The following is a 72,089-nucleotide window of genomic DNA, read 5'->3' on the forward strand; positions in this document are numbered from 1 at the left end:
CTTGACCCAACCCTAACTTAAATATTGGGAAATTTACTCATTTATTAGCTACTCAATGTTGATTGAGAGTCCAAGGATGGTTAACAATGTGTACTAGAAGAAAAAGGAAAGAAAACTTGAGTTATGAAGGATACAGTGGGGGAGACATAACTATATGGAACTTCAGAGAAGGGCAGATTAGCTTTAGGTAAAGTAACAAAGGCTGTCCTTTGGAAGACAGACAGCCCTGAAAATAACAGATGCCTTTGAAGTTTACCTAGGGTATACAGCCATGCATCCCTTAACAATGGGACATTCTAATAAATGTGTCGTTAGGCTATTTCATCATTGTGTGACCATCATAGAGTGTACTTACACAAACCTGGATGGTATAGCCTACTACACACCTAGGCTATATGGTACTAATCTTACAGGACCACCATTGTAAATGCAGTCTGTCATTGACTAAATCATCATTATGGGATGCATGACTGTACAAACACTCAAGACTTTTTTAGTAATTAGAAAAGAATACTTGAATATGAACAGAAGAGAGATCCAGGGGAAAGCAGGATGATTTGGTGTGGTTTGGAATGGCACATGTTTACCCATTTTCAGCAAGAAGCTAAGGCAACTGGAAGGAGATGAGAATAAGAAAGGATAGGTTAATTGCTTGACATGAAATGCAAGGAAGATAACTTTAGTTTTCACCATTTTGGATGAGATCAGTGATTTTGCAGAGATAAGATGCCAATTTTGGGGAAAAGGACTAAAGAGAAGATAAGTTTCTGAGATTATTTTTATTTTTATGAAATGGGAAATTAGAAGATAGGATTTGGCAATGCATTGGAAGTATAGGATATTTTGAAGACATTTTCCTGCTTTCAGATGCAAGTTAAATAGATATGGTTATATCACAGCTAAATAGAAAATGTTGGCTAAAATCTGCTACAGAAAATAGCAAAGAACCAATTTTTAATTAGGACTCTTGTTTTTGCCCAATGTTGTAAATAGTTTTCCAGTTATTTTAGCAAAACTATATCTATTATCTTAAGTCTATTACTGATCAGGAATAAGCGAAATTGTGTAGTTTGTTGCATGAACTCATAAGTACCTAGCACATCCATGCTATATAACCTCAGGTCTCACTGTCTTAGTGAACGTGGTTTGTAATTCTGTGGTCCACGTAGTTTCAATTCAAAGGTTTGCATATGCTTCCTCCTGCATTTACTCTTTTGGCTTTGGTTAATAGTCATATTGCATTTGTTGAAGAAGGGTCTTAATGCAGGTACTTTTTATTCTATTTTGTCAGACCCATTTTTCACCACTATTCTGTAATGAATAAACATATCACAAAGAAAATCACTGCAAAGCACATGCCCATTAAGTTGTATCAATGAATATACAAAATTCACTGAGTAGCTAAACAAGACACAGATGTGAAAAATCCCTCTATAGATATATACTATATGTCTACACACACACACACACACACACATATATACATACATACATGCATTTAGATGTGAAAGTTGACATCCTAAAAATAATTTTCCTTCTCACAGTAAGCCAAATTACAGTACTTTGTTAAGCAAAAGCATTAAATTATTCTCATCTTATGCACTGCCATCTGGCATACTTGTACTTTTTTGTGAATCACAGAAAAAGCAATTCAAAACCAGACAGTAAATAGACTCATAAGTAATTATCGACGTATTAAGTAGTTTCTGAAGACAGGTTTGAACACATCCATTCCAACAGGATTTTCTTAGGTTGATAGCTGTAAGCTTTTTCATTGAGAAAAATATTTTGTAATATTACTCTAAAATAATTTGGCAAACTGTTTCTATGTACATCTGCTTGAATAGTGTTATAACATGCTCCATTACAAAAGTAGTTCTGTTCTGTGATTCATGCTCATTCCCTTTTCGTTGATGTTTTCCCATGTTTTATTAACGAGGAAGAAATCTTCATAATGAAGAAAGCCTCTTTATCCTGAAAACACCCAGATTGTTTTGCCTTACAGATCTCAGGATTCTGCAGATTTGGAGCGATGGTGGGTGAAGCTGATCTTCTTTATTTGTGAACCGGGGTTCACGTCAAAGGAGCCGCTCAGATACTCTCCTGTTAGCTTTGTGAAAGCAAGGTAAGCATGTCACAGGGAAACTGGTTCCATTTTTGTGTATTTCTAATCTTGAGAAATATGCCTTTATATTTAACCAAAACAGATGCCCCTTCTAGCACTTCTACTCCGGAGGAGTTTGTAACTCCACATGGCATCCGTTCATAATGCTCATCACACTAGCTTGCAGGTCTTTGATCCTCTTTAAATGTGGTCCTCAGAACTGAACACAGTATTCTAAATATGGCCAGACCAAGCCAAAGTACAGAGGAGTACTCACTTTCAATTTTCCTGATAGAAATATTACAGTAATTTACAGACTGCATTCATCTTGTCAGGAGACATTGAAAACTGTTGCCTAAAATTGATCTTCACTCATTAAAATCATGAATATTTATTAAATTTTTTTGTCTTCTCAAATATTTATTTCTAAACATAGGCATTTATATTTAACCCTTTCAGATCCAATTATACTAGTTGTTTCTGATTTTAACTATTAGAAAATCTTCCTTTAACAACCATTTAATTTTTATGACCATAAAAATAAAATACGTTTTAGCACAGAAAAAGAGAAAAAGGTAGGACAAAATAAAAAATATACATTAAAAAATGCCTAAGGCATCACCATTGTGATTATGTGTTACAGTTTTATATGCTACTTTTTTCACTTAAAATTACCTTATGGGTATTTTGTGGCATTATTTAATATTGTTTTGAAATCTGATTTCCAGGTAGGACTGAATAATACGTGACAATATAGGTACATTATATTTAATTAAACAGGTGGTTATTAAGGGTGTATTTATTCATTTTTTCTATTGCAAACAATGCTACTATAAACATCCTCATACATAAATTTTTCCTGCATTTCTTAATAACTTTAAGATAAATTATTGGATATAGAAATCTTGGATCAAAATGCATGAATATTTGAGGGAGATCTTGATGCTTATTGCCAAATTGAAATTTATTCTCAAGATTATTTTTACATCTCTCATAATATTCTTTATATATATATATATATACACACATATATATTTATACACATATGTACATATATTTACATATATATGTACAAATATACATAATATATATAATTCATATACATTTATATGTATACATCCATCTATTGTGTGTGTATGATATCTCAAGATGTATATAGAGAGAGCCAGACACATGAACAAGAGATATTTATCTATCTTGAGAGGGTGGAAAAAGGGAGAGAGGGAGAGAACCTAGGAAGGTTATACTGTATATTGTTATGACCTATCTTACATCTGACTCTTACCTGTGGGGTTGAAACTGGTATGTAAGTGTACGTGATACTTGGCAACATCAGACTAGTCCAAAAACCTATATGTTGGGGTGTGGGATATAAAGGTACTATGATGAACCAGACCTCTATTTTACCTTCCCTGTTTCCTTCATACATTTTTGCAACAAACAGAGCAATGAATGTCTAAAATTTTAGTAGGATATTATCATTACATGAAAAGATTCATGTGTGAAATTCATCCAGTGGTAACAATAAAGCTATACCTTTAAATGGGATATGGTCAAAATTGTTGCTGTTATTTCCTAAGAAGACAAATATTCCATTGAGGCTTTCTTGGTGGTTGCAAAAGTTTATTTAGTATAATCTATAAGCATTGATTGACTTCTCTGGGCTAGGCACAGTACTGGACATTATAGTTTATTTGGTCTGATAAAAGAATGTCCCTTTTTTTGATGATCTTACTCCCTAAAGGGGATACTGAAAAGTATAAAGTAATAGTGCTCAAAGCAATAATTTAGATATGCACAGAGGTCTATCTGAGAGTCTCTAGACACTAAAACTTTGGGCCATAATCTGTACTTTCTTCTTCCACTTTTACTGACAGTCCCTTTCTTCCTCAGTTACCAATCTCTCTTCTGTAGTGACTAAAAGAGTACAATGGGAAATAAACGGATAACGGCTAGGCAAATAATGGACAGACAAGTCTAATTAAACAGAAGTACACTCTTACCTAGACACTTTCTTCAAAGAAAACTAAATTACCTTTAGGCAAGACCAATCCAAGAACTTGGCAGGAAATTTTGCTAGTGGTGTGTCCCGGCACTTGGTTACCACAGTACATACCTGCTTTCTGCTTGCCACTAAACAGAGAGAGAGGCATGCTGGCTATGAAACCAGGTCTGCTCCCTAAGGAAACCGATGTGCTTCTGTGTGTTAACACCATTCCCTGCTGATTGACCAGTGAGAGTGCCTTTGTTGCACAGCCACTGATGGTTGCAGATCTAAATTGTAGAAGAGCCACACACATGAAAAAGAGATCAGAGTTTCCAGCTCTGCAAGTTAGAGGACTCACAGACCTCAATCTTTAATCAGGAAACTCCTAAGATTGTTATTTTCAAGTTCCACTTTATAGTTTCTATAAAATGGGGAATTATCATTCCTACCCTTCGACCCACAAACTGGCAGAAATTTTTGAGAACTCAAGCTGTTAACCTGGACATCTGTAACTACTAAATGCAGAAAAAGGCTGCAGATGATCATAGTTTCAGCTTTAGCACCAATAGCAGTGAGGGAGATGAAGAAGAGGTAAAATAAACAGGAATAAAGCATCTGTTTATCTGACTGCATCAGAAGTGGGTATAAAAGAGCCCAGCTACCCACTGAGGAGCCAAAGTGCTGGCACTCTTCACATTTATGGCTGTGGCAACAAAATACTCCCTCAGCTGCAGCAGCACTTGCTAGTTCAAAGGTTTGCGCTGCACATATGGGCTGTTAAGAGAGAAAACTCTAAAGCTATAGGTGCACAGGAGAGGGTGGAGGTGGTGGTGGTGAGTAAGAGTTCAAACAGACCTTCCTTGCACTTCTGGGAAGCATCAGCAGACAGATCCTCACTGAGGTGATCATAGCAGATGAGGTGGCCAACAACTGAACCCCACTGACAATCAATAATTGAGAACCCTTTAAGGAAACAGGAGTACATGAAGGAAACCAAGACAGAGCAGCCAGAGAGGTAGAAGGAAAGCCAAAATGTGTAGTGCCATAGAACTCAGAGAAAGCACAATTTTTAAAACATCGAGTGATTAAAAGTATCAAATATCAAGTGAGACTCAGAAAGGAGAAGTGGTCTTGACAACGAGGAGCTCACAGACAATCACAGCAAAAGCGAGGTGTCAGGGGAACAGAATAGGGTAAAGCCGCATTGTTGTGAGGTGATGAGTGAATGGGAGATGTGAAAATTAGAGGCAGTACCAATAGACAATTATTCCAAGATTATTTCATGGAATTTTATTTAGGATGAGAGAGACCTGAGGATGTTTGAATGATTATGTGATATGCTCAGTATACAGCAGCAAATAATTCTTCTACCTGTGGCGTCACATGTTTCAATCTTGATTCTAGCTCTTCCATTTTCAAGCAGCAGGACTTTGAACCTTTCTCTAAGTCTCAGTTTCTTCATCTATAAATGTGTCAGTATACTCTCAACCAATGTTAGCTAATTGTTTTCTTTGAAGACTTGCAGAAAGAGAGAAAAATCAATGAGCAAGTTCTCTTAGGAGGTAGAAGGCTATAGATTCCAGAACTCAGGGGAACGAATGCATCTTTCAAAGGAGGAAGGTCTCTTTTACACTGTAGTGAGTGTAAAAGACACAAATAAGGGTACAGGTATGTTTACCTTGATGGATTTGGTGCTGACAGATTTCCAATTTTAATGCCGTTTATTTGCTATGAAGTAAGAGGTAGAATTCTCAGCTCCAAGAGGGTTAGAGAGTTGGTGAGTAGAAGGCTTGAGGAAGATGGCCAAGATTTAACATAGCTAGGGTAGTGACGGTAAAAGAACATTTACTGAGCAAACGGGATTGTCAGTCAGTCTTGAGTGCCCATTTGATGCATGAGAAAATATACTTAAAGGAACAGTACCTTATGAGGTTCTGGTTTTTCTCTGAACAGTGTACCTAGCCTGGCACTTGGTTAGGGAAGTGCCATTGAAATCCATTCAAAATTGAGAAGGAAGTGGTGAGAGTGGAATACAGTAGAGATAGAAAATGAAAAGGTAGAAAGGATAGAAGTATGGAGATCTTGGTCGGATGAAAGGCAAGTTGGGATAAAACTAACTGGAGAGCTAGGAGGGTAGAAAGTTGTAGTAAAATAACTAAGATGTTTGTGTTTATCAGTGGAGTTTCCTAGATTTTAAGGCCCAGGGGTGAACCAGTGGGAGCGGATATAAATATCAGAAGGTTGGAGTTAAAGGTAAAAGGACTCAATCTATGCTCGTTATCTTTACATAATCACTAAAACCTCCCTTCTCATTTGTTTATTAATCAACATTTAATAAATTGTTTATTTATAAATCAATAACTAATATATGTGCACTGAACCTACAAATGTAAACAGTCAAGACTGTCTGAGTAATCCATAGGCATGTAGAATGAAACTCCATTTGCACGTATATTTGAATGTTTTATAAATAGCATAATCATTGCATACATATAACCTAGATACACATTGCTTATAATCTCATTTTTACCACCAATTCTCCTCTGAAAGGATGAATTCTACTTAGTTCTAGTTGATGTATTATAAATTCCAAACTAATAAAGCTCTACTGTATTTGATGATCACTCTTTGGCTGAAGTACTGATCCCTTCATCTATTTGCTTCCTACTTACATATGCATTCATGGATAAGTCATGTGTGTGTGTGTGTGTGTGCGTGTGCGGTTTCTGTCATTGAAGCTTTTAACAACGATGTACTGTTGGTAACTGACACACAAACCTGCTGTGCAAAATGACTCCTCAGTTCTATTCTAAACTTATAGTTCAGTCGGTTTCATTGTCTTTACCCGAGTATGTACGAGTGTCACACACAGGAGAAAAACACTGGGACCTTAACTAAATCAAAGTGGTTGTTTATACTGTTTTGCTTTAAATAAGATTCATGTTTAAATATGAAGTTCATCTACACAGTTTGTGAGATATTTTAGAATCCTATGTTCTGACTCATTTTCTTGAAGAAAAGTGATGCAAAATTTTTAGATAATTTAGAAAAAAGTTACAACCTTTCTGGATAGTTGGAAAATGAACTTTATTTTCTGTCATCAAATTCTGAATTCTACTTTCTGAATTCAATGGTTTCTAGAACTTACCTTAAACAAAGGTCTGAAACCTAGCAAACTGCCAGAAACCATGGAACCCAGCCCAAGAATGTACTTCAACGTGTCTTGGATTTGTTTTTCAACTTAGGGGAAACAATAGATTCCACTAAATCCTGAAATTAAGTGTGGAAATGGGCCTAATATACCAGGTCGGACCCCTTGGGACATCTCCATATTCCATTGCAGAGCCTTTTAAAAAATTTTGTCTTACCCAGTAGTGGGATAGTGGGGTCATATGGTATTTCTATTTTTAATTTTTTGAGAAATCTCCATAATGTTTTACATTGTGGCTGGACCAGTTTGCATTCCCACCAGCAGTATATGAGTATCCCGTTTTCTCCACATCCTCTCCAACGTTTGTTGGTTTTTGTCTTGGTAATTATAGCCCCTCTGATGGGTGTAAGGTGACATCTCATTGTAGTTTGGGTTTACATTTCCCTAGTAATTAGTGATGTAGGGCATCTTCTCATGTGTCTATTGGCCATCTGTATATCTTCCTTGGAAAAATGTGTGTTCATTTCCTCTGCCCATTTTTTGATCAGGTTGTTTGTTTTCTGTTGTTGTTGAGTTGTATAAGTTCTATATATATTTTGGAGATCAACCCCTTGTCTGATAAATGATTTGCAAATATTTTCTCCCAGTTGGTGGGTTGTCTTTCGATTTTGTTCATGGTTTCCTTTGCTTTGCATAAGCTTTTTAGTCTGATGTAGTCCCACTTGCTAACTTTTTCTTTTGTTTCCCTTGCCCAAGTAGGCATGGTGTTCAAAACCAAATAACTTGAATCAATGATCCAAAGAGATTTATGCACCCCTATGTTCCTTGCAGCATAATTCACAATAGCCAGGATGTGGAAACAACCCAAGTGCCCTTCTACAGATGAAAGGATAAAGAAGATGTGGCATATATATATACAATGGAATACTACTCAGCCATAAAAACGACAAAATGGTCCCATTTGCAACAACATGCATGGACCTGGAGGGTGTGGTGTTAAGCGAAATAAGCCAGACAGAGAAAGGCAAATACTGCCTGATTTCACTCATATGCGGATGATAACAAATACAAGGATAAAGAGAACAGATTAGTTGTTACCAGAGGGGAAGGGGGTTGGAGGGTGGGCGAAAGGGACAAAGGGGCACATATGTATGGTGATGGATAAAAATTAGACTGCTGAGTGTCTAATGATGAAGTGTATTCAGGAATTGGTAAACAATAATGTACATCCAAAATTACACAATGTTATGAACCATTATAATCCCAATAAAATTATTTAAAAATTTTTTGTCTTGTGGACACATGAAGTCTCACAGATTTCTCAACTGACATAAACCGATGTGGCTGGAGAAGAAGTACAATTTAATTACATGGCACCAAATATAACTACCATTCATTTTTTGTCTGGAAAGCGTATTTTAAGAGGCTCTGAAAGGGCAGAAAAACTAAGAATCACAAGATTAAAGGGTATCTAAAATTTTAATATTAAATCTTTCACACAAAATTTTTCTCATTACATGAAAAGCACTAAATAAGTTACATTTAAATGCTGCACTTCTATATATTTAAGAAATCAGATACTTCTCATTTAAGAGAAAGTGGATAAGATTTAAAATATGAGAAGTAGGGGTACAGGATGAGTTGTATATCCAGTTCAAGTTACACTAAAATCCAAATATAAAATATAAACAGAAGTTACATTTTCCTCAAGGGAAGTAACTATTCACTATCCTGCCCACCCTCTGCCACGTAGGTAAATTACACCAAAGTAGAAATATACATGGACTGACATACATTTTTGCTTTGACATGTGGAAAAAAATTGAGTACGTTTCATGTTTTCTAAATGTTTAGGATTATATAGTTAGAAATGTATAATTCTACTTTTATGAACAGATCAACCAAGAGAAATAAGTTAGCACAATCATTTGAATTGGTTGTCTTCGTACTGGGCAGGGCTGACTTCTCTCTTTTTTTTAAGCTTTATTGAGGTATAACTGACATACCAAAAATTGCGCGTGTTTAATGTATACATTTTGATGAGTTTGGACATTAGCATAGACGTTATAACTATCACCACGATCAAGGTACTAAACATATCCATCATGTCCAACAATTTCCTTGTGGTCTTTTGCATGTGTGTGTGTGTGCACGCGCACCTGTGTGGGTGTTAAGACTACTTAACGTGAAATCTATCTTTAACATATTTTTAAGTGCACAGTGCCATGTTGTTAACTATATACACTGTGTTGTACCGCAGACCTCTAGAACTTATTCATCTTGCATACTTTTTTAAAGCTACTTTGCAAATGTAAAACATGCCAGAAAATGTCCTGTATTGCCATGGATGATGCAACTATTTTTAGGTCGACCTTGGCAAATCACACAAGGATCAATATCGTTAAAGGGAAAACTCGACTCCATACTTTCTTCTGTCTTGTGTTGCTTCCCACTCACACTTGTTGACATCTTCTTGGCTGCTATAAATGATACAATTAGAAGTTGATGGCTGAGAATGGTGCTCACTTTCTTGGGATGGGAAGGCATCTGTCATTTTTATCATCATTTTCTTCAAAATATGACTCTGGAATCATTTACTGTAGTTTTTGGTTTTGTGGAGTGTTTTTACAATCAGGAACATCAAAGCCCTCTTCTACTTGTGTTGAGTTTTCTAGATTGGCTTTCTCAGATATCTTCCTTTTATCTTCAGAAAGCCCATTCTCACCAACACCCAACATCTGTTGCAATGAGCTGGAAGGGAAGGATTCATTTCATTTCATAAAGTGCACCTCCAATAGTTAGCTAAGGAAATTTCAGTATCTTCTTCAAATGACCCTATATCACTCTCCCCTTCCTGAAATGCAGTAACTCCATACACCTCATCATCTTTCTCTGAGAGTTTTTGTTCTTCCGCACTAAGGCTTTTCTGAATCTAGACTAAACTTCAAATTCTACGGTGAATTAATCTGAAACCAAATCCTGATTCTGCCACCTGAGTGTTCACTTACACCGGCATCAAGATTGGGATTTGATGGAGTCTCTGTGGATTTCTTGCTACAGCTTCTTTCACAATGTATCTCCCTTATTACACACAAAATGAGGCTTTTATCAAAGAAAGGGAAGTACTATGAGACTTCTGTTGCTTTCTTTGTCATTCACCAGGTAATTCATCTGAATTTTCTTTGAGTCAAAAGTCATCTCTTCTTCCTCTGAATTCCCAAAACACTCTTAATCCAAGGCTTCTGGGGCACTCAAGAACACTGGGTCCTGAGAAGGAGACTCCTGGCAGCAAAAGGGGCAGACCCTTGGTCAGAGGCATTAGGGCTGCCCCTTGGGCACAGCTTCTCCCTCCATCCTCCTTCCAGTCACGCAGGCTGCATGGGCCCCAAGAGGAGCCCAGCTTGCTGAGGTCCCCTAGCTGCCTCACTGAGTGTTTGCATGTGCGTGCCCAGACCCCACCACCCCACCAATCCCCCACCTTTCATTTTCAAAATTGTCCAGATTTGAACACAAATTCTCTTTTCATACCATGTAAAGGTCATCGAAAATTACAAAGCTGAGGAATGGCCAGGGCAGGGTACTCAAAGGATTATCCAAGTGGATGCAGAATTCATGGCTCAACAATGAGGGAAAAATAGAGGGCTTGAGTAGGAATATTCATAAATGAGTACATATTAGTAAAACATAACATAATTAGATGAAAGCTAAAAACTCAAGTTTAAGTCTTCACACGCTATAGACAGCAAGCCAGTGGAATATCTGGAGACCTAACATGCCACAAGCATCTACTATTCACAATGGTGAATGATTCTATGTGATGCTACTCAGATTTAATTACCTTCAAAGGTCCAAGTTTGATTTCTTCCAAAATTTAGCATCTATTGCAAGCGTAATATGTTAAAAGTTTGAGCTGGAGAATAGAGCCATTACAAAATAAAAGTAATCAGCAAGCTCTTATAGATCTCCTAATGCAATGATTCACACAGAATTTCACACAAAACTCTCATTAATGCTAATGAAATTGGATAAGTTATAGGCTGAAACTCTCCCATACATTGGTACAGGGAACCTGATTTTCTCTCCACTAATCTTCTCTGGATGAAAAATAAGAAAGCAGGCTTCACAATTTAGATTTCGTTTTTAAAGTAGATGGCACAAATTCAGAGTCATTGCAGTGGGGTAATCAAAAGCCACATTAGAACATTAACTAGCTTATTTTGACCATTCAAACCATCTTTCACTCAGATGGATACCAGTTGGCCAGAGTCTCGAGAAGTCAGTCTTGTTTGCAGGTCTAAAAGTAACCCATTAAGTCCATTCAATCTTGCTTCTCTGAGATTCTAGAAAAAGGAATGGTGTAATATGCAAGGAAACTAGCTGGGAAGAGAGATTCCTGATTGCCTTAGTATGAATTGGACAGTTCAATCACTAATTTAATTAGCCACCTAGGGAAGGAAAGATCATGAAACGTTGATTTAGAAAGAACATAAGATCATTCAAAGAATTATACAAGTGATAGTACAGGTATAATTATGTTTCTGGGGCAGAAGTGTTTTTTTTGTATGTGGTTCAGAGGAAAGTAGCAACTTTCACTAGCATGTCAGTGTTTTTGCTTGATAATAATCATTATAATAATATCAACTTGGTTGTTACAATTCCTGACCAGTGCCAAATAAATTGTCTATTCATCTTCTCATTTACTTCCTAGAATACAGGTAGGGCTGTGATTACTGTCTTATTTTGCAATTGACAAAGTGAGGCTCGATTTAGTAAGTTACTTCGTAGACGAAAAGTGATAGGCCCTCAAAACCGTATTATATCAGACAAATTGTAAATAAAAATAACTATGCTGATTTTGATAATGAGAATGATGTCACAGAAAGGAAGAATTGTTAAAATCTCATTTAGGCTGACCTTCTCCCTTTCTACGGCTGATGCCATTGAGCCTTAAAATGGGAATTTTCTAAAAATCATCACCCAGGATCTAAATGTCAGAAGAGTTCTAGTGTCTTGTCTTTCAGTTACTGGTATTTAGAAAGTGTCTTAGATAGGAATAGATCCCCAAATATCAAAATATGTCTTTGATTAAATTATGCATGAACACATACACAGTTGTTGTTATGTGCTCGATGAAAAGTATCTGCTGCTTCTTATTTTGACTAACGCCCAAATTACATTGACTTTAAGCATCAGCAGACACATTTGGCTAATTATATGGCTTTAAACAAATAAAATTTGTTAATTTGTTAGACATTATGAGTCTGTGCCACTACACATGGCATTTTAAAAATAACTAACCTAAAATCCACAATTACAGTTGGAGATGTCTCAGTAATTGTAGAACAATAAAGTGAAAATCAATAAGCAAATATTAGACCTGAACAACACTATCAACGAGCTTGACCTAACTGGCATCTGAAAGACACATGACAGAAACCCCAAAGCAGCAGACCGCACATTTTTTTTTTCAAGTGCACACACTCTATTCACCAAGATAGGCCATATTCTGTAACACCAAAGTTCTCGAATTAAATTGCCTAACATATATCCTCAGACCACAAGGCAATGAAACTGGAAATTAATAAGAAATAGTTGGAAAACTCCAAAATATTTGGAAATTTAAAAACACACTTCTCAATAAACCCTGTGTCAAAGAAGAAAACAAAAGGGAAGTTAGGAAATATTTTGAATTAAATGAAAGCGAAAACACAACATATCAACATTTACGTGATACAGCCTTAGTAGTGCTTAGAAAAAAATTATAGCATTAGGAAAAAAATGAAATATTTCAAATCAGTCTTTGGCGATTCAACCTAAGAAACTAGAAAAAGAAGAGCAAATTAAATTCAAAACAGAAAGAAAGAAAATAATAAAGATAAGAGCAGAAATCAGTGAAACTGAAAATATGAAAGAAATAGAAAAAATTAATAAAACCAAAACTAGTCATTTGAAAAAGATCAATAATAAAATTGGTAAAACTCTAGCCAGACTGATTAAGAGAAAAAGAGAGAAGACACAAATTACCAAAATCAAGACCGGATGAGGGAACATCAGCTCAGATCCCGCAGACATTAAAAGTATAAAGGAGCTTTAGGAACAACATTATGACTATAAATTTGATAACAGGTTAAATGAACAAATTCTTCGAGAGAAATAGCTAAAAGGGTGAATTTTACTGTATATATTATATTTCAATAATCCTTACTAAAAAAAAAGAGAGAGAGACATTTATCTACTCAGGAAAGGAAACAAAATGTACCACCACTATAACTAAGACCAATGAGTTTTAAAATAATATTGCTGTTGCTCAATTTTTTTTTTTTTTATACCTCAGCCTATCATTTGGACAACATGTAGATTATACAGTGGTACTTAGAGTTTAGTCTCCTAATATCTGAAAAGTACACATTTATTTCCATGCTTTCCCCCCATTCTTCTTCTGGAACAGATCTTGTATTTAAGACATTTCTCTTCCACTTTTAGATAGTTTCAAGAACAAGAGAAGCATTTGGATACAAGAAATAGAGCTAAGAGTCATTTTCCCTTCCTAGGATGTGGTGAGCACACTTACATTTTTTTTTCCTCCTTAATTTGAACCTTAGGAATTTGATTAAATTGCATTGAAGCTATCATCTACATGGACTGATGTTTTTTTGGGGGTTGGAATTATCTCATTACTTTTTTGCAGCTCGTCATAGTTGTGGGCTTTGTATGCTGACAGTCAATCACTAGTATAAAATAAAAGTGCTTTCTAACATGAGCATTAAGTATTCATTTAGTTATTAATACTCCAATAGATCCAGGAAGAGAAAAAAATAGATCAAGATAGTCTTTACTAGTAGGAAAGATAATAATAACATGATAGTCATAATTTATCAAACACTTATATGTGGCAGTGTGTTAAGCAATTTCATTCGTTACTTAAATTAATTCTCATAACATCATTAAGACATGGGAATAATTCTCATTGTACCACACAGATCTGATACTAAAGACTAAGAAATATTCTGCCAAATAAATTAGCAAAAATTAAGGGGGAAAAAATCACCAGTATTGGCAGTGGGTGTTGAGAAATGTAAGCATTTAAACTTGTATTGTAGGTGGGAGATTAAATTGCTGAAAACTATTTTAGTAAGTAATGTATACTATGTATCGAGTCATAAAGATGTCATATTTTGTTAGAGTGTATGTGAGCCTAGGAACATACTCTAAAGAAATAATCCAGGCAACAGGTAAAAACAGAAACAAAAACCTGGATTAATGATATTAATTTGAGCAGTAGCCATAATATTATTTTATTTAATGATATTTAATAATATTTCATATTTAACAATATTTATTTACCAATTTACAATCTTTAACAATGGGTAATATTTAACAATAATTGTTAAAGTGTAGCTATATGACTTTATATTAAATGATACATGCTATAAACATATATGTATATATACACACACGTGATTGCATAATAAAATAAATTCAGCTCTATTTCTACATGTCCTTTGATTAAAACTATGTTCAGAGCATGATGCATAGACTAGATTGCGGTTGGCCAAAAATTTCATTTCTAGCATTTCCCACTGCTTAGGTTATGTTCCTGTAACGCTGAATTGCTTATACTCCCCCAGATGAAGCTGTGGCATGTACCTTGATTAATGCATTTCTTTTTCCTAGAATGACTTTCCTATCCTTCCTGTCTTGAGTTAGCCCAACTTATCCTTTAAGATCAAACTCAGGAATTAGCTTTCCTGAGAATCTTTCTCTGCCCCCTTTTCATGAACATGTAAGGTTCCCCCTAATCATTCTATCCTAGAGTCTGACACATTATTCTAAAATGGTCTCTTTGTAGGAGGCTGCCACCTCCCCTGGGACTCCTTGCAAGCTCCAAGGCTGTTCCATTTCTTCTTTATATTTCCAGGATCTGGCAAGTTCTGGGGGTGAAGGAGCATCATAAGCTTCTCAAAAACTGAACCTATATGATCTGAAGAGTAAGCAGTGTTGATGCTAAGAAAGTATAATTACATTGAGTTTGTATGGTTCCCTTTTCTTCAATTTCTCATAGTTTTATGCTGTGGTTATATTCTTTTTATAATGATCAAAATATATGCATTCAAACAGAATAAAATATGAAGCCAATACATATTAACTATCTATAATTGTATCAATAACACCCTTCAACCAGTAAATTTTAGAAATATCCAGAGAAATAATTATTATATATTTCATGACAAACTTTAAATGCTTATTTGAAATCTGAGGTCAAAATCAAAGAAAACTTATGTAAAAAAGCAATGGCGCACGTCCATAGAAGTCAACTCTATACGCCATTGAAAAGTGGATTAAAACATGAAAACTGCAAATAATGTCGCTAAAACCTAAACTATAAGTATCGTTACAAAACCTAGTCTATAGAGCTGAGAAGAAACTCCCTCAGCTGCTAAGGAAAGATAGGTATCCTAAGAAAATTATAACAAAAGGAGGAAATAATACAGGATGACATTATACTGTACATAGATATTTCAAATATTTAGCTAGGAAGATGTCCTTTCACGATCACATAATTTGTGCGAATCCTGCCCACACCATAGACATACAACACTATTTTGAATCCCCGTGGTTGTTGTGATTTCTGGAAAGTAGGGGAGCAATGACAGTTAGGAAGTTATTTTAAATTTCTTGAAGAAACTTACTTGATCAAGCTTCTGAGATTTACTGCACATTAACAGAGACAGGTGAGTAGCTATTTGCTGGCATGAGTGCAGACCTGATTCAGTGAGTATATACCAACAAGTTGATTGTTGGGTATTGAAACACGGATAAAACGGATTCTGTTGAACTCATGCAGGAATACTGAGCTTCTCTTATGTGGTATTTCTCTTTCAAAATACCAACAATAGGTTACCATCTGACACATTAAAAGTTCTGGAGACCAAAAAGTTTGTTTAAAAAGCACTGCTGTGACACGCTACGTAAAGGAATCTCTAAGAAGAGAGAACTGAAAAATAAGCCGGAAAAAAAAATCACAGAACAAAAGGAAATAACCAAGTTAAAGCACAGACATGATAAGTAAGCATAGGAGAGAACATCTTTGATCCTAAACACATATCCAGAAACCATCAAAGGCAAATGCTACAGGTAAAAGCAATAAAAAGGATTACCTCAAGAGAGAGAAGGAAAAGGCACGTATTTAGATGCACTGTTAGAAAAGAAAACAAAACCAGGCAAGCAGTGAAAGATCTGAAAATTGAAAGGGAAAATCAAATCAGTGGCTTTTCTGCCTCATCCATCTGCCGACACCCAGACAGCACACTTTGGAGTCCAATAAAGTGAAAACGAGATTGGGCAACTTCAGCAGAAACACATCCTCTCCATTTTTAAAATAATGAAAACAGTAACAGAGGCATGACTAGGAACCAAATGGAAGAAACACCCGAGAAATTGCACAAGGGACAGTCCGAGAGGCAGTGAAAGGAAGTTTATTCATTGGAATGAAATTCAGCATGGATGGGCCAGGCTACGTGGATCAATGGCCTGGAAGAAATGGATTGAGAAAAATGTGAATTGGGGAATGATCACATTTGGTCAAGCAAGAAAAAGGGTTCTGGGCTGCTTGGGAAGAGCTGGATCTAGTTTTTGAAGTGACATAAAGAGACTGTTTAAATCCCCAATCATGGTACTCAGAGTCTGCACCATCTGCCCAAAGGATTCCTCCCACAGCACCTCCTCCTCTTCTCCTTGGCATGGCCCCTCTGTTCTTGTCACAACTGCCCCTGAGAATAAACCCAGACCTGCGTCATCTGAACCATGCCTTCTTGCCAGCCTCTCTCCTTTCATTCTCCCTGGTGTTTACTAAGCTCTGGCCAACCATTAGTTCCACCAAAACTTGAAGCTCATCCATCACATCCATGTTTTTATACATGTTATTCCAAATGGAAAAAGTTGTCTCCAGTTCCTCTCATTCAGATAACACCTTATCAGAGAGATTTTCCCTGACTGCCTTCCCTCCCCTTCACTATTGCATCACACTTTTCATTAGCTCATAAAATTTATCAACATTTGAAATAAGCATGTATAATTATTTGGTTACTTGTTTGTTTTTTATGAATGCTCACAAGAATATGAACTCCAAGAAAGCAGAAATCTGATGTATTCACCACTCAATCCTAAGCAAGTGGAAGAGTGACTGCTATATGGTGAGAGTTCAATAAATGTTTCTTTAACTAAGGAATTGGTTGGCAGTAGAAGATTGATCATCCTAGCTTTGATGCAAAATAATAATAATAATAACGTGTTACTGACTGATGCGATGAAGAGCCCCAAGGCATTCTCCAGTCTCTTATTCCTCTGTCACAGCTAAGGCAGACAAAGCCTTGTGCTCATATAGCAAAACCAAAGGACCAAAGCAGCATGGGTTATTGAGCTGTTGCGTGGTGATCAAGTGCCTTGGAGAGTCCTCCAGATTTTCAGTAAACTTTACATAAGTGGGGTGGGAGTGGTGGTAAAATATTTTCGTTGTATTAAATCAATGAAATTAGGGATTTTTTTGTTGTTTTTATCTCAGTGTATTCTAACATCTATGTGCAGGAAAGAATGAATTCATCAGGTCTGAGTTGCTTAAAACGTGCACATTCCCAAAAGAACATATTTTCTTGACTGGGCCCTTGATGGGCTATTGGGAGTTGAGTGCTTGGAATGTTCCAACTGATAAGAGTGTTTTGCATGGCTGGAGCTTTGAAGGAAACTATACCAGTTTGTTCAAATAGCTTATGCAAACAAAGGTGGACATCTGCTTATTTTTTGGCAGTCTGTAGTTTTGGTAACTGCAGTCAGTCATGAAGGCATTGTGTACTTGGCTGATCAACCCTCAATAAAAACCCCAGATTCTTAGGCTCAAGCAAACTTCCTTGGTAGACAACATTTCACACATGTTGCCACAGTTTATAGCGGGAAGAATTGAGTGTGTCTTGGGTGTCTCCACTGGGAGACAACTTTTGGAAACTTGCTCCTAGTTTCCGTTAAACTTCCTGATGCACCATTTGCTGATTTTGCTTTGTATCTTTTCGCTGTGATAAGCCATAACCATGAATATAATGCCTTTCAAGTTCGATGAATCCTTTTAGTGAATCACTAAACCTCGGAATGACCTTGAGGACCACCAAGACACTCCCCTAACGAATAGAGAAAATTAGTACCCGAAGTGGGGTGCTATCATAACAAAAACCTAAGATATGTGATGTTGCTGTTATAGGTGCCTGGAAATATGGTGATTTATATTACAAAATGGCAGAAGATTTGTCATATATCATAGAGTGGCAAAACTCTTGCCTGAAGTAATTTGAGAGTTAGATCATATAAATGATGAACTTGTCCTGTCGACCTGAGAGTCTAGAGAAAAAGGTTGGAAAATAGAATTTTATTAGTGTGTTTTGAATGAAATTGACCATATTTTATAGGACATTTCAAGAAAGTGATGAGCTCAGGACAGAATTGGCTATGGAATGGAATGGTGTGATTACAAACATTTCAGGTTTTACAATATTAGTAAAGCTGACTGCTTTTGATCCCAAACTATAAAAGATGACTATAATAAAGACTTTGAAAGTCAAAAGCCTATAAAAACTCAGTTGAGCAACAATGATTATATTAAAGACCTTCTCACCTTTTGCTAATACTTTTCAACAGACTTAAGTGCCTTAAAACAAAAATCGGATTAAGGGTCAATTCCCAACAAGTTAATATCAACATTTAAAATATCTTGAAAAAAAGATCAGATTATGGTGTAGCCTTTTCATCTACTATTCAAAGTAGACTCTGTAAGTTGATAAAGAAAAGTAAGGAGGAAAAAAATAAATAAAATCAGAGATTGAGTTGCTAAAGAAACTTGGAGCCAAGACTGGAAAAGCTTGTGATTCTTTGAGACTTAAAAATGACCTTTATGTTTGTTGAAAGTATTATGTTCAGCTACTCCAAGAATCATTTCTAACAATTCCTGAAACAACCCCTTTAATTCGAGAGTTTAAAGACAATAGAAATAAAGGAAACATTACAGATTGGTTTCAGACAGAGCAGCGTTTGAGTCCAAGTTCCATTATGGACTAGCTGTGGAACACTGGGCAATTTAAAGAGGAATAATTATAATGCCATTTCAAAAGGCCATTGTGAGGATTGAATGGGTGCGATTGCTTAGTATAATTTGTATCAAATAGAAAGCATCCAATAAATGTTAACATTCACTGTCAGAATGATCCTTGGGCCCCCATGCTTCTACAGGCAGGTAGTGGGGAGTCCAAGAGGAGCCACATCCAGATCTGATGGAGAAACTATTACTGCACAACACCTAAACATTAGAGCTATTGTTGGATGAGATTGGGGTGGTTTTCCTTGGCAAAAGATTGTACATTTTGCAAGAGGATTAAATTTAATATATTAGAACTGGCAGAACAAATTGTAGCAGAATTTACCAATGCTCATCAGTATCCAGTTCTCCTTTCCTGCCTCGACTTACAGACACTGCACTTCCCAACCTACTTGCAGTTAGATGAGGCTGTGTGACTGGTTCTCGCTAATAAAATGCATCACTTTCAAGCAGAGGTAGTGAAATATACCCTGAGAAGTTTCCAATTTCATTATCTTACTACTGCAGCTATTATGAAGGAGTCCTAGTGTTGTGATGGCTAAGTCCAAAAAGTGCAGTTGGATGGAAGAGAGCTCCACCGAGAGGTTCCTAGACCGAGGGAGAACTTTTTATAAACAAAACATTAGCACTGGCATGTGAAGCCCGAAAGATTTGTGGTTATATGTTAAAGCAGCATAACTTAGCTCATGCTGACTAAAACAGTGAGCACTGCTAAACATTGGTGACATGAAATTCTTTTCAGTATTTCTAAGGATGAATTGGAATCTTTTCCTCAGCGAGGCTATATGCTGATTGTTGTCAATTTATGCCCTCAAGGGCCAGTGTGGCTGCAGCACGTTAAACATATAAAGGGTAATGCAAGAGAAGTACTAAATTTAGGAAGGCTAGATGATAAACGATTAAGTCATGACAATGAGTGTGGATATTTTCTTTAAAGCAATAGAAAGACATTGGAAAATATTAAGCAGAAAAGCGACATGTGATACAGATTTTATAAATATTCTGGGCTATGCAAAGTTCAAAATGGAAACAGGGATAACAGTTTTAGTGGCTATGTGGTTCTTCAAGAAAAAAATGATATGGTTTAAACTAGAGTGGTCATCATGCAGTTTGAAAGGTGAGGATGGATTCCACATATATTTTTGCAGTTAGAGGCAACAATACTTGCTCATCGTGTAAGGGAATGCACCAGAAACTTATTTCTCTAGAAGGAAATACAATTTTTGAGAAAGTCAAGAGATTATACAAGCTTCTCTGTATTTGCAAAGCTAGAAATTTGCAAAGATCTTGGGATTTATCCCTTGTAAATGTCAAGGGTTTTATGATATCTGCGTATTGTAGAAAGCTTGAAAAATACAGATGTACCCAAATGTCACTGAGAAGTGGGTATGAATTGCTTCTATGCTGCAATTACATTTCTTCTAAGCACTTCCAATTCCATCTCCTACAACATTCTCCTCCCCAACACGAGCAGGAACACAGACCTCCAAGACCTACCATCCGACACACCCGTTATCTCTAGGAAAACCCAGGGGGCTGCTTCTCACGTCTCTCCCAAGCTTTCTCTAGTTCTTCATCCTCTCTTGTTTTGCCCCCAAATTCTCAAATTACAGCCCTTCCCCACATACACACACACAACAGCTACTTCAGAGAGTCTCAGGGCTGGTGCTTCTATAAATTTCATCAGGTGAGCACTATTATCCAGGACAAGATATTTCAAAATGGTAGTTTAAAATTTTCATATGAGAAATCTGTTTTTTCACCTTTTGCCACTTATATCTTGTCCAAACCCTCTTAAAAAAAATCCAGTCGTAATTGGGCCCTTACCACTCTATTCATATCTTAGCATCTGAAGTCTGGATTATAATTTTTCCTTCATTTCTATTTTTACTACAATAATCAGGCTCACCATCATCTCTTCTGGAACTTCTGAAACAGCCTCCTAACAGATTTCCTCCCATCCAATCTTGTTTACAGCTAATTAGCATTCTACAATGCAGCCGGAATAAACCCACTAATGTGCTGACGTGACCACCTCTACCCCCAACTACCTCCAGTAAAATCTTGAAATCTTTCAATGTCTTCTCACTGCCCTGCAGATAGATCCCAAGTTTCTTCATATGCTTCTAGAATGTTTAGGACTTGCCACTGCCTCCTTCTAAAGCCTCATCTTTTTATTCTTTCGCCATAAAGCATGCACTACGTAGTCCAATCAATCTGAATACCGTTCAGTTCTTCAAACATGTCAGGGGTCTCTCATTTCAGGGCCTTCACATGTCCTGATATTTCTTTCTGGAAGTGTATTCCTTACACCTCTTTAAGATGTGAGCCTCAACAGCTCTTCCTCTATAAGTCTGGATTTCTTCCTAAACCAGATTCTGTGTTTTTGATATGTAGTCTCCAAACACCTTGCACTGCCCCATTATGCCATTCATCACATTTGCTCTATTATTGATGTTTTATCATCTATAGATGCCACTTGACTGCATGAGGACTGGGCATCTCCCTTGCCCAGCACATAGTAGGCCCTTGGAAAAGGCTTGTTGACCTATTATTGTGTTGCTAGCTTCTTGTGCCCAGATTCCTCACTTGCTATTCAAATACAAGCCAATAAGTAACTAACTGTATGTCTTTTATGGGGTGGGCAAAATTATCTGCCTCAGAGACTAGTGGAGAGTGAGTTCCCTCACCAAATTTCTCTACCACACTGGAAAGTATATGGAGAAAATCAAATCATTAAAAATGGAAAAAACCCCTAATATCTAATTAATGTATTTCTTCCTAGTCTCCTATACATGCCTGGTAGATAACAGATTGAAAGTGTAGTTAATTGGAGAGATCAAAAGATGCAGAGCTAGACGAATGGATAAATGATAGTTAGATTTGAAACCATACTGAGTGTGACTGTGCATATAGTGTGTTTGTTGATTTTTGTTTTTTGGAGTTATTTTACATGTTTTGATTTTCTTAACATTATCCGCTGAACTTTTTTCCATTTAATTAAAAATTGTTCCTAATGCTCACATGATATTCAAATATACGATGCACATTATTTACTTAGCCTTCACATTCAATAACACATACATTATTTCCATTTTTTTTCTCATTATAAATAATCCCCTAGCAAACATTTCTGTCAAAATCTTTCTCTGAATCTGGTTGTAATATTAATCTTTCACACTTCTATGCTTCTTTGCTCCGGTGCCTGGCCTTCCTCTGGGAACTTAGAAATCTTTTGGTGCGACTACACTGAGACCCACTTTCATAAGCCAACCCTCCTCTTTGCCAATTCTTCTGAACAACCTTTTCCAGATTGGTGTGGCAGCAACGAGTTATTGAGTTTGAAGACATTAACACAGTGGAATTGGATGAACTTGAAGATTCACTTAGATGTTTTGAGTCTCGAGTTCTTCATTCTGATAATAATCACCCTACTGTCTGTCCTACTGCTGCATAGGTTTTTGTTTATTATTATTATTATTATTTGCCTCTGTGTTCTATGGACCATTAAGGGAGTAAGTAAGTGCATTTTAACTAATAGTATTGTGTGTGTGTGTATGAAAGTGTTGATGTTTTATTTTATTTGAAATGGTTTTCATGCCCTTTGTAGCACTTGGATTAAGTTCAGATGCTTGATTTATACACTGTGTGTTTGGATCACATCCAGAGCCTGAGGCTTGGCATGTAAGGTTCTTCTCAATTTCCAAGTTACAGCTACAAACTCACTTTGTGTGTGTGTGTGTGTGTGTGTGTGTGTGTTTTTTTTTTTTCTCCTGTACCAGATGTACCTACCTTCCCAGGTTTTGCAAAATTTCAAGGTCTTTTCAGAATTTCAAGGTCCTTTCAGCACAAGGGGTCTCTCTACAAGCTCCTTCCTCTACTTGGAATGTCATCTACCATTCCTTCTCTCCCACTGGCAAATTGATGCAAATCAAGGATTGAAAGGTATTGGCAAGTCATTTCCTAACAAGGTTTTAAAAGACACTGTGTGTGTATACATGTGTGTCTGTATGCGGAGGGTGTAATATAATATTATAACACGTGATTTTTCAGAGTGTGTAGGTGAGTGAGCATGCATACAAATGTGTATCTACATGTGTGTGTTTGTATGTGAGTGTGCAGGGAAATATATTGAAGATTAAAAATAGAATGTGCTTTTTCCCAGAGTTTCTCTATGACAAAGTTTTTGGGTAGTGAATTTCTAGTTAATGGAAAAGTAAGGACAGGACTGTCATCCTCCTTAGGCTTTTACTCAGAAGGCAAACAGGTGATGAGTTAGCTGATGGCTACCACACCTGCGCTGCCTGGTGCTGTGTGAAGCTGGCAGCTTCCTATCAGGAGATGACCTCACACAGCAAGGTGCAGATGCTTCACTCTCTTAGTTATAACAGGACGTTGGAGAGGGAGAACAGACACGCATTGTTGTAAGGAAAATTAACAACCAGCGTCTGGAAGAGAAAGAATTGAAAATGACAGGCCAGTTTTAAGAGGCCTTTTGTGAGGGCTTACATTTTTCACCTAGAAATGGACACAATTACTGAAAATTAGAAATGAAGCTGGGCTTTATACAATGAAATGAGATAATTTCACGGCCAAAACAAGTGGGCTTACATTGAAAGGAAAGCCATTAAAATATACCTAAGCAGTAAGTTAATGGGGGAGAAATTCAATTTGAAAATGAGAGAACGTTTTCAGATAGAAAGGGCAGGCAGTGGAACAGTGTGCTTAATGAGGTACAGTAGATATATATTCAAGTTTAATCTAGATAATTTTAGATAATTACAGAAAAAGCTTAGGCTAGGATTTTTTTCTACTTTCCCCCCACTCTTTGATGCCAAGTATGTGACTGGACCAGAAAAAAAAAAAAGCACTATCATTGTATTATCTATTGTTTTGTAGAAAGTCTATTTGCAAAAAACAAAAGTTTGTGGAGTTTTTCTCTGGGTGGCTAGATGTCAGCCCCATGAAAGAGCTGCATTGTTGTCAAATGATGCTCAGACAAAGGGCATTCAGCATTTTCATTGCTCCTGACCCCTCCACTTCCGTTCAAAGAATAAGCTCACCTTGGTAGTGGTTATTTCTTCTCTCTCTTCACCTCACAGATTGTAAGTCTGTACTAGGAAGTAATGTGCTGGCGAATGGCCACTCTGCTCGTCAAAGGCTGCTTCCAAGGTTGTGATGGGATTTCACAGGGATACAACCTTCCCAAATTTATGTTACTACGTTTGTAGTGGTGTTTGCACTCATTGGTGCATCCTTCTCATTATTTTCCTCAAGTCCTTATCGAGGTTTTGCATTTTGCTGCAGATATTTGGTGAATATTCATTACTTCTCTAACAGCTTCTAAGATTTTATTTCCCTTCACGGCTAGGACCATACTGATTAATCGGGGCTTTGGGACATGCAGGACACAGCTATAGTGTGTAGAAAAACAGAAAGGAGTGTTGCACGGGAGGGAGGTGGTCTTGACATCCTGGGACGCACTGTCATCAGGCAGGCTCAGGTGGGCATCTCGTAGCTTCCATGGCTCAGACTTACTGTTTTGCTCATGACTACTAATATTTCTATCAAGGGCTCCATGCCCTAGCTTACCTGGGTCCTACTAAGAAGAGCCTTATCAGCTTGTGTGCCAGACTATTCTAATCCGTAGAGAAAGTTTAGTGAAATGTTTAAGGATGCAGATTTAGGAGATATATAAACCTGGCTTCAAGTTCCTATTTAGCCACTTATTTACTGAGTGTTCATGGACTAGTTGCCTTATTTCTCCCTAGGACTTAGTTTCCTTATCTTTTAAAACAGATATAATAACCTTATCCAATTCTCAAGTTGTTAGGAGGAATAAATGAAAGAAGATATGGGTTGCTTTTAAGTCCAGACCACAAACCACTTTAATTTTAAGTGATAATTAATATGTAGATAAATTTTAACTGTGACTGTGGTAATAAATACAGTGGTAGCTCTTACTACTACCATTATAATTATTATCGTTTCAGGTCAGAAATATTTAGGGAAGTTACTATCATACATTTAAGTTTAATATAGCTCTAAAATGTGTATGTGGTATGTAATCAACTTATCTAGGAAGATAATTCAACAGCTCAAGGCTACTATCTCAGAGAGCATAAATTTTACCTTTCTAAATGTGGTATAGACTCAATCCCCGGACGCGGCTACTGAAATGATAAACCCCACATCTGATAAGCCCACTGATGTTAAGGCACACATTCGAGAAAACAGCAGAGATGAAAACCAACTGGAAGTGACTCTTGAGGCCCTGAAACTAACCTATGTACCCAGTGAAGACCCCCGGGCAGACCATGTGAATGTCTTGATCCCCTCAATAATTTCTCAGATGAAAACGAAGCCAGCATTTTTAATATAACATGGAAGAGTTATTAACAGTACCAAACCAGTTCTTATATCTATATTAACAGTTGAGGCTATGCTCTTCCTTCAGTGTGATAAGCTCTTATTCTAATTCTTCACCGTTACAGATATAGTGTCTCTGTAATGATTTTTCTTTCAGTGCCTGCCTTTTATTTCTGGAAACACACTAAAAGCTGCTTGAATCTCAGCAATTACATAACATACCTGCTAGTCAAAATAAAGAAAGCAGCTACAAAGTTCAGTTTATATAAATCCCATACCATACCTTTTATCCAGAAAAAAAAAAGCAATGTCCATATGCTCAGTATAGTTAATCTCTTGATTGCTTATTTGCTTGCAAAGAGAGATCTGACTCAACAATGGGCAGCATAAAGTAGATTAAAGTTGCCTTTGTCTACGTTCACCCCACGGGCAGCTTCAGGAGCAGCAGATGTCTGCAGTTGGTTCCAGCAGGTAAAAGAATGAGTTTATCTCTTAATGGACCAAGAAAATTCAGAAGAGAATCCAAGAGAAGCAAGAAGACTTTGCTCTGGGCAAAGCTACCAGGACAGCAGGATTGGATGGCCATGAACCCTCCTGTTACATTTGGACTTTCTTGTCTTATATTTTTATGAAGTAAGGCCCAAATGCATTTTCTTTGACCCAAGGATGACACAGACAACTTAATGTGAAAATGCCTTCCATTGGTCAAAAGCCTTTCCTTGAAGGGCATGTCTAAGTGTGCTTGCGAGTTTTAAAGGTGAAGCAGTTCCCCTACCCCCACCCCAGCTCCAGCCTCATATTTTCATCTACGTAGCAGAATCCCCCCTAGTATGACACTCTGGGCCATTCTCTGGCCCCTCCGTAACTCATCCCCCATGAGGAGAAGGGGAGCTTTCCTTTTCAGTGAGTTTGGGAAGAGGAGATTGAACATGTATGGTCCACCTGTTTTTGGTTTTCTATCTGTTGGAAGTTGGCAATTGCTCTAGTCTGTCATAGGGTTTACTGCGTGGATCCTGCTCCCTTCAGTGGCGAGGCCTGAGGGTAGAGGAGTGTCCCCTCACATCCTGACATCTGATTCATTGAGCGGTGAGCCTTAAGAATTGTGAAGTCTAAGGTCACCTGTGGAGAAATTATGAAGAAGCTGTCACATGGTGTCTTATCTTCATGGTTTTCTTTAAAACTTGTTAATACCTTGTTTAGAATAACTTCTGTGCACTTAGTAACTTCTGTTTTGTTTCTCAGCTAGGTCTGTAGGTCATGAAGTGATTTCTTATAAAGCTTTGAGGTTATTACTACTATCTTTCACCAGGGCCGAAGCAAGAGCAAGTAGAAAATGGCATGTCTTATTTTATTTTTTCTACTAACGTACCCTTAAAATTACACTTTTCATCAGTCAATAATTATGCATGTGAATACTGGAAATTCAAATAGCAGTCCTATCTCCTGAAATATGATAGATTTTAGTAATGAATAGACAAATAGAAATGGAGGCCCCTGCCAGATTTGAATATATCACATTCACACAGATAGAGTTAGAGGAGAGCTGATCACAAATACTTGAACCACCTCTTCAATTATTATTATTCAAGAAAGCTTATACCTGGAGTGACTTAATCTTGAGAATTAGCCTGGTATGCAAGCAGTATCTGGGTATAGGAAGTGGCAGAGAAATTGAAGAATGATTCAAATGAATATGAGATGGTATTTTAAGAAAAGTCTATCTTTGAAAATGACTGAGGAAGATCTGGGGGAATCAAGCTGAAGGAGAAAAGGTATACACTTCAAAGAAATTCAAGGTTTCAGAGGCCGTGATTCAAAAGAAATGGCTAAAAAATGTACGTAGGACCCAATATACCAAGATTTAAGTACTTTTAAGTTTTTGGCTGGACCAGGGAGAGAGATCTTTTGATAATCAGGCCAGAAAAAGTGATCAGTGCCTGAGAAACCTTGAGAAACAGAAGAATATAGGGAAGAGCACAGAGATAAGATTGAAATAATTCCCCTGGATCGAGTTAGGACTCAGGAAACTATTGAGAAATGCCGTCTCACAGCTACAGATAGAGTATATCCTGAGAGCTAATACAAAATTGCTTCCTTGAAGATTGTGATAATTATAATAACAGCTTATATACTCTTTGAACAAATGTAATAGGGGAAGGCTAGGCGTCCCGGCGTAAAATGCTCGAATTACTGCTGAGTGAGTTTCAAGGTAAATTGATTATTATAAGCAGAGACACAGCTATTAACTGTTCTCTAAAGGATATGTTGTGGAAATTTTATAAAATAAGAAATCTAAGGCAAGATAAAGGATAAATGACATGAACAAGGGGGAAATAGCCAGATCTCAATAGGTAGAATCCAGACCTGGGCTAGATTTGGGACTGGATGAAGAAAAGCTCCTCGATAGGATTACCTGACTCAGGAGAACACGTTTTGACAGAACCAGAAATGAACGGCTACACATTTCTGAATATAGAGGATCCCAGTAGGGTCTGAGGCATATATTATAAAGAAAAATGTAAAAGACCATTCAACAGAGAAAATTAAGCACAGCTGTTTCCCCAACAATCTAAAGAATGAACACAAGAGGGACTCCAAGGAATATTGTGGGGGCAACATTGAAGTTGGAAGAACAGACAGAATTAGGTTGATAGATGGTTAGGGATATCAGGAAATTGAAAACACCCAAATATGACTGAATGAGGTCAAGCACTATTTGGAGAGCAAATAACTGGAGTTGTCCAAATTATAAATCAATGTATTTTGCCAGTAGGATTGCCTGTCATCAATACAAACACCCCACTGTCAGGAGAAAGCAGCATTGGTAGAAATGTTTTAGACTCAGAGTGTAGAAAGAATGCTTGATAATGGAAAAAGCAGGCACTTAGATGCTCTGAAGATTAGCAGGACCAATGATAGGGAGGCCCATGACTCTCCATTCTGGTACTTTGCTAGGGCCAGAGTATGGGCAACAAAAAGAATCCTTAGAAGTTAACTTCTGACTCTGTCTTCAATTAGTGGGATCACATCTACCTTCCTGGGGAATGAGAACGTGGAACATGCTTTTCTTCCTATCCTTTCTCTTTTTTATTCTCTTCCTCCTCCTTTCCTCATTCCTTTTCCCTCCTTTGCATATCTCTTTCTAAAGAAACATAGAAATATGTGACTTCTTGTTTTGGGGAAGAAATATAGTAATATAAGATGGGATAACAGGAGATTTTAGTTTATTTTAACATTTTATTCTTCAGGTTGACTAGAAAATTGAAGATTTTAATTTATTTTCTTTGGCTTTGTATATAATTTTATTCTGAAAAACCTGACAATGGAAAGTGATTTGTATTCAAATTGGACTATAACTTTATTGGAATTTACATCAATCTTGATTTATCCATTTGATCCCATTTCAGAATCTCTGATAGACTGTTTTAGACAAAGTGGCTTGAAATCATTTGGGATAGAATGTTGTAAAATCCTAGCCTTAGATATAGTATGGATCTAGAATAGACTTGATAAATGTGCTGTTGTAATCTATTTTAGACTTTCTATTTATTTATTTGTTGGTGAGGAAGATTGGCCCTGAGCTAACATCTGTTGTCAATCCTCCTCTTTTTGCTTGAGGAAGATTGGCCCTGAGCTAACATCTGTTGTCAATCCTCCTCTTTTTGCTTGAGGAAGATTGGCCCTGAGCTAACAGCTGTGCCAATCTTCTTCTATTTTGTATGTGGGATGCCACCACAGCATGACTTGATGAGCAGTGTGTAGGTCTGTGCCCAGGATCCAAACCCGTGAACCCTGGGCCGCCCAAGCAGAGTGCGTGAACTTAACCACTATGCCACCAAGCCAGCCCCTATTTTAGAATTTTTGGTAGCAAAATCTATATTATTTAGTGGTATTCCCAGGAAGACAATCAAGGAAAGTAATTCTTATTGAGGAAGTGGCCTTGCGAGGGTGGAGCAGTAATGTTGATCTCCTTCATGATGGAAGAATAGCCACACTCTTGGTTGACCATAAACTTAGTGGCTAAGCCCCGTGAAATAAGAGCCAGAAAGGCATGGAGTATTTAGGGGAGGATACCTCCTCCCAAATGATATTTTCTTGTATGGAGTTAAAGCCCCATTATTGTAGCAATTCTTGCCCCCTCCCCTTTACTATTCCCATGCAGAAGTAGAGTAAGTCATATTATGGGAAGTCTGAGAGAACTGGATACAGGTAGGCAGCCCCCATTATCCTCTTACTGCCGGACATGTTGACCAGAGAAGACACATGTGTTTTATTTCTTTTGGCTATACACAGAGCACAGGGAAAGCTGAGACCTTTTCATGAAGGTGGACATGCTGATGCAGTTCTTGGGAAAAGTTCAATTTAGGGAATTGTCAATACCAAGAAGTTATAGAAAGGTCAAGTTCTCCTTGAAGAGCATCTCTGCCCATGTTGGTGCCATATGATGAACTCTGCCTAATCAACAAAGAGATGTCTAGTGAGAAAGCAGTGGGGACTGTACGATGTAGGTGCAAAACTGTGCCGCTAATTTCATAGCTTCAAAGGCAAGACTAAAGGCAGGAACTGATTCAAACAGAAACACAGATGGCTTCTCAATGCCAGGTCAGGCATTTAAAAATCTTTGAAATGATGACCGAGGCTATATCCATTTAAAGTGCTGAGTGTAATGGTGGGCATGTTAAATATATAGTTGAGTAATTTCAAGTATTCTATCTAAAAAGAATTCTGGAGATCCTAGAAACATAGTCCATCCTTAAGGAGTCCCACATATAGAAAATAGACCCAGAGAGAAGACCAGGGTCCCTTAACTTGCATATTCGGGCAATGTGAAACTGCCACCAGAAGTTTCATTCTGGAAACTTATGAGGCTCTAGTCATAGAAAATGAGTAGAAATAATTTGTGGGAACCACCACTGTTTTCAGAGGAAAATGATTTTAATGTACTTACAAGTTGTCATTTCACCATGTCAAGAAGAGGTACAATCTACAGAAAACCGTTTCCTTATTCCAAGTATTGTCTGGATTAGCACCAAGACAAAGTAAATTATATTTGCATGATTTGAAGTTACTAACTAATCAATAAAATAGAATTAGTCATGTTTACAAATTTTAAAAAGCCGTTAAACAACCCAATGCAGTTATATAGAAGTTTGACTTTTAATATACAAAGTATATTTATTTTAATTGTTTAATTCAGTAACAACCATACATATTTTACAAATGTTTCCATAATTTAAAAATAATACGTCAGCTTATATTTAATAGATAAATAAATGATCACAACAGCTTGTACTTAATAAATAAGTAAACTTCCACATTGAAGTCAACATGAGAAAATTGAAATATTTGATTCCATAACTAATAAGTTCACCAATTTTCTTTAGTAACTTATTCAAAAACTGACAACAAAAGATTAACTTGCAAGTTGTTTTTTTCAATCCCTAAAGGAATCCAAAGTTTATAATTAATGAGTCTAAAGAAATAAAGCTTGTTTTTTTTTGTATCAGTAGATGTGTGAGGCATTAAAACATGAACAATCAATCATTTAATTTATCATGTTTCTCACATTATGTTTCCTGGATCACGGGTATGAGATCTTTTAACTCAATTTTTAACAAATGTGTTTTGAGTGATGCACAGAATAAATCTCAGTATTTATAGAGGAATATGTGTCAATGTCATAACTTCCTCATCCGTGTCCGATTATTCTCCATTTTTAACAATATTCAATTCATTTTTCTAAAAAGAAATCATTTCCAGGAGGGGTAAGAACTGTGTTCAGCAAACTTGATGGTTGGGTGTGTTATCTTTCATATTCGCATTTTGTTATTAACAACCAATTCATCCCTACACATACAATTCACAGATTAATAAGTGAAAAAGCTTTCATTAATAATTAATGACATTTTCTTTATTTGCTGAAGACTGAAATTCAATGAGCTGAGAACTTTTCTTAATCTTTTTAAATAATATTTATCAAAATTCTGAGTTTCATTATACTGTACTCCTATGATATTTTATGGCTATGTATGTCTTATAGTCAAAATATTTTGAATAAGTTAATCAAATTTATCCAACTTTTATTGTCTCCACTTTGACAAAACAGTGTAGGATATAGAAAAGGAAAATATGTGGGATTCTTTTTCTCCTTAGGGATTTCTTCAAGTAGTATGTCCTGATTTATTACATTCCTTCTATTAATTTGTATGTTCAACAACTATTATTGAGCTCTGACCGTGTGCCAGCATCATTCCAGAACCTGAAGATTGAGTGGTGTTGAAAACATTGCTTTTGCCCAGTTTGCCCTTAAAATGCAGAAGATTGATAGGAAATAAGCAGTAGATAGATGATTTAGTTTGAAATAACATCAGAATAATGTTCTTTAAAATGAAATATATCTGAAATTAAATTTCTTTGTATAGTTTTCGTGTTTGTATATTCTGAATGCAGACCTGAAGAATGAATCTAAACCTGTTCTTCTCAGTAGTAAAGCAATGGAAATAATTATTTCACTTCCCAAAAGAACCTCAGAGGAGGAAAAGTTTTGTAAGCTCCCTGAAGACAAAGGCCACATTTATCTGGTTCATCAAGTATTTTGCAAACACAATAAATAATTTTAGTATACAAAGGAAAAAATAAATACTGTTTTGTGGTGTAAAACGTCACGTTGTTGCATATTTACATAAAAATCTGTGCAAATGGATATTTTAATGCCTCCTGGCATTCCTAATACAATTCCCTTGCCCGTTCACTTCCCTACTCTGCTGGAAAATACCATTTCATTTTCTCTCTCCTAAAACCTCATAACCCTTTTCCCCTTTCTCCATGTATAACAGATGTCTCACTGAGAAAAGAAAAGGGATTAGGAATGACATTTCAGTAGCTTCTATTATTACACCTGACTACCTATCTACAGCTGTGCTCCAATGACAGCTCTTCTCTGGTGTTATCATAAATGAATGACTTCTGGTCCTAACAGAAGTTCCTCAACTCGCACATGAGATTCCGTGACTTTTGCCCATTGTAGGATATTGTTTCAATGTCTGCTTTCTTTTGTACGTTAAAGTTTCTCTCTCTGCCTTATCTCTCCCATCGGCATGCACATATCCTATTTCTCTGCACTGCTTCCCTCTCTTGCTATTGCCTTTTCTTTCCTTTCTCTTAGAGCAAACCCTTCAAAAGTGTTATCTGTATCCACTATTACTGATTTCTTCCTTCTCTATGTTGAACCCACTTCATTGAGTATTTCACCTCCACCCGACTCCTGAAATTTTTTTTTTCTAGGTCACTAATGATCTCCACATTTCTAAATCAATAGTCAATTATCCATCCTTACCTGGCTGGATACTCTGTCTTACTTGGCCTATCAACAGCATTTAACAGTTGATTACTGTCTCTTCCTAGAAACATTGTTTCTCTAGTGGATTTTCAGGTTACCACAATCTTCTGCTTTCCCTTGTACCTCACTACCACTCCTCTGTCTCCTTGGTTGGTTCTTCCTCAACTCCATAAACTTTTAAACTCCAGCGGTCAGTCTTACTGACTCTCTTCATTCTCTATATTCACTGCCTTGATAATTACTTCCAGTTACATAATTTTGAATACCTTTACTGTGTTGATGACTCTCAAGGATATTTGCCCAGCCTGGACCTTATCCCTGAACTCCGGACTTGTATACACAACTGCCTACTTTACATTGCCACTTGGATTCATGACCGACATTACAAATTAACGTGGTAAGAAACTGAATTTCTGAACCATCTCCACCTCCATGAAAAATAAAGGCTCTTCTACAGCTTTCCTACACTAAGTGATGACAACCTCATCCATCCATTTGTTCAGACCAGACCTTGGAATTATTCTTCACTCTACCATTCTCTTCCTCACCACATATACTCCAACAGCAAATTTATTATCTTTCCGCAAAACACATCCAGAATTTGACTACCATTCATCACCCCAACTGCCCACCCTGGCCAAGCTACCATCATCTTTCACTTGATAATGCCAAACCATTTGCCACTGTAGTACATTTATACCAGCAATGTGTTCTACATTCTCATCACATTTGGTATTGTCACTCTTTTGTAGTAGATACGCAGTGACATTTTATTTTGATTTAATTTGCATCTGCCTGATTACTAATAATTCTTCACACATTTTCATATTAGCCATTTGGATATCTTCTTTTGTAGAGTTCCTGTTTAAACTTCTTGCCTACATTTCAATGGCATACTTTTTCTTATTGATTTGAAGACATTTTTATATATTCTGGATATAAAACCTTTGTTGATTACATGAGTTGTAAATATCTCCTACTCAGCAGCTTGATTTTTTGGCCTCCTAATTGAAACTTTTAATAAAGGTTAAGTTTTTACTTTTGGTAGTCAAATTTATCAGTCTTTCCTTTACAGGTAGTGGTTTTAAATTTCTTTCATTTTATTTTTCTACCTCAAGGTCATGAAGATCTTTTCCTATATTATCTTCTGAAAGTTGTGACTTTCACATACAGATATACAGTCTCCCAGAATTTGATTTTGTGTGTACTATGCCAAAAGAGCCAAATGACTTCTTTTGTTTTCCATGTGGATATCCAATCTCCCTTTGGAAAAATAGTTCTTTTTCCCACTAATCTTCAGAATCATCTCTAAAACAAATTGAAGGTCCTAATAGGGTGATTTTCTCATTGGGTTATTGGTTCCATTCTACTAAATGATGATGAAAGGTCTTCTAAAGCAGATGAAAACCTCAGAAGTCATAAAGAAAATGTTGGTAAATCTGACTTGATATTAGTAAAATAGGTAAATTTTTAAAGTCTTGGCCTGATATAAAATCAGAGTCAACAGATAAGCAACAAACTGAGGAGATATGCATACAATATTTAAGCTATAGCATATTCTATGAATCAGTATGAAAATAATGAGCCACGCAATTGTAAAATAGAGAGAGGAAAACAGGGTTAGAGAGTTCACCAGGAAATCCATGAAAATGGCTCATGAACATATGAATACTTTTATTTTTCCCATAGTTAAAATATAAAATTTAAGACAACAATGAAATGCAATTTTTTTCCCTATCAGAATGGCAAAGGTTATTTATATATTAGAATATTCTGTTGTTGAGGATGAATGAAAACTGGCTCTTTCATGTTCTATTCCTGGGACTAGACATACGTAATACCTTTTAAAGTGCACATCTCTGCTGACCTAGTTATTGCACTTGTGCCTGTGCTCATCAACTCATTTTATCCTCACAAAGCCCTGTGAAGCCAGCACTATTATCATTCCATTATTATTATTCCACTTTACATACTTACTTATGAGGAAACCAAAACAAATATAGGTAAAGTGGCTTCCTCCAGATCAAAACCAGTAAAAAAAAAAAAAAAAAAAAAAGAGCTAAAATTTTATTCGAGGTAGTCTGACTCCAGGATCTTAACCAAATTTTTTTTTTTTAAGATTTTTATTTTTTCCTTTTTCTCCCCAAAGCCCCCCAGTACATAGTTGTATATTCTTCGTTGTGGGTCCTTCTAGTTGTGGCATGTAGGACGCTGCCTCAGCGTGGTTTGATAAGCAGCACCATGTCCGCACCCAGGATTCGAACCAACGAAACACTGGGCTGCCTGCAGCGGAGTGCGCAAACTTAACCACTCGGCCACGGGGCCAGCCCCTTAACCCAATTTTATTGCCTCTCTGTGAATATGTGAGGGTGTTCATTGCAATGGCTTTATCAATACAGTATTAGATGTGACATAAATACCACACAGTATAGAATATTTTTGAAAGTACCTTCAAGCCATGGAATACAAAACAGCCATTATGAAAAAAATGCTGCAAATCTATAAGTACTGATTAAAAGACACATAAGAACCTGGTGATGCTGATTAACTCTGTGGTCCATCCTGGAAATCTGGAGTCAAAGGCAGATTTATTTTTCATTGTACACTCTTGCATGTTTTGAGGTTTTTAACATTAGGTATTTGATGCCATTTTTTTTTTTCAAGAAATAAGCAGTATAGTAATCCCAAACCTGTCCTAATAATGAGAAAATGTGATAAAAACAGATGATCAACTCTGTCTGGACCATGTCCACCCTAAGGCCTGCACTAGACATGCATGCTTTGTAAAGAAAGCTTTCCATTCATCTTTGCCCGCCATCAATGTAGAATCCTAGGAACGGTGCCTAGAGCAAATCTGGTATCAGAAGCAGGCTGTGGCTTAGCTCTTCACTTAGTTATTAAGAGGAAAATAGAAATGTGATTGTATCCATGACGTTGGGAGGCAATTTGCGGAAGGTGGCCCAAAGCTGTGGCGCTTCCTGCCGGGCTCTATCATGCCTTCCAAGAACCCTAATAGTTCATTCCTCAGAAGAAATGTCAAGCTGCTCATGCAGTCAACAGAGCAGATGCTCTGCTGACGTCTTTGGGGAACAGTGTCAAGTGACTAGAAAATGGATGCCAAAGATAAAATAAAATCCTTACCCGCATCACGACATTCCACGCTCCCCTTGACCCGGTGTTCGGCCGTCTACCCCAGGCCGCAGTGGTGGCGGCAGCCCCAGCTGGCGGAGACTCAACCAGACGCTCACTGGGACACCAGAAGACTGAGCTTTCTCTCTGCATCTTTCACAAGATGTTCTTTGGAATCATGAAGAAGAATGTGTCTATTTAATTTGCTTTACTTGGTGAAAGTTTCCCCTCTTACAAGACAACTTTTACTTGGGAGGTATCCTCTTTCTAGCGACATACGCCTTAAAAATATTGTCTTTTTTCTCGGTTTCTTCTAATATTTACATATTTTGTTCATAAAAAGCTTTTACTAAGACACACCATAAGCAATAAAGATACAGAAATGTAATTCTTTTCCCTGTGCTTTCTTAGGCATTGCTTTATTTGAAATTAAAACACACACAGATACACACACACACACCCACACACACCCCCCAGGCTTTTCAGCTCTGTTTTATAGAGGAGGAAAGTGAAATGAGTCCAAATAACTTGTCCAAAGTGACACAGCTAATTGGAGAAGGAGGTGGGTCGAGCACTCTGGGCTGTGTGTTTTCCCTCATATTAAGAGCGGTGCTGTGTTCTCTGTGATTGTTGTCTTCATCCTCAGTAGACAGTATAGCTTAGGTTTAAAAATTCTAAAAACTAAAGTTGTTAATGTAGTGCTATCTTACTGCAGAGGATTTGGAGAATTCTGGACAAGAGGAGGATAACGAGGAGGAAGTAGGAAGGGAAAAGAAAATAAAAGTAGAAAAATAAAGAATTTTGACATTTGTTTGCTAAATATTCTTATTTTTTTGGATTATGAATTATATTTTTATTTCATTTCCACATTAGAAGTGTGCTTAATTTTACGAGTTCTTTCTCATTCTGTTCTATTGTGGCCTGCAGCTATTATACAATTTTGACAAACACTTCTTTAGGGAAAAGAATATAAAATTGGTAAACATATTCATAATGAGCAAAGAAATTACAATAAATAACACAATCATGATAAAATCCAGGAAAACAATATAATGTTTTATTTATCAAATTTCCAGCATAATTCTTTATTTTTCCTACTTTTTATTTTCGTTGCATTTTCTTTAATTGTCCCTATCCTTGAGAATGATTTTGTAATTATAATTTCTGAGAAGAAAATCAAAGTCAGTTCAATCTTCCTCTAGTGATGTAAATTAATTTCATTTAATAATTGATATTTTAGGAAAGATTGCTTGAGTTTCATAATGTTTTATTGGAAATATTTACAATTTTGATTTGTAGACAAATTTGGGAAAACTAAATTTTCTTTACATAGAGCTATAAGATTCAGAATATTATTGAGTATATATAAATGATAAACAAGAATAAACAAATAAATAAAACAATGAAATAGACTTTGTGTTGTTTGTCTAATAAATACTTTGTTTAACAAAAAATAAAATATATTCTCATGTGTATATATATGTATATATGTGCATATTTTTTAATGTAGAAAATCACTTTTCACTAGGCATCTCTGAAAAGTGAGTTCTCTTCTTATAATTTTACATGTCTGATGATTTGAATAACTTAAATAGAATAGTTTCTAGCACTGTACAATTCCAATATTGTCTTTCCTTCATTACCTCTATATTTCTAGTTCCAGGATTGTGACACAACTTTTGGCTATGCTCTTTCATGTCACAGCATCAGGAATCACCTCAGTAGTCATTTCCTGGTGGTCATTTCTACATTAGACCAGCTAATAATAATTTGATTAAATATGAGGTGAACTACACAATCATGTATAAATCAATAAGTTGTGATTTTAGTCAATAGTATCAAATCAAAAATACTATTTCTTTGTAATAGCAATTTTATGTTTTTGTTTAATAGTTGCCAGTGTGAATTCAGCACATTTTTCTACCACATTTTCTTAATAGTTATTATTGATCACTCCATATTTTGAAAAATTCTTTGACATAATGAGGTAACAAATATAGAATCTCAATAAAGAAGTCGAAGTGACAAAATGGAACCAACTGGAAATCCTACAATTGAAAATACAAACTTTTAAGTGAAAGAAAAAAATTATTGGATAGGCTTAACGGCAGATTGGACACCAGGAAAAAATCAGTTCATTTGAAGAAAGAGCAGTAGAAACTATCAAACCTAAGTCACAAAGAAAAAACTAATAAAAAATGAATAATACCTCAGTGACCTGTGGGACAATATAAAGAGGTTTAACATATGTGTCAAAAGAGAAAAAATAAGAGGAAAAAGATTTAGACAGAAAATATATTTGATTAAATAATGGTGGATCATTTTTCAAACTTGATGGGATGAAACCAGAAAGACCTAAGTAGTTCAAAGTACCCCAAAAAGGATAAATAGAAGAGAACCAAAGCAAGCACATCCAAATCAAATTGTTGAGAGCCAATGATAAGGAAATACTCTTAAAAGTCACCAGAAAATTAAGACACATTTCTTCTCATAAGCAATACGAAAGACATAAGACAAAAGACATAGACATAAGACGTGATAAAAAAGAATAGACTCCATACGAACTTAAACTTCCTGAGCCAAATGAGCAGTCATTAGAAGGTTATGAGCAGAGAAGTGATATAAACTAATTTATATTTTCAAAGGATCACCTTGGCTTTTAGGGTGAAAGTAGATTATGGGACAGAAAATGAGCAGAAGCAGAGAGACATTTTAGGAAGGTATCAGTAAGCCAGAGGTGAGTTGATGGTGACTTGGATCAGAGAGGAAGCAATCAATATGGTGAGAACTGGAGAAGTTTTGGACATATTTTAAAGGTAGAACCAACATCATTTCCTAACAGATTATATATGGGACATGAGAGAAAGAAAAGCATCAAACATGACTCTTAATGATTTGTCCTGAGAAAACAGAGTGATGAGGTAGCCATAAACTGACTCGGAGAGAAGTGTGGTTGATACAGAGGGATTTTTTGGGGGGGACGGGAGGGGAGAAATCAGGAGTTTAGTTTTGAACATGTTAAGCCTGAGTTTTCTGTTAAACATTCTGATGGATTGTTGAGTATGCAGTTACAGATATCATCTTGGAGTTTAGAAAAGAGAGCTAGTGTAGGGGTATAAGTTTGCAGGGCATTGGTATGTAGATGACATTTAAAACCCTGCAAATATATATGATCACTGATAGAGTGAATGCAGATGAGCTGATGAGTGGACAGAAGACTGAGGTCTGAAGCATTCAAATGTAGGAAAGTCAGGAAGAAGGAGAGGAGCCAGCGTAAGATACTTAGAAGGATTGGCCAGTGATAGAGGAGGAAAACCAAGAATCTGACTCCTCAAAGCCAAGTGAAGAAAGTGTCAAGAAGGGAGTAATTAACTGCAAAAACTGCTGGCAGATCAAGTGAGATGACGACATTGCTTATCTTGCAACTGGAAGAACTGGTCTTCATCGTGAGCGCAAATCACAACCGCGTCTCCCTGATATTTGTGGGAGGAAAGGACACAGACAAAATCATAGTCACCATCACACAAAGAAATTACATCTTTCTAATATCAGAAAATATGCCTAGTTTGTACGTTTCATATCAAAAGTTCACAATTCCCAAAACATTTATTTCACAGAATTTTTGATCGAGGTACAGGGAGAAAAAAAAAAGACAGAATTGAAAATCATTTGCACTTCTGTTTGAATGGCGTGATTTGTATGCGTCTTTATACAACATTCCTTCATTGACATGTAATTTGATATGATTCTTCAGACTTTTTTTAAATTGAAATATAATTCAAATACCATAAAATGCACTGACTAATCCCAGAACATTTTCATTATCCCTCAAAGAAAGGCTGTATCTGTTAGCAATCACTCTCTATTCTTATTTCCCCTACTTTCCCCCAACCCCACCACTCTTGGCAACTGCTAATTCTTTTTCTATCTCTATGAATTTACCTATTCTGAATATGTCATATAAATAAAATCATACAATATGTGGCTTTTTGTGTCTGACTTTGTTGAATTAGCATAATGTTTTCAAGGTTCATCCGTGTTGTAGCATGTATCAATATTCATTCATTTTACTGGCTAAATAATATTCCGTTTTGTTTATCTATTACTCAGTTGATGGACTTAGAGTTGTTTCTACTTTTTTTGCTATTATGAATATTGTTGTAATAAATATATTGTAAATCTTTTGTGTGAACATATATTTTTATTCATCTTGAGTATATAACTAGGATTGGAAATGCTGGATCATTTGGCAACTCCACATTGAACTTCTACAGGAACTGACAAACTGTTTTCCAAAGTGGCTGCCTCATTTCACATTTCCACCAGACTTGTATGAAGATTTAAATTTCTCTATACCCCAAATACTTGTTATTGATTGTTTTTTGTTTTTTGTTTTTTTTTAAGTTTTAGCCATCCTGATGGTGTGAAGTGGTTTTGACTTGCATTTTCTTAATGACTAATGACGTTGAACAGATTTTCTCATAATTAATGACCATCTTCTTTGGAGAAATCTTATTTCAAATTATTTGCCCCTTTAAAAAATTGAGTTATTTGTCTTTTTATTGTTGAATAATATTAATTTTTAGTGTGTTTTTTAAATTAGATTCAAGATTTGCAAATACCTTCTCTCATTCTGTAGGTTAACCTGTTTTCTTGATAGTGTACTTTGAAATGCAAAGACAGAGACTTTTAATTTTGATGGTGTCTAATTTATCTATTTTTTCTTTGGTTGCTCTTACTTCAGATATTATAACTAAAAATAATTGCCAAATCCACGGTCATCAAATTTTTTTTGCCTGTTTTCCTCTAAAAATTGTTCAGTTTTAGTCCTTAAATGTTTTTCTTCAGGTCATTTCAAGTTCATTTTTGTATATTTTATGAAGTAAGATTCCAGCTTTTGCATGTAAGTATCCAGCTATCCCAGCACCAGTTGTTAAAAAGAGTAATTTTTCCCCATTGAATTGCCTTGTTGTTTTTGTCAAAAATCAATTGACCACAAATGTATAGGTGTATTTCCAGACTCTCAATTCTATTTAATTGATCTATATGTCTGTCCTTAAGCCAGTACCATGGTGTCTTGATTACTATAGCTTTGTAGTAAGTTTTGAAGTCAGGAAGTGTGAGTCTTCCAACTTTGTTTTATTTCAAGTTTGTTTTGACTGGTCTGGGTCCCTTGAATTTCCATATGCATTTTAGGATCAACTTGTCAATTTCTGGGAAAAAAAATTCAGGTAGCATTTTGATAAGAATTGCATCGAATCTGTGGACCAATATGGGCAGTATTGCCATCTTAATAATCTTCTCTTCTAATCCATAAACACAAGGTGTCTTTCCATTTATTTAGGTCTTTGATTTCTTCCAAGTGTTTTATAGTTTTCAGTATATCGGTCTTACACATCTTTTGTTAAATTTATTCCTATGTATGGTAGGTTTTTTATGCTGTTATAAATGGACTTGTTTTCTTCACTTTACTTTGCATTTTTCATTACTGCTGTATAGAAATGCAATTGACTTTTGCTTGAGTGTCATTTACATCAATGGTTAATTATAAGAAACTAAGCAGAAAGTTCCTCTTTCCCCTCAATTTTTAAATAAAAGTTGCATTTAATTAAAGATATATATCTCTTTGTTTAATTTCCTTTTAATGTGAAGAGGATGTCCTTACCTAATATTATAGCATACCTGGCTCAATTCTTCACTAGAAAGATGTTTTTTCTCACCACTGTCTCCTGAATTCTTGGAAGAAGATTACTCCTGTGCTCTGGAAGAAAACGTTCATTTCAAATAGAGCTTTCCTGTTTTCTCCTGGCCTGCTTATCTCGCCTCTGAGGCAGATCCAAACCCTAATTCCTACAGCTGATGGTAATACCAATGGAGATGGAGATGCAGATGGTGGTGGTTTGGAGTGGGGGTGTGTATGTGTGTGCGCGCGCATGCACGCATGTTTGGGAGAACCTTTGATGATTTTCTGTTTGAATATCAGTAACACTTGCCAATCCAAAATCCTGACAGAATTTGTGCAGTAGCTACTAGGGATCCGGGCTGACTTTGAGAAAAGAGACATTTCCTCTATCAGTTTTGTTGAGAAACAAAGTTTATTTAAGCAGCGTCAAGGTGGATAAATGAAGAATGCATTTGCTTTAACTGTAATATATAGGGAATAACTCATTAATTTTGGTGGATTATATATGAGGTTAAAAGGAAAATAAAACTCGTTTCCTTATTCCAAGAAGCTACTGTGATTTTTCTCTCTCAGTCTGCTTTTTCTTATTTGTGTGTGTGGATTCTGATAGACTGTTGAATCCTGACAACCTGTTGGATGAGATCCAACAATAACCAGTCATATCAGTGCAACCCAGGCTGCCCTCGTGGGACATGACAAGAAATTCTGCTGTCCTTTAGGATGCAATTACCCTGCTGGATGCTGTAGAGAGTGACCTTCTTTACTCTGGTATTTATTGAATCCAGACCTAATGTCTGGTCTCATTTCAAAGCCCTGTCTGCAATGCTTATCCCAAGGCCAAGTACAGTAGACAGTGAACCACCATAGCTGCCAAGAATCAGTACTTTGAAAAGCATCTTTGCCAGGAGATTATAATGCCTGTTCCCGTTAGAATCAACATTGCTTTTTCTGGCTCATTTAATGTAAAATGCAATTCAGTTTCAAAGATAAGTACTTTAATTCACAAATGGTTGACAGCCGTAGGAATATGGTGTAGGCTCTGAACTTAAAAATAGTTTGGGTCTGATCACAAGGATGTCTGCTCTGAGAAATATTTAACAGGATAGGAACTGAATAGAGGATATTAGTATTTGGCTTTATCAGTTCAGAAATAAAGACGCACTGAAGGTATGACAATTGAGTAATGGGATTTGGAACTAAAGTCATGATCTTCTATTTCATATTAAGAAACATTTTGAAGAAGTAATGTACAGGTTTCATTAAAATTTATGCTGTGATTTATTTTATTAAACTTCTACAGTGATTTATTAGACATATTGCAAAGAAGAGGTAGTTCCGTTTTTCCCTATTTGGCTAGAAGTTAAGTACCCTTGAGTCTAAACTTGGGGGACATGTCCTTATTAAAATGGAACTCATAATTAACATTTCTGTGCATTTCCTATCATCCAAACATGCAAGAGGGACCATTTAAATGCCTAGCAATTAAAATGAAAACATTTTACTTTTACTGGCAGCCTTTTAACTTTTCAGTTCATCATATTTATAGTTATCATTATTAGACATCTGGAAAAATATAGTTATGCTTGCTATTTATATTACCAACTAAAGACTTTGAATCACTTTGTAGACATGATCTCATTAACGCTCTCTACATCTCTGTGAGGTAAGTGCAATTATCTTCATTTTATTGAGTTTAAATTACTTTTTAAGGTGTCAAAGAAAATTGCGGCAGGATATGGAAAAAATCAAGATCTCTCAGTGTCCACTCTAATGGTAAATCCTGTTCAATAGAATCAGGAAGAAATGAATCCAGTTTTAAGTGCACGGGGCTTAATTTTCTACAAATAGTCATTTGATGTAGCTATATGAGACATAACGTTTTGTAGTTATGCCATTTCCAGTATAATTCATCAGCCTGACCCATATTCTAATGTATTTGTCAAACCAATATTTTATGCAATGATATTTTCCCAAGTTTTCCAAGGGAAAGTTCTACCAAGAGATGGAAATAAAACTCACTTTTTGTGTGAATATTTTTACTTAACAAAGTTGTCATTGCCTTTCTAATTGTTTGTACTTTTTCAATCTCTACCATCCACAGCCAAGTGTATAATCTAGCCTTGGTTTTCAGGTGGTTGTTTAACATGTATACCTCTTTACATTTTACAGAAAGGGTGGAGGACTTTCCAGTGTTCATCTTATGGGTTTCCTGACTTATTATGGAATTGATTGTCCTTACTCTAAATGCCCTCTGCTCCTGAACTTTTATCGATGCTGAATACTTAGGCTAGGATTTTTCCCTCCTGCTCTGCTCCCGGATTCTCAGATATAATATAACAGATATTATAACTTATTGTGTTATTCTTTTTCTTACTATAAACATTAGCCCTCATATGTATGGTCAATTGATTTTCAACAAGGGTGCTGAGACCGTTCAATGGGACAAGAATAGTCTCAACAAGTGGTGCTGGAAAAACTGGATATTCACATGCAAAAGAATGAATTTGGATCCTCACCTTACATTACATAGAAAAAGTAACTCAAAATGGATCAGAAGCCTAATCTTAATGGCTTAATTATAAAACTTTTGGAAGAAAACATAGAAGGAAATCTTCATGACCTTAGACTTGGCAATGGTTTCTTGTTATGACATCAAAAGTATAGACAACAAAAGAAACAAGGTCATCATCAAAATTAAAAAATGTCTGTGCGTCAAAGAACACTATCAATAAAGTGAAAAGACAAACCACAGAATGATAGAAAATAAATCATATATTTGATAAAGGTTTAATATCCAGATTATATAAACAACTCCTATAGCTAAAAAAAAACTATTAAAAAATTGGCAAAGGACTTGAATAGATATTTCTCCAAAGAAGGTATACACAAATGGCCAATGAGCACTTAAAAAAGATACTCAGCATCATTAGTCATTAGAGAAATGCAAGTCAAAACCACAGTGAGGTACCACTTCACCCTAACTAGGATGGCAACAACAATAACAATAATAACGAAAATAACAAGTGTTGAAGAGAATGTGGAGAAATTGGAATTCTTGTACATTATCGGTGGGAAAGTAAACTGGTATAGCCGCTGTGAAAAAATGTCAGTTCCTCAGAAAGCTCAACATAGAGTTACCATATTACCTAGTAATTCCACTTGTAGGAATATTCCCCAAATAACTGAAAAAGAGGACTTAAACTAGAACTTGCATGCTAGCGTTTGTAGAAACATTATTCACGATAGCCAAAAGGTATAAATAATCTAGGAGTTTATCAACAGATAAAAGGATTAACAAATGTGGTATATAATATAATAGACTATTATTCAGTCATAAACATGAAGTACCGACGCATGCCACAACTTGGATGAACCTTGAAAACATTCTGCAGACATAAAAGGACAAATATTTTATGATTCCACTTATATAAAATATCTAAAATAAGCAAATTCAGGAGACGGAAAGTAGATTACAGGTCATCCGGCGGTAAGGGGAGGGAAAAATAGGGAGTTTTGATTAATGAGTAGGAAGTGTCTGTTTCAAGTGATTTTGGAAATAAATAGTGATATTATGGTTTCACAACATTGTGAATGTAATTAATGCTACTGAATTATACACTTAAAACATTTAAAATGGGAAACTTTATGTTATATATATTCTGCTACACACACAAAAATCTTACCCTTTACATTTCAGCCTAAACTACACAAGGTCCAAGTGAAACAGACATATTTAGTTTTCTATTTTCCAAAATGGGCAGCTGTTTATTGGCTTTTATAGTTAAAATAATACAGAAAGTGTTGAACACTTATCTCGTATTTCAACCCCCTCCAGTAAACATTTAAGCATTGAAAAAAACCCATTCTATTAGACAATATGTTTGGAATCTCTTTAGCCAAATACATGTTATATATAATAGGAATGGCCACATTTCTGTATATGTGAGAACGTAAAGTTCTTCTAGGAATAATGTACATAGATTTTAGTGCATGCATTGGTGATAACTATTTTGGCTGCTCCGAGAAGCTATTAAATTCTTTTTTTAGTCTATTCAGAATAGGCAAAGTTGCATTATGGCTATGTTACTGTATTATTATATAATATACGTCCTCAAGAGGCATGCTTTCCAGTTGGGAGGCAGAAAACAACTACACAAATACAAATTTAAGAAGAGCTTCTGCTATAAAAATATGAAGCCTAGAGTAAAACATCTTTACAATGGAAATCAAAATAATTATGTTTGTATATTCTCAATTTGATTTTAATAGCACACATTAGCTATTGATAAGGGAAAACCTTACCTTTTTTTCAAACAATTAATTAGCAAACACCAAATGTAGTTCACTTTGGACATTTTTATTGCTAATTGGAATAGCAAATTACATTCTGTAATCCAAAACTCCTATATGTAAATGTATGTATATATATACATACATATATATATCACCAAGATAAAGTTTTCAGAAAACAGTTATTAATATTTCTATAGTGAGATACTCACACTGAAATTATCTCTTCTAGTATATTCCTCTCTGCTTCATTTTTTGAAAATGATTTCACAGCCTTGAGCCGCTAATGAGTCGTGACTGGCAGTTAGAAAACACTGAAAAAGTGAATTTCTGAAAAAGATTCATGGTATGAAGGTGAACAGGGAGTGTATTTAATAAGTAGCTGTACTTTTTTTTTCCATCATGATGCTAAATGGCAGTTAACCCAAACCTTATAATGATCAACTGGGCTGCTTCTTGCATCTATATAGCCTTGTGCAAAGGAGAGATTAACCTGGATTCCTAAATACATTTCCGTTATCTGTGAATAGCAAAAATATTGTTCTACCTGGCATTTTAATTAATCAAATATAGGTAAATGTCTTTTGAAAAACTACTTGAAAAATGCTATAGTTAGGACTGGGTGTTTGTAGCTGGCACTTGAGCTTCAGAGAAATGATAAAATCTCCCTTTCTCTCCCTCTCTCTCTCTCTCTTTCTCTGCCTATGTCTCCTTGTTTCTTCCATGGAGATGAAAGAGAAAAGAAAACAAAGGAGATAAACTATTAGAGCTGTTATTCTTTTTCTTGCCTTGCTACAGTGTCTAGGACTTTCAGTGAATATTGGATAGAAGATGATGGAAGCAGACATCTTTCCTTGTTTCTAACATTAAGAGGAAAATTATAACTTTTCATCCATAAGGATCCACAAGTAGGTCCTTTATCAAGTTGAGGAAGTTCCCTTCGACTAATTAATGAGAGTTTTTATTATGAATGGGTGTTGGGATCTAGCAAATGCTTTTCCTCTATAAATATCATTATATGTTTTTTTTTAATTTCTGTTGGTATGGTGGATTACGTATACTTATTTTTTTGAATGTCAAACCACATCTGCAGGCATGATATGAATACAACCTGGCTATTATATGTTTTTTATATGTATGTTGCTATATTATTTGCTAAAATTTGTTAAGAACTTCTACATCTATGTTCATGAGAGATATTGGTCTATAGTTTTCTGTTCTTTTAATACCTTTGTCTGATTTTGATATCACAGTAATGCTGGCCTTGTAAAATGAATCGCAAACTATTTCCTCCTTTTCTATTTTCTGAAAGATATTCTTTTTAGCATAAGTTATATTTTCCCTTATATGTCTGGTAGAATTCTCCAGTAAGTCAACTGGACCCAAATCTTTCTTTTAAAGTTTTAAGTTATAAATTCAATTTATTTAACAGATATCATTCTATTAGTTTATGTATCTCATCCTAAGTGAGCTTTGGTAGTTTGTGTCTTTCAAGGAATTAGTCCATTTTAACCAAGTCGATCCGTTTATTGGAAAATTGTTTGTTTATAATATTCGCTTATTATCTTTTTAAAATTTAAATAAACTTTTCAATAAGTTTTATATTTAGCGAAAAGTTACAAAGATAGAACAGTGTGTACTACATACCATTTCTCCTACTAATGTCTTACATTACTATAGTAATGTCACAACTAATGAACCAATTATGACACATTATTATTACCCAAAATTCATTCTTTATTTGAGTTTCACTAGTTTTCCCCTGATGTCCCTTTTCTATTCCAGAATCCCATCTAGGATACTACATTACATTTAGTTATCGTGTCTCCTTATGTTTCTCTGGTTATCAGACTTTCTTGGTTGTTGATGACCTTGACAGTTTGAGGGGTACTGGTCAGGTGTTTTGTAGAATGTTCCTCAATTTGGGTTCGTCTGGTGTTTTTCTCATGGTAAGACTGTGTTATGGATTTTTGGGAAGACAACAGAGATAAAGTATCATTCTCAACATATTATATCAAAGTACATGCTATCAACATGATTTATCACAGGAAACAGAAAGCACATTCATATTTATTTATATATCAGATAGGTTTAGTCTCAATTAAATCGTATTCTTCTATGTTATTTTTCTGTGTGTATTTTATTTACTGTGGTTTTCTTTGCAGTCTTGCTTCCTCTCTGTCTGTCTTTCTCTCTTTCTCTATTGATCTTGTTCTCATTTTGAATCTTGTTCTCAATCTCACTCTTGTGTGCTCATTCTCTTGATTTCTCGCTCTTTCTTTAAAAAAATCTCATGTTGAGGACTTTTTGTTTATATATATCAGTACCTTTATTTTAAAATACTGTTTGGAATGGCCTTAGTCCCCCTCTTTCCTTACATAGGTTTTTCCTATTTGATTTGTCGGCTTCACTTTTAACATTTGGTTTCCATCTATTATCCATGCAGCAATCCATGAGCTTATTTCCCCTGTCTTGCTTAATTCTCCTCCCCTTCTTAAAATTCTCTTATTTATACTGTGCAAGAACTTATAACAGCCTTTACTCTTTATCCACTCTTGTCCCCATTTTTGTTTTAATCTTATATCCACAATTAATACATTTCTTTGCTTACCATCAGTTCCTTTGCTATTGGTTGTCATCTCTTGATTGAATGTAGCGGATTCCTAGAGAAGACTTGTGAGTTCACGGCATTTCTATTGCTTTGATATTTGTTGACAGCTTGGCTGGTTTGAAAATCCTGGGTTAGCACTTTGTGTTCTTAAAGTTTTGTTTGTTTGTTTTTGTTATTTTGATTTTGCTCCATTCTCTTCTTGCTTCATATGCTGCTGTCTAGAAGTTTGACGTCAACTTGGTTTTCTTTTCTTTATAAGTGACTTGGTCTTTTTGTCCGGATGCTCAAAGAACTTTTTTCCCTCCTATCCTTAGAGTCCAGAAATTTTACTAGGATATATTTTGGGATTGAACATTCTATGTCAATTTTTTTCAGTAATGGGCTCTTTTCCTACGTAGATTCAGACCTTCTTGGGTTACAATTTTAAATAATAAGTTTCATTGTTTTGTTTTTCTTCTACAAAAAATCCTGTTCCGTGTACGTGAATTTTCTTTGCCTTTTTTTCTGTATCTATCCCTTTCTATCTGATGCATTTTACCTTTTTTATGAATTTATTTTTATTCTCTTGGCTCTTTTCATGCTACTTCTCAACCTCCCTTAGTGTATTTTCCAGAAACCTACTTTCCCTTAGTCACCTTGTAATTTGTGCCTTATTACTAAGCTGATTTTTCCCTTTCTTTCTGAGTGTTCAAAATTTTCATATCACATCTCCCTGGGTTTTTCCCATTTCTTCTCTCATGAATTAATTAGTTATTTTTAAAATATCAGATTCCGAGAGCTCTTTCACGTCTTCAAATGCTTGTTTTAAGTTACTTAATTCTCCTCGGGTATTGCTGCAAGTTTTCGCTGTTGCTATTTTGTTTTCTTCTGCATTGTTGTTGCTTGGGAGTATATTTTCTTCAGCTGAAATGTTTTAATTCTTATTTTCTGTTTTATTCTTATAGTAGATTTGTAAGGATGCCACTTTCAAGTTCTGTTCATTTTGAAAAGTCTTCTATTTTTTGAAAGTATCAATAGAGAATGTCTCTATGGCAACTGGCGTGAGGGACTTGGTTGTGTTCCTGTTTCTTACATTGAGAGTGTCCTTATTTGTTAGTAAAGTGAAACGGACATCCCTCACTGGTTGGCACTTTTCACTGGGATGGAAGATGATGTGCCTTTCGATTTTTCTCTTTTTTTCCTTAATTTCCACCATTTCCTCCCTTTTTTTTCTATTATACCCTGCTTCCAACTGGTATCTTCTGTTTCCAAGTTGCTTCATTCTTTCCCAGCAGCAGTGCTTTCCAAAGACTGCCAGCTTTTGATTCCTCAGTAATTAACATTCTGGTCAATGGAGTAGTAAACATTAGTATTATAACATTTAACGAATTTCCACAAACTGTATGCTTCGTTCATATAAGTGCATACACTACATGTGCTAAAAATAGTGTATTTTCTGTTTGTTACACTAGTCAAATTTCAAGAAGATTCATTTATTTACTTAAGCAATATACTGGGACAAACTACCAGCACTAATAAAAGATAATGAGTAAAATGAATCCCCAGACTTACATTCTAAGAGATCCAAATAATAACCCACTGGTTGAAGTGTCATAATATTTGTTTTGGAAGCTAGACTTGTAGTTATTTGCCTTAGTTCACAAATCAATTCTGGAGAAACAAAAATAAGTATTTTGCTATTAAACTAGGAAGTAAGAGACAGAATGCCATAGCCAAGAAAAAACAATTGGTTTTTGCACTCAAGAAAATTCAGAATGAGTGTTAGTTTTCTATGTTATTTGGATTAGATTCTGTATTTGTGCTATAATTAAAATATTTTGAAGAAAAAATTATCTTTCCCTAGTTGGTTTCAGAAAGAGGGGCACATTTTCAAATGGGTCTAGATATTAGTTTGAAGAAAGTTTTCTCAGGGCTGGCCTGGTGCCATAGTGGCTAAGTTCTCATGCTGCTCTTCGGCAGCCCAGGGTTCACAGTTTTGGATCCTGTGCGCAGACCTACACACCACTTATCAAGCTGTGCTGCAGCTTCATCCTACATGCAAATTAGAGGGAGATGGGCACAGTTGTTAGCTCAGGACCAATCTTCCTCACCAAAAAAAAAAAAAAAGGGGGGTTTCTCCATAAAATCCAATTGATGCATCAATTATTCCAGGTATTGTATTCACAAACATTTTTAAGTGCTTGTGCTTCTAACATTCTTCTCTTTCTCTAATAAATGTGTTATTTTTTTAGCATCTTCTTAGAGTGCCCTACAGATAGATGCATGTTGGGTATATTTAACTTTGTATTTTCTTTCTGTTTTTGTAAGAAATGTATAAATTTAGCTCTGTCCTAAACTTAGTTCAAATCTGAGGGAAGCAGAAGAATGATAAAAGCACCAAGTCAATTATTAAATTAATATCCATAGTCTACTATGTGATAGTGCAACCAGAGATGTAACATAACATTTTTTTCATCTAGATGAGTCATTTATCATATATTAAAATATTTTTTAAAGTATGTTAAAGATAATGATGAAACAAGCAAAGATTCTGACAACTCGCTGTTTGTAGCTATCTGTGAATTTCTCGTGACTGAACAAATTTCAGTATGACATTATTTTTGTCTCTACCAAGACAGTATTAATCTTAAACTAGTTCCAAAAGTATGTGCATATTCATGCCCTTTCCACTTGTAGTAATGATGTTTCTGTTTCCTTCATCTTATCCTATTTTCGTAGTAAACTCTCATTCAGATCCAGCTTAAATTTGCCCTTGATGCAAAATGATGGCTCCATGCTCTGTGGTTCAGCAGCTAACACATTGCTTGGCAAATAATAATGATTTAATAACTGTTGAACTAAACCTGTAACACTTTTATTTTCTTCTTAATACAAACAAAAATAAGTTAATAAAATGGTATAACACCCATGTATCCTCATTCAGACTAAACAAATATTAGTACTGCCATATTTGCTTCAGAATTTTTCTTTCTTCTCCAAAAAAGAGAGAAGAATAGAGCACAATGGGGCTAAAGTCTCACGTGTTCCCATCCACAGAGATAACCGTCCATCTTTCTCAGGTGCAGCCATTATCATCAGTCTGATGAGTATTCTCTCTTCTATATATTTTTTGCTGAGGAAGACTGGCCCTGAGCTAACATCCGTGCCCATCTTCCTCTGCTTTATACGTGGAACACCTACTACAGCATGGCTTTTGCCAAGTGCAGTCATGCCTGCAGCCAGGATCCGAACCGGTTAACCCTGTGCCTCCAAGAAGTGGAATGTGCGAACTTAACCACTGTGCCACCGGGCTGGTCCCTCTCTTCTGTATTCTTATGTTTTACTGTATTTGTGTATTTTTATAAACACTATAGTATTGTTTAGTGTTTTTTAGCTTAGATAAAAAATATTAAATGACATATAATCACAAATTTATTTTTCAATAACTTATTTACATGACTTTATATTATTTTAAGATTGATTTATCCTGATATCTCTATATAAAATTTACTAACTTTTGGTGCTATTTAATAGTCTAAATTTTATGCACTCTCATGTTGATTGAATTGTGGTAAATTTTCTGAATATCTCTTTATTCCTAAAAATTAAGTAATGGTTCTCATTAAATACATCTCCATTTACAAATGTGCAACATTTTCTCTAGGGAATTTACCTAGAAATTAAATTAGTTAAATCTCCTTTAAATTGTTACATGATAGAGTATGTGCATTTTCAACTACAATACTTTTTCCATTTTGCATTCCAAACATTTTATAACATCCAACACCGCTAGTAGCTGTGTATAAGAGTCTTCCTTTACTTTCATCATTCCCTACAAAAATTATTTTGGAATTTTTTGCCACACTTATAGATTTGAGTACAATATACTTCTTTAAGAGTTATTTCTCTGATTATTGTACATATAATTTATCTATTATTTGCCTCTTTTAAAAAATTTAACCAATTTTATTATTGATTTGTAGGAATTTACTTATTCTTTCAAAAAATTTATTCAAGAAACCCATTGAGTGCCTTCTATGCATAAGGCACTATTTCAGGTTATCAGGTTACAGAAGCAAACAAGAGGAAGCCGCTTCCTCACAGAGTTCATGTTCCAGTGGAGAGACAGAAAATAATAGGATGAAGAGGTGAAACTTGAAGTGAAGATACAAGTCCTGTGAATTTCTCGGGAAAGAACATTCCAGAGAAAGGAAACATCAAGTGTAAGGACTTGAAGTGGGCACGTACTCGGTCTCTCCCAGGAACAGCAAGAGCTAAGATGGCTGCTGGGCAGTGATAACAGAGCTGAGTCACTGAAGGCGAGGTTGGAAAGAGCTGGGGGTCAGATTGTGTAGGGTCACGTGGGACGTGGTAATGACACTGCACTTTATTTTAAGTGTGTTGAGAAGTCACTGATGAATTTTAAGGAGTGAGATTTGATCTGTTAGTATTTTAACAAATGAGCTAGATTCGTTTTCAACGGGCAGTTATTCTTACCATCCAGGAGACAGTTGGCAATGTCTGGAGACATTTTTTTATTTTTACGACTAGATGGGTGCTAGTGTCATCTAATTGGTAGAGGTGAGGGATGCTGCTAAATATCCTACAATGCACAGGGAGGCCACCCCCCCAATCAATAGGTATCTGGCCCAAAATGTTAATAATACGCAAATTGAGAGCCCTGGTGTAATCATTTATCAATATGAAAGCAGCATATTTAAAGTATTCTCTATTAGGATAAGGCAATTACTCATTTGCTGTTCTTTTCTTTTTGAACTTTTCACTGTCTGACCGCTAGATTTGGTTTTCAATATGAAGTTAAAATTCAACCTATTTTGAAAAAAAATTACATGACAATTTTATAGTGATTGACAGTTTTATGACATGATGTCATGCTATGCAAAATGTGCAGTACAGGTGCCGCATTTTTATTTGTTTTATTTGTCATATATATTTGTGTTTGCTTATAGATGTATGTATATATATTTATTTGTGTGTGTGTGTAATTTTTACCCAAATTCTTGAGAATAACACATTCTTTTAAAGTACCTCTATTATAACACTTGACATATTTTGTTATACTTCTTTAGTTATTCATTTGGTTCCCTCTCCAGACTGCAGGCATAATGAAGTCAGGAGCCATATCATATTAATCTTAATGCTGGGTATCCAGGATATGCTTATTAAATGTTTGGTATAGTCAAGTGTTTTGAGATCTGCAAATAACAACAACATATGGGGTGTTTTCCAACTACTTTTTCTCCATAGCAATTATGATTCTGTTCCAGAGAAGATAATGTTAGATAAATGAAAGAGAACCAGAATAACAAGGTGGGATGTCATGGAGGATAAACTGACTCAGATGAAGTACATTAATGGTCAATTTAAGAAGTGGGGAAGATGACCCATTGCCATGTTTCTGACACAAAGCATTTGGAATTTACTCCCTGGCTCTACAGGCAGTAAGTATTTTAATGTCAATATGTAGTATTAACTTTGACAACAGGCCTTAGTGTCTATTTTGAGGTAATGCTCACAATACCTAAAATGTTCAGAGTCCTACCTGCTGTTGCCTGGCTTCCTGAATAAGCAGTGTTTGGAGTAAACAGGGACACAGCTGTTCCATAACTACAGAATTAATGATTCATGATCCTCCTTGTCAAGTTCTCTTTGGCTATGTGCGTAAAAAACAGGTGTGTGGTCTTAGGAATCCCTCCATGGCAACTCCTTCACATTGTCCATCTCCATTTTACCACCTCTCCACTTCCTGAATAGTCATTTTCTTTCTGTACAATCAATAGGTCATGAAAAATGCTGTTGACAAAACATGCTTATGTAAAGTCATTGTGGCAAGTGAGGCCAATAAGGCAGAATGTATCTATTAGAAACAAATTAAAAGAGAGGTAATCCAAGTTTGTCAGAGCCCTGTAACTCAAAAAAATGTTTACACTGCTGTACAGGGAAAACAACATCCTGGAAGCAGTGCACTTTCCTTGTTGACACATTAGGTGGGGGGCAAGATGATTACATATGAGAAATTGTTAGAAGACATTTTCTGCCAGAAGAGTCCACAAAATTGAAACAGTTAATTGGTGATTTAATCATGATTTGATTTTTCTTTATGTTAGTCCCAATAAAAACAATTTAAATATAAAATTGTTTGAAATTTAGACTTGTAACAATTAACTTGAAGGGTTTTTATATTTTATCTATCTATCATTCACTGAGTTACATGGTATGAGGTGGAAGATTAAGGCATTCAGTATCTAACTAAACATTGTTGACTGTGTTAAAATGGGTGAATTTAGGTTGGAGAAATAAAATTAAATGGCCACCTTCACGTAATATGAAAATTCAAATAAATATAGCCATCACGAGGTGGGCAGCGTGTTTCCTAGTTGAAGAGAGAAAACAATGCTTTATTTCTCAATCTGAAGCTTTCCCTATGTTTAATCTAAGCACTGTGTATCTGTTGTTTCTAAAATAGTGTCAGAAGGTCTGAGTTCTAGCCCCAGATCTGACTCTTAGCAACCTGATATTGATCAAATTATGTTCTCTTCGGTCTGTTTATTTATAACATCTTGATGATGTAGTTTGGGTATCACTGCAGTGGACGGCATTTAGTTCAAAAGACTCGTTTCCAACTGACCTGCTGTTTTACGTATTGGTCACATATTTTTTAACTAACGTAAAAAACATAGTTGTTTTACAAAATGCTAAATGAATATTTTAAAGTATGTAATAAACACTCACGTTCACCAGCTGTAAAGATATTTTAATAAGCTCAAAGCAACACAGAGCCACATTCTTATGAGATAAGCAAGGACAAATTATATGTCTGCATTTGAAGTTGATAACCAATTATGTAAGTATTAAGTATTCTTAGAATGACAGTATCTAAACAATAATAATGAGGAGGATATTATTTCTAAGAAATTTACCTTACTGACAATGAAAAGTTAAGTATTAAAATGAACCCAAAAGGAATCATAAGAAAATAGAAGCGGAAAGTAGTGATGAGACTAAAACCTTTGAGAATCATTCTCCTTTGTCACAGAGGATAACTTAGTTCAGAGAGACCAGGATGCACTCAGACAGTAAGAGCTCCTGGAGATGGAGAAGCGCCATCTGTTGCCCAGCTTTGCAGATTCATTCATGAAAGTTAGACCAAGCTTTTCTCTCACTGAAACTTTGCGTTTGCTTTTTATCTACTTATAAAAGAGAAGGCTAGAGACCTATAAACTGTTAAGACAAGTATATTTTGGCAATATACTCACAACATACAATGGCAGGACATGGAGAGTATAACCTCAATAAACATTTATATTGGAAAGGGTAGTGATGGGAAGCTTATAGACGTCACCAGTCCATAGAAATTCCAAAATCCCAGTGGGCACATTTGCCGAGAACCATTACCTTGAGAGTCGGAAAGGTTCTTTCATTCAGCAGCAGTTCTGCTTCTTGAAAGCGATTCCTCCATTTCTTTTTTTCTATGCCTCTTGCCTCTGCTGCTCTGAAATATTCTTGCTCTGCCATCATTTTACTGGGCTACTGCAGAAGAGTCAATAGAGAATATTCCCTTGATGGTTGAGCAGATTTCTGATCCTATTTCCTGTCCATTGAAAGTTGAGGGACCAAGAGATATTTTCATGACTTGAATGGTCTAGGATGCCTTAGATCAGTTGTTAGTGCATTTGCAAATACAACTTTCTCAAAAATTTGTAAGTTTTCTATGAATTGATACTAATCCACTCCACATACTAAAGCTGCACCTACAGTTCTTTTTGAGATATGCTTCTCTTTTGTATTTCAGTATATATATATTTAGTATATATGAGCTATTTGTATATGCACAGTCATGTGCCACATAACCACGTTTTGGTCAATGATAGACCACTTATACAATGGTGATCCCATAAGATTAGTACCATATAGCCTAGGTGTGCAGTAGGCCATACCGTTTAGGTTTGCGTAAGTACACTCTATGATGTTCGCACAATGAAATTGCCTAATCATGTATTTCTCAGAACGTATCCCCATTGTTAAGTGATGCATGACTATATAACCTATTTGAGTATATATAGCCTGAGTTCATTAGGTGGGCTACTTATGCCATATTCTTGTCTTGGACATAGCACAACCCAAGAAAAGAAGCACATTTGTGCAAGACCATTTCAAGCTTCTGTTTAAATCATATTCACTAACATAATATTTACCAAAGCCAGTTACATGCCTATGCACAATATCTGACAAGCACAGAAATATATTCTTCCCATGTAGGTCAAAGGGAGGTAGCAAATATTTGCTGAGCAATAATTTAATATACTACACCTATCGTACGAGTGGTAAGCAGAATATCTTCATGGCTCCAGGGCTGAAAGGAAGAGAAAATATCTACTCACTATAGAGATTCATTGAATTAAAGGGTGAACAAATCCCACATTCAGTGATATCACAGTTAGTGACAGAGGTTAATTGCTCTATGACCTTCGGGAATTAGTCATTCCTATTGGCAGTACAATAGGTTTAATGGAAGGAAAGGAGTAAGAACAAATTTTGATCAAATAGGCTCGGTGGCTTTGTACAAGGTATGAACCAATCTACCTAGATCCTGTTCAGTTACATAGGCATAATTATTGCCTAGTTTGCTTGACACTATACAGAGAGACCTACATTTTTGTCATTATTGAAATGTTATATCCTTCTGATTCCTACTTTCAGCACAAAACACACCTGCATTGTTTTTCTCTTCTTTTTAGCTGACAGAAAGGATTAGATTTCAAAGAGAATTTTTGTTAACCCCAGTGGATGTAGTGAAGTGTACAGTTGCAGTGATAAGAGATAGGAAATAATGTTATAAGTTAAAGTCTCGTGCTGTCTAATTAGAAACAATTATTTAATGTGATGGTAGATAAAACTGAGCAGTTCTGTGCTGCGATTGGGGAAATACCTCAAGCACCACTGTGCGTGTTCAATCTACAGCTACAGTGCATATTTATACCAACTGTAATTATCACACTGGAGATTTATAAAATAGATTTCCGATTATATTCTTTCTCTAAGGTGAAAAGACAAATTTGTTACTCTGTGATGAAGACAAAACTAGAGTAGTTCTCCCTTATTTATGGGGGATACGTTCCAAGACCCCCACATGTATGGTGTTCGGTACTATGTTTTTTCCTATACGATGCACTTATCATTCACTGTGGCTGCAAATTCTGCAGTTTGAGGTGTGACAGCAAAGCTAGCATAATTCTTTTTTCCTTCTTCACAATCTTGGATAGAAGATTTGTTCTTACCATAGATCTTAGCAACCTCAGCTTACAGTTTTTTTCTTTCCTTATTAAATCAAGAACTTTCACCTTTTCACTTAAAGGAACACTTTACGGCTTCTCTTTGGCATATCTGAAGTGCCAACAGCACTACTCTCCCACTTTGGGGCGATTATTAAGTAAAATAAGGGTGACTTGAACACAAGCACTGCAATACAGTGATGGACGGTGCAAGATTTCATCATGCTACTCAGAACAGCGGCAATTTAAAACTTATGAATTGTTTATTACTGGAATTTTTCATTTAATATTTTTGGACTGCAGTTGACCATGAGTGACTGAAACCGTGGAAAGCGAAACCATGGATAAGAGGGGAATACTGTATAGACCAATTTTCATGCAAAAGACGTAAAATTCTGGTAGATCAATATGCACAATCCATTTTAAAAATGATCCACTAAGCTTCTCTGTTAAAATGGCAATTTAGGCATGGGCCTAAATCTCCCCTCCTTCTTCTGAATGCATAGTAATGCTGTAAACACACACATACACATTAAAATAGATATATTTGCATTTAATAAAAGAAAGAAAACTGGAAAGGAAGCACTTAGTGGTGAGTAGGGGACGAGATTGCATCGTCCTAGGGATTCTGATATCACCATTAGGGGCTGGAGATTAAACGCCAAGAGAGCATGAGTGTCACATCCATGTGCAGGAGGAAGCTGGGACTCTGGATCCCTGGTCACTTCCTGTCATGAAGCTGAAGGTGACTTTGGGGCCCCAAGCCACAGGCAGTATCAGCTACCCCCCAGAAAAACAGTCCTTGATGCTGCAATTGCAAATAATTATTCTGAGACCTGATAGAATCTCTGGTAACTGAAGACTTTTTACAGCTGGGTAAGTGTTCCTGAGAAGGGTCTCATAACAGCAATCATGAAATTACTCACAGGGTAATCTTTTATAAGTAGGATATATTTGCAACAAATTCCATCGAATTAAGATTATAGAGAAGATATCTCTGACTAGAATGTGAGAGAGCATTGATCAACAACAAAATGAAAGCAAAATAATCAATCAACCAAATAAACAAATAAAACGAATGTGCGAATACAACAAAACAGATTTCCAAGTAGTCCATGGGTTAAAATAAAAATGAAAGTGAAAATTGTGAAATGCTTGTATTGTTTTTGTTTTTAAAAAATGCTTAGCTTATTCAGATTCAGTTGAGTGGTAATTAGAAGCAAACTCATAGCCTTACTTGTATTTTTAATACTTGAAATTGAATATGAATATTTAAAAAACTAGAAAAAGTCAACAGAGTAAATTTTAAGAAAGGAAATGAAATTAGTTAAAAATTACTGAGATGGAACAGAAATAGACATATAGGTCAATGAAATACAATTGAAGAGTTCAGAAATAAACCCACACATACAGAATCATTTGATTTTTCAACAAGGGTGCCAAGATAATTAAGCAGAGGAAAGAACAGACTTTTCAACTAAATGGTGTTTAGACCACCTGATATCCACATGCAAGAAATTAGGTTTGGACCCCTGTATTACACCATATACAAAGATTAACTTAAAAAGGATCAAGAACCTAAGTGTAAATCTAAAACACTTCGAGGAAAACAAGTGTAATCTTCATGACCTTGGGTTAGGCAGTTTATTTAGATATGACACTAAAATAACAAATATAATAAGAAAAAACTGATGAATTGACGTGCATCAAAACTAGAAAATTTTATGCTGCAGAGGACACAATCAAGAAAGTAAAAAAACGACCAAAAAATGTGAGAAAATATATCTGAAAACCAGATATCTGTTAAGGGACTTGTATCTAGACTATACAAAGAACTCTTAAAGCTCCACAATTTAAAAACTGAAAATTAAAAATGAACAAAGGATTTGAATAGACGTTTCTCCAAAGAATATATGCAAATAGTTAATAAGTACATGAAAAGATTCTCAACAGCATTGGTCAACAGGGAAATGGAGCTCAAAATCACAATACGATAGAACTTCACATTGACAAGGATGACTACAATCCAAAGAGATAGGCCAATAACAAATGTTGGCAAAGATACTGAGAAATTGGAATCTTCAAACGTTGCTAACGGGAATGTAAAATGGCACATTCCCTTTGGTAAACAGCTTGCAGTTCCTCAAAAAGTTAAGCATGAAGTTGTCATATGACCCAGCAATTTTACTCCTAGGTGTATAGCCAAGGGAACAGAAAATCTAGGTTCACACAAAAACTTGTACATGAATATTCATTGCTGCATTACTCATAATAGCCAAAGAGTGGAAAAAACCCAGATAGATATCAACTAATGATACATAGATAAGATGTGACATATCTGTAGAATGGAATATTATTACCCATAGAAAGGAATGAAGCACTAATACATGCTATGACTTGGCTGAGCCTTGAAAACACCATGCTAAATGAAAGAAGCCAGTCACAAAAGACTACAGGTTGTATGAATTTATTTATATGAAATGTCAAGTGTAGGAAAATATGTAAAGACTTAAAGTAGGTTAGTGGCTGCTTAGGCCAAGGAGGGAGTGGGAGAGGATGGGGAATGACTAAGAATGGGTACGGGCTGTTTCAGGATGATGAAATGTTCTCAGCTTAGATCATGGTGATGGTAGCACACCTCTGTCAATATAATAAAAATCACTGAATTGTAGACTACAAAAGGGTGAATTTTATATATGAATTTCTCAGTAAAGATATTTTTAAGTTAATCAAATAATATACAAGCAAACACAATAGAGTTAACTTATAAAACCAGATTGATTATTTGAAAAGACTAATAAAACTATGAAATTCTGGCAAGATTGTTTGAAAGTAAAGGAGAGATGATAAATTTCCTTTCTTAGGTATCACAAAAGTAACTTATTTACCAACAATTTGTATTAAAAAGAGAGAGAAAAAAACCTGTGATATTATTTTAAAGCTTTATTGAACTATAATTTGTGTAACATTAATTTGACCCACCTCCTTTAAGAATACAATTCAATGATTTTTTAGTAAATTTATAGTCTTAATACCATCAACACCATCCAGTTTTAAAACATTTCCATCACTCCCCAAAATTCCCATGAGCCCATTCTCTGACAAACCACACTCCCCCCACCTCAGGCCCAGGCTAGCAAGAATCTGTTTTCTGCAAAAGTAAATTTGCCTTTCCTGGATATTTCATATAAATGGTATCATCCATTACATAGTTTGGGATGGTGTGTGTGAGAAAGAAAGATATTTATTTTACTTAGGATAATGTTTCTGAGGTACACCCATATTAGAGCTTGTATCAGCATTTCACTCCTTTTTTACTGATGAATATTATTCCATTGTATGGATATGTCACATTTTCTTTATCCACTCGCTGTCTGATGGATATCTGGATTGTTTTCAATTTTGGCTACAATAACAAAGCTGCTATAAGCATTCACATCCAAGTGTTTGTGTAGATAACATGTTTTTGTTTTTCTGTTAGATTCTTAGGAATGAAATTGCTGGGTTTTATGAGAACTTATGTGTAGTATAACTTTGTAAGAAACTGAAAAACTGTGTTCAAAATTATGGTGGTTGTAGTTTATCCACATCCTCACAAACTCTTGGTATTACATATCCTTTTATTACAGCCAGTGGGTATATCTTGTTGTGGTTTTAAGTTACATTTCTCTGAGGACTAATGATTGTAAGCACATACTTATTAGCCATTTATATCCTTATTTTGTAAAATATCTATTCAAATATTGTATCCAATTTTAAATGGATAGTTTGTCTTCTTCTTATTGAGTTGTATGTATTCTTAATGTGTTCTAAATACCAGTCTTTTATCAGACATGTGACTTGTAACCATTTTCTCCCAGTCTATTAAATTTTTATTTTTAATAAAATAATTTTAAGTCTAACTTTGATCGTAATTTAATGAAGTACAATTTATTAATTTTATTTTACAGTTCCTGCCTTTGGTGTTGTATTTAAAAGTTCTCTGCCTAATTCAAGGTCGAAAAGATTTTCTCCTATGTTTTCTTTCAAAGATTTTGTATTTTTAATTCCTAGGTTTAGAACTATGATTTACTCTGGGTGACTGTTTGTGATGGTGTGAGGTAAGGAATTTAGAATTTTGTTTGCTTGTGTGTTTGTTTGTTTTTACATGTGAATATCCAATTGTTCCAGCATCATTTGTTGAAAATGTTATTCTTTCTCGTTGAATTGTCTTGGCACCTTTGTTAAAAATTGATTAGCCATGAATTTAAGAGTATATTTGTGGACCATCAATTCAGCTTCATTAACCTATATGCCCATCCTTATGCCAATACCACACTATCTTAATTACTCTGGCTTCATAGTACATTTTGTAATCAGGTAGCATAAGTTTTCCACCATTTTTCTTTTCAAGGTTTATGGGCTACTCTAGGTCCTTTGCATTTCCATATAAAGTTTAAGATCAGCTTGTCAATTACTGCAGAAAATCTTGTTAAGATTTATATAGGGATTTCATGAAATCTATATATCAATTTGGAAAGAATTGCTATTTTAGGGATGTTAAGTTCCACAATTCATGAACATGGAAAATATCTCCATTTATTTAGATCTTCAATAATTTCTCTTACCAATGTTTCGTAGTTTTCATAAACATATTTTGTACTTCCCTTGTTAAATTTATTCCTAAATTTTTTATTTTTATGACATTATTAAAATAATTGTCTTCTTCATTTCATTTTCTGATTGTGACTAGTATATCAATTATTTTGAAACATAAGTGAAACTGTTAGTTTTCTAGAACAACAGATTTAATGCAGTTGATTCAAATATAATATATAATTACTTTTATTTTATGAATGTATTATTGTTATTTTAAGGCCTATATGCAGATAGGTCTTCATCAAATGTAGTTAAATCTATTGATTTGGATGTGCACTATGATGTCAATACTTTTGCAATGAATGTGTTTATTTACTCTGCTTTCTTTACTTTCACATAATTTTTGTTTTGATGCTGCATGTTTTTCCTGCCTTTGTTTATTCAAAATTATAAAAGAGTATTCTATAAAGGAAAGATGGTTAGAGAGTTTAGATGAAGTTCCAGCTAGATAGCTTTCTTATTTCCCATGGATGTCACCATATCTACCATTAATCCCACTAACAAAGAACATCATATCCCTTTGATTATTAAATCCACTCAGATAGGAATAATTCTAACTCTCCTAGGCACTTTTCCATGTCTCAGCCTGAAACTTACTTTAGAACTATTACAGTACAACAGTTCTTCTGTTTGAGAAGAAACCTGCAAATTTAATAGGTAGAGAACTATTTGCAAATGGAACTAACAGATAAACTGTACTGCAGAGGAACTATTTTTAGAAGTCTCAAAAAATTCTCCAGCAGACAATCAAATTATAGCTGATCTGGAAGTCAGTAGACTTACACTATGTATAATTCAAAAAATAACCCAAGAATTAGCTATGGTCTCAGAATCGCCACAAGCAAAAAACTCCAAGACCAAGGCAGAATAATTGGAGCCAAGCCCATAAGAGTCCAATTTAATACTTGTAAGCTGCTAGCTAAACTTTCCCAATATTTTCTTAAAACTAAAGCCAAAGAAATCTTTGGCCAATAGTAACCAGAAAAAAAAATAGAATTTATTAGAAAAATATTGATATACCTTTTGAACAAGTCCTTGTAATATGCTAAGCTAATGAAAAAAAGAAAAATAAACTCCCAATGTTCAAGGATCTAGATTTTATATGCAGAGCAATTAATAAATAGTTACACCTTGATTCTCAGTATGCTTAACCTAAGCATAACACTTTGGATCAATCTGTAGCCGAATTCTTTATAATAGATTTATGCTCTGCTTTCTTAAAGGTCCCCACTGATAAGTGCATCCAATACTTACTTATTTTCACTTGGAAAAAAGAAGTCAAGAGTTTACTTGGAAAATTATGCTGCAGGGACTTATGAAGTTCTATCCTATTTGTCTCGTCTTGTACCAAACTATTAAATGCTCCGACTCAAAATATTGATGAGCTCATCTTATGTTCCATTGATCTGGGCAATTTAGCACTAATTCTATCCATCTACTTACTGATAGTGGGCGTAGAGCTTCTCAGAAAATAGAAAAGCTCCAATGTTGTTATGCAACAATTTATTATCTTAGTCTTCATCGAACATTGAAGGAAGGACATTATCTACAAAGATATCATGTATTATACAAAATTATTCAAGATGAGCCAATTATGTGTTGTAAAAGTGGGTACCAAACATGTCTAAACCAGCAAGGCCTCTTTTTTATTTTACTAAGTCAAATATCTGGAAACCAGTTCTATGGAACCCAGAAAGCTAAAAGGCCATCACTGGTCTCAAAATATCTCTTCGTTATCAACCTATAGTGACTTTCTCTGATTTTTTAAACCTTATTGTTGCTATGCTATATATCCTTGTAAAATTATTAGCCTTCAATGTTAAAGGAAAAATCTTCAGTTCCTACAAGCAAGAAAATGACATGACATATAATTTTTAAAAAATTTGATGGCCTCATATTCTCAAATATTGAAGCAGCCCCGGAATACCCAAAATAAACTCCACGTGGTCATGGTAGGTAATTCTCTTTATACCTTTTTGGATAGGATTTGCTAATATTATGTTGAGAATGTTTGCATGTATGTTCATGAGAGAAATTTTTCTATAGTTTTCCTTTCTTGCACGGTCTTTATCTAGTTTTGGTATTAGGGTAATACTGACCTCATAGAATGAATTTTGATGTTCTTTCTGCTTCTATATTCTGGAAAAGATTGTGAAGAATTGGTATCATAGCTTCATTAAATGCTTGTAGAATTCACCAATGAAACCATCTGGGCCAGGTGCTTTCGTGGAAAAAAAGGTTCTTTGTATTTTATTTATTTCGTGTAGTAGCTATATGCCTGTTTAGATTATCTATCTCTGCTTGTGTGAGTTTTGATAGTTTACGTCTTTCAAGGAATTGGCCCATTTCATCCAGGTTATCAAGTTTGTAGGCATAGAGTTGTGCAAAGGATTCCTCTATTATCTTTTGATAAAGTCCATGGTATGAATATTAGTGTCCCCTGTTTCATTTCTGATATTGGTAATTTATGTCTTCTCTTGTTTTTTCTTATTTAGCCTGGCTAAAGTTTTATCGTTTTATTGATTATCTTAAAAGACAGCATTTGATATTGTTGAAAGTCAATCAATGTAATCTACCACATCAACAGGCTAGAGAAGAAAAAAATCACGTGATCATATCAATGTGCAGACAAAACACCTGTCAAAACCCAACATCCAGTCATGACAAAAACTCCCAGCAGCTAGGGAAAAAAAAAAGTGCCTAGGGATAAATATAACAAAGTATATATGGGATTATATGCTGAAAACTGCAATACTCGGATGAAAGAAATTAAGATTTAAATAAATGAAGAGAAATTCCATGTTCATGGATTGAAAGACTTAATATTGTTAGAAGTCTATTTTTCCCAAAAATTTCCCCCCAAAGAAAGCAGTGTTGCAAGATTCACATTACCAGATTTTAAGACTTACTATAAAGAAATAGTAACCAAATCAATGTGGTTTTGGGGAAAGAGAGAGACATAGATCAATGGGACAGAACAGTGAGCCCAGAAATAGACTTAAACAAATGTGGTTAATTGATCTTTGAAATTGGGTCAAAGGCAATTCCATAAAGAAAGATAGTCTTTTTAACAAATAATGCTGGAACGATTAGATATCCGTGTGCAAAAACAGCAAAACAAAGCAAAGAAACCTTGCTTCAGACCTCTCAAATTTTTCAAAATTAACTCAAAATGGATCATAGACTTAAATGTAAAATGCAAAACTACAAAATGCGTAGAAGTAAACATATAATAAGATGTACATAAAATTTGGTTTTAATAATTATTTTTTGGTACAACACCAAAATCATGATTCATTGAAACGATGTTTGACTATATTTACATCTTCTTTTGTTCTGCAAAAGACATTGTTAAGAAAATGAAAGACAAGCCACAAACTGGGAGAAAATATTTCCAAAATACATATCTGGCAAATGACTTGTATCCAAAATACACAAAGAACTCCTAAAACAACAAGAAAACAAACAAGTCAATTAAACAGTGGGTGAAATATCTGGACAGATAGCTTATCAAAAAAGATATATAAATGGCATATAAGCGTATGAAAATATGCTCAATATAATTTCTTATTCTGGAATTCGAATTGAAATAAATGTGAGATCCCACTAGATAGCTATTACAATGACTAAAAACAAAACAAAACCCAAATCCAACCAAACAAATGCAACTAAATAAACCCTTGGCTACAGCAATTGTTGGCAACGATGCAAAGCAATAGGGACACATGGATTGCTGGTGGGAATATAAAATAGAAAAGCCTCTTTGGAAGACAGTTTGGCAGTTTCTGATAAAGGTAATCAGAGGCTCACTGTATGATCCAACAATCCTGATTTTAGACATTTACCTATAATAGTTGAAGACTTATGTCCACACAAAAACCTACTCAAAAACGTTTATTGCAGTTTGTACAAAAACTCCCCAAAGTGAGAGCAATCAAGATACCCTTCAATAGGTGAATGGATAAACCAACTGAGGTATATCTACTCAGTGAAGTGTTATTCTCTATTAGAAAAAGAAATGAGCTATCAATTCATGCAAAGACATGGATGAATTTTAAATGCACATTGTTAAATGAAGTAGCCAGTCTTGAAAGGCACCATATTGTATAGTTCCATTTATATACCATTTTGGAAATGGCAAAACTATCATGCAGGTAAAAGTGAGTGATTTCAGGGCTTTTATGGGTTGGGAGAGAAGGTTGAATTGATAAAGCACAGGGAAATTTTTAGGGCAATGACACTATTCTGTACGATACTGTAGTGTTAGTTATATGTCACTGTGTATTTCACAGCCCAGAGAACTTTACAGTAGAAAAAGTGAAACTTAATGCAGGTAAATTGAAAAGAAAATATATTTGTGCAGTCAGAGGATCCTAGGATAGAAAGTTGACTATGTAAAAACTATCGATCTGTACTACAAACTTATTAAAGAACCTCACTGGGGAAGGTAGAGGAAATAAGTACTGACCTAAGTAACATCATAAATGACTAGATAAAACTAAAGGCGAAAGGAACTGCAAATAAACACTGTATTCTAGTTAAAAGTTGTTTCCCATAGAGGTACAGTTTAGCAATTCCAATACTACTGTATATGTATACTAGATTTGGACAATTAAGTAAATAGAGAAGGATCTTCACTGTTGGATTTGGAGATTACAGATAATCAAGGAATAGAGGCTGGAATAATCTACGTGGAAATGGATTAGGGTTGGAGACATGAGTAGGAACTCAAGTTTAGCAGATAACTACATAAAGGAGTACTTACAGATCTGTATATTTACAAAGATTAGTATATAGACATACATGTTTTTGTTCTCTCAGCCGATGGTGCCTAGAGGTGACCATACCCCAGTAGCCACCCCAGTGGCCGTGAGCATCAAGTGCCCAGACCTTGGTTTCTAATACCATTCTCCAATAAAAGGAACAAGGGCTTCTTGGAGAAATGGGTGAATCTAGGACTGAGACACGTAATATGGTATCTAGATAGGATTCTGGAACAAAAAGCGACTGGGTAAAAACTGAGGAAAAAAGTGTGGACTTTAGTTAATAATAACATCAATATTCATTCATTTCTTGTGACGTACTGTATTAATTTAAGATGTTACAATAGGAGAAACTGGACGCAGGATATATGGAAACTCTGCACTATTTTCACAATTTTTCTGTTACTCTAAAAGTGTTTAAAATTAAAAGCTCACGTTTAAAAAATCAACAGCTTTCTGGTAGCTCCAATAGTCAATTAGAAGGTGAAATGCCATTCATCAAGCATAGGCAAAATATTAAAACTCTTAGAAATAACCATACCTGGAAAGGTTTGTGTCCTAAATGAAGAAAACTATGAAGAAACAGAAAAGGGGGTGGTGAATAAATAGACAAGTATTTCACTTTTTTTGAAAAAGAGCAGTGAATATTGTAACTGTGTTTTCTCCTGGTTTTGTTGTTATTGCTTGACAGTTAAATTCTGAAGTTCCTCTGAAAGGATAAGCAGTTGAGGAATTCTGGGTCAACATGGTATATTTTACACACATTTTCACTGTGTCAGCCCTATGGACTAAGAATGAGAAAGGTACAGCATAACGGGATGTTGACAAAATTCTGGAGCCATAGACATACTTATTGCTGAGCATAGTTTTATAAGTACTCCACAACACTGGGGCACACTTGTTCTGAAGAGGATGGGGGTGAGGAGTGGAAATAGTCTCTGGAAACCTCAGGAAGTATTGGCAGTGCACTGGTCCGCTTGGAGACAGAATGTCTATATAACCTTTAGTTAGAAACGTGTTTGTTTCTAAGTTGCATAAAATCAGTTTCCGTTCTTCCTTAATATGAAAAGGAGGTCATTTCATAAAAAATTAGTTTGTATAGGATCCAAAGCAGGGTTATGCAAACAACATAAACAGGTAATTTCAACGAGATTGATTTTTTTCCCTTAGTATAAATCACAGGCACGAGAATCCCGTCATTCTAAGGCCTGTTTTGCAACGGTTAGACTCTATTTTTGAGTGAGGGTTTCTTCCTTTGATATATTACAGTCTTATATTTTAAAAGTTAAAATAGGTTTTCAAGATTGATTGGAGGGGAATGAAAAGTAAAATACAGCCTGAAACCAAACATTTAGACTTTTAAGTTATTCTTGTTTTCTTCATTTTTTTCCTTTAAAGGTGAATGGAATTGTCACTACAGAACTGTGTTTTTTATTTGTCTCTGGAATGAACCTCGGTAATTCCACAAAGGCTACTGAGAGCTTTTAAAGTCCTCCAGGGACTTGTCAGCGCTTAGTCTTGCTTGTTTTCTGTTCTCTTTGTTTTCAATAAGAAACAAACTTTAGAATTTAAACAAGAAATGCAGTCCTCATTAAATAGGAGCCTGTGTGGGAAATAAAGGAAGCTAGAGACTTCCACGGGGCTTTTCACCAGTGGAGAACAATGCTGGGGGTTATACACCCAAGAACTTGGTGTTCTGGCCCTTGAAAGGCTTATATACTCCTGGAAAGGTTTATAGAGGTATTAGAGATTAAGGTAAATCTGGAAAATTAGAGCTCTATTTATTTTTCCATACCTTGTTCATCACCCTAAAAGACATACACGAAGTGAAGTAGAAGACATGTTTTTTGGAGTCTTTTGACAAATTACTCTCAGCAGAGGGGGAATGGGCTAAAGTAAGGTTATGCTAATCCTAAGAATGTACTATTTCCCAGTCCACATATTTGTGTAGTGTGTTTATAATTTATAGCAAACCTTCTCATACATGAGTTTCTTTCTTTATTCTAAACAAAACACCCCTCTTTTTCCTTGCATTATCCAAATCTTGAATTTAAATTTCTTGTCTTCATTTTTTAACCTCCAATTTATACCTCAACTCCGCCACCCATTAACCCAGTGAAACTGACATCTTGAATGTTAAATCTATTGTTTCTTTTCAAACTTTCTTGCTTGACCTCTCCAGAGAATGCAATACCCCAGCAAGGCCCTGTCTGACTCTAAATGCCTCTTTCAGCTCGTGAGTCACCAGTCTCTCTTCTCTCTCTGGCCACTCCATTTCAATCTTCTTATCCTCTATTTGGATCTCATTTTTACATCTTAAATTTTACATTTCATAAGCCCCTGTTCTTTTTCCTTACTTTTCTATTTTCATCCCACTTATATGCCTATGTTCTGAATCTCTACCTTGAGCCCAATATTCTCACAGTGTTCCAGAATCTTATTTCCACAACCCATGAATATCTCCTCTTGGATGTCCCATACACTGTGGTCAAAATCAAAATCATCATCTTTTCTCATAAACCTGCTACTTTTATCTCTAAAGACATAATCCAATCAATCATTCTGATGCAGGGTCGGTGAGCCCAGGAGTCCATAGAAAGATTTCTTGGACTCTCAAGATCTGGCAGTAGTGCTCTTTTATTTAGAGAATAGCGTGGAATAGCATGGAGACAGGACCCATGGACAGTCAGAGCTGCTGCTGCTGGCATGGGGATAGGACCCATGGGCAGTCAGAACTGCTGCATGGGGACAGGGCCCAGGGGCAAGGGCAAGAGGAGCTGCTGCTGCCACCGCCTGCTGCTGCAAACATGGGTGGAGAATAAGGCTAAATTTAATGCATAGGTATGTGAGCTATCTCTTTACAAGACAAAGGAAAGAATATGTAAAATGAGTTGTTAAAATGGTATCAGTGCCAGTAGGGTTCTGGTTATTGGGTGGTCCTATAACTTTTAGATAAGAATCAAACTGGATTGAGTAAATGGCAGAAGTTATCGCTTAAATATTATCTTCAGCTAAAGACAAAGGAGGATGTTGGGGGGGGGGGGTCAGTTACATGAGGTTACCAGACAGTAAACAACTTAAGATCTTGCCTTTGGCATTGATTAAGAGTTTCTAGAGATAAGGTCATCCCCCTTCTTCCTGGCACAGAGAGGAGGCATCTTTACAGATGGAGGTTTCCCTTACAAAGGTAAATGTTTCCCAACAAAGGACAAACAAACTCCGGTCCTCAGAGTTGCTTTTATTAAAAGTAACCAGCCCCCTTCTCATCTGCAGTTTTAAAAGTAACCAGCCTAAAATAATCCTCATCAATTCCGCTAGAACTCATGAGATCATCTTAGTTTTTTCCTCATATTACGTTTTTCCATTGACTTGGCCAATGAGTCCCCCTGATTTTTCCCATTTATAGATCTCTCCCATCAGTTCCCCCTTTTGCTATTCCTGCTGACACGGCTCTAGTTTAGATTCTCTTCTTAAGAGTTTCCTGACTGATCTCCTTGCTTCCTCTCAAGTAGTTTTTCCAAAAGAAAAGTGTATTATGATTCTGATTCTTGATAATATTTGTCTCCTTAGTGATTACAGGACAAAGTACAACTCTCTCACTTTCATGGACTTCTTTTAATTTGCAACCAGGCCCAAACTGACCCCCTAGAGACCCTTCAGCCTGGTCTCCACTGAACTCCAGCCCTCACTCTCCAAACGTCCCTCATATGGCTTCATGGCTTTTGATGCGGCTGAGTGATGTATTTTAGAAAATTATTGTCCTCAGTCTGGAAAACCAGTTCTCATTTCAAAGAACAATTTAAAATAGCAATCAATTGGCGAAATCTTTTATAAATACACTCCTCTGCCCTCATTACCCCCCTACAATAAATTTAATCATTCACTTCATGTGCTTTAAAAGCATTTTGTGCAAAGCTTTGTCCCTCCATCAATTCTCTCCCATGGCACTGCTTTTGGAACTGTATTTTCACGCATCCCACCTCCATAACTACTTCTGTGACCTTTCTCCCAGTAATTGGAAAAAAAATTAAGGTCAAAGACACCACATTTTGTTCATCTTTGTATTCCCATCATCTGGCAGCTTTCTGGTAACTTATAGGCACTCAAATACATCTGAAAAACAAGTAGACATACATCACAAGAACTCCACAGAGGAGACAAGCTGAATCACATCCAGCCGTATCACTAGCTTCTATGGTCAAATTCTTGAAAACGTGATATTTCACAAAGTCCTAAAGGATGTGAGTCAGGCTGCAGTGAAGATCTCCCTAACTCATTGCAACTGGACACTTTTCCTTACAGCTTGGAAAATTGGCTTTTCCCATTTTTCCTCAAAATTTTTTTGGCATGCCTGCCAAGCCATCAGCGAAAAAGGATAATTTGTCTCCATTAGCAATAGAAATTCAGAATTTGAAATAGAAAATATCCAAGTTTGCAAGGCTATGTTTTACTTGAGTTTGAAGAAAATAACATTAAGCAGTAGTACTATAATATTACATTATATTATATAAATTCTATTGTTTATTATGTTATAGTTTCTACCCTTGCTCTTTTATTTTTGTATTGTCTGTTTTACTTTCCCCCCTACTACCTAATTACCTTCTTAGTATTGAGTAAA

The 72,089-nt window shown here is 35.5% G+C and overlaps 1 pseudogene; it reads right to left on the reverse strand.

Annotated features, from left to right (window-relative positions):
• Nucleotides 1-9,127: 9,127 nt before the first annotated feature.
• On the reverse strand, nucleotides 9,128-36,367 carry LOC103560591 (E3 ubiquitin-protein ligase Mdm2-like; annotated as a pseudogene).
• Nucleotides 36,368-72,089: the final 35,722 nt, after the last annotated feature.

This window comes from Equus przewalskii, chromosome 14 (genome assembly GCF_037783145.1).
Source record: "Equus przewalskii isolate Varuska chromosome 14, EquPr2, whole genome shotgun sequence".
NCBI lineage: Eukaryota > Metazoa > Chordata > Mammalia > Perissodactyla > Equidae > Equus > Equus przewalskii.